General features: G+C 45.8%; 3 protein-coding genes across 3 annotated transcripts; 2 read left to right on the top strand and 1 right to left on the bottom strand.

Annotated features, from left to right (window-relative positions):
* The first annotated feature begins 20,988 nt into the window (after positions 1-20,988).
* On the top strand, positions 20,989-23,325 carry HSD17B10 (hydroxysteroid 17-beta dehydrogenase 10). Its single transcript, XM_079910800.1, has 6 exons — positions 20,989-21,026; positions 21,386-21,550; positions 22,177-22,341; positions 22,470-22,598; positions 22,678-22,786; positions 22,986-23,325. Exons 1-6 carry the CDS (start codon positions 21,000-21,002, stop codon positions 23,174-23,176), a joined length of 786 nt encoding a protein of 261 aa, XP_079766926.1. The 5' UTR covers positions 20,989-20,999; the 3' UTR covers positions 23,177-23,325.
* A 293-nt stretch (positions 23,326-23,618) lies between these two features.
* On the bottom strand, positions 23,619-37,345 carry RIBC1 (RIB43A domain with coiled-coils 1; the record flags this gene model as incomplete). Its single annotated transcript, XM_079910702.1, is given in 8 exon segments — positions 23,619-23,733; positions 23,801-24,195; positions 24,637-24,755; positions 28,860-29,113; positions 29,115-29,202; positions 29,406-29,487; positions 31,106-31,222; positions 37,298-37,345. Coding segments are annotated over 7 exon segments (1,170 nt in total). The 5' UTR covers positions 37,298-37,345.
* Positions 37,346-37,633: 288 nt separating this feature from the next.
* SMC1A (structural maintenance of chromosomes 1A) lies at positions 37,634-69,899 on the top strand. Its single transcript, XM_079911611.1, has 25 exons — positions 37,634-37,818; positions 43,134-43,322; positions 43,441-43,553; positions 44,861-45,064; positions 45,158-45,396; positions 46,019-46,277; positions 46,381-46,521; positions 47,367-47,449; positions 47,604-47,811; positions 49,144-49,329; positions 49,423-49,602; positions 49,703-49,849; positions 49,945-50,082; positions 51,051-51,167; positions 51,274-51,380; positions 54,503-54,644; positions 56,617-56,762; positions 56,854-57,007; positions 58,055-58,165; positions 66,357-66,513; positions 66,989-67,143; positions 67,263-67,414; positions 68,515-68,584; positions 68,870-68,980; positions 69,410-69,899. Exons 1-25 carry the CDS (start codon positions 37,710-37,712, stop codon positions 69,491-69,493), a joined length of 3,702 nt encoding a protein of 1,233 aa, XP_079767737.1. The 5' UTR covers positions 37,634-37,709; the 3' UTR covers positions 69,494-69,899.
* The last annotated feature ends 751 nt before the right edge of the window (positions 69,900-70,650 follow it).

The raw sequence follows: 70,650 nt of genomic DNA, 5'->3' as shown, positions 1-70,650 counted from the left end.
GATGACCATCTGTCCTGTGATCTCAGTTCTCTGATGAGTTCACACTGTTGTTAATTTGCTCTCTGTCCAACTTATTTCTTGTTGTAAGGATGGGAGCTTCTTTTCTTCAGTTCCTTACATGTCCAAGTTGAAACCAGAAGTCTTTTCATTTATTTATTTATTTATTTTACTTTTGGCTGCGTTAGGTCTTCGTTGCTACACGCAGGCTTTCTCTAGTTGTGGCAAAGGGGGGCTACTCTTCGTTGCAGTGGGCGGGCTTCTCATTGCGGTGGCCTCTCCTGTTGGTGGAGCACGGGCTCCAGGCACACGGGCTTCAGTAGTTGTGGCACACGGGCTTAGTTGCTCTGTGGCATGTGGGATCTTCCCGGACCAGGGCTCGAACCCATGTCCCCTGCATTGGCAGGCAGATTCTTACCCACTGTGCCACCAGGGAAGTCCCTTTTTCATTTATTTTTTATCTTAACAGCTTTCCTCTTTTTCATCTATTTCTCTTAAGCCATTATCTGTTGTGTTTATTTGTTCTTACATTCCTTCTAGTTTAGTCTTTGTTTCTGAAACGAGTTTTTGTTTTGTTTCTAATTCTTTAATTCTATCACTTCATTTCTGAATTTTTCTCTTTTTTTTTAATATTTATTTATTTATTTACTTTTGGCTGCGTTGGGTCTTCATTGCTGCACACGGGCTCTCTCTAGTTGCGGCGAGCGGGGGCTACTCTTCATTGCGGTGGCTTCTCTTGTTGCGGAGCATGGGCTCTAGGTGCGCAGGCTTCAGTAGCTGTGGCACGGAGGCTCAGTAGTTGTGGCGCACGGGCTTAGTTGCTCCGCGGCATGTGGGATCTTCCCGGACCAGGGCTCAAGCCCATGTCCCCTGCATTGGCAGGCAGATTCTTAACCACTGCACCACCAGGGAAGTCCGATTGCTGGATTTTTCACGTTCTGATTTATGCTGTTTTTTCATATCTTGTATCACTTGTTAATCTCTTAGCTCATTTGGAAATACCAGTATGGAATTTTCATTGGTTTCGTAGGCATGTCTTTCTGGCATTCTCTCATTATCCATAGGGATGTTATTCTGCTCCTTATCCTCTTTTTTCTTATAATAACGTTATATGGGATTTGACTTCCTCTCTTTTATATGAAATCAATTTTCTTGAATGTTTAGAAGGGAAGCATGGTTCAGGATGGCTTTTTTAACTTCATGGCTCTATAGCTCCCTCTTCTATTTTTTGTGAAGAGCTCAAAACTATGGGTACTTGCTCTCTGAGATATTGGGGTTTCTGTTCTCCTCCCTCACTTTTATCTGGACCTTCTTTTTCCTTTAACACTATGTTCCTCCTACTCACATTGGATTCTATTCCCAGTGTTTCCAGTGTGGTTGTTTTGACAGTTCATAGGACTCAGACTGTTCCTCCTTTTCAGAATTATTCTTTATCTTTGTGTATGTATGAAAGTTCTATTAATAAATTTTTTTAAATCCCTATGAGAGAGAGAGAGTTGGGGCGGGGTGTGTGTGGTGAGAGAATGAAAACACTAGAATATTATTAATAAAGAATAATGTTAGGGAATACCCTGGTGGTCCAGTGGTTAGGACTCTGCACTCTCAGTGCCAAGGGCCCAGGTTCAATCCCTGGTCAGGGAATTAAGATCCCACAAGCCTTGTGGCAAAAAAAAAAGAATAATGCTAATGTTGGGGAAGGTGGACATCAGGTAGATGGACAGTGATGGCAGGAAGTTTTCCACTGCACACCATTTTTTTTTTTTTTTTTGCCACACCGTGTGGCATACAGGATCTTAGTTCCCTGACCAGGGATCAAACCTGTGCCCCTGCATTGGGAGCACAGAGTCTTAACCACTGGACCACCAGGGAAGTCCATCTACTGCACACCTTTTAATCTTCATTTTTGAAGTAAATGCATATCACCTATTCCAAATTTAAGTAATTCTTTAAATTGTGCCTACAAAAAAAAAAAAAAGACCTCAACCCATAAGGACAAAAAGAATTATAGAAGAAAATTCTGGAATGTAATTTGGTATGTGGGAGGCATATGGATGAGTGGTAATAGATATAGCAGACCAGAGAAAGCAAAATTATATACTAGCAGTTGGGAGGATAAAAATCAGCATAATATTGAAAGTGGAATCACCAAAAGACTCCAAAATTAACAGTATCAGGTACCTCTGGAAGTAGGAGTGCATCAAAAACACGAAAAAGTGCTCGACATTGTTAATCATTAGAGACATGCAAATCAAAACCACAGTGAGATTTCACCTCACACCTGTCAGAATGGCTATCATCAAAAACAGACCACAAATAACAAATGTTGGTTAGGATGTAGAGAAAAGGGAAACCTTGTACACTGTTGTTGGGAATATAAATTGGTGCAGCCATTATGGAAAACAGCATGGAGCTTTCTCAAAAAAACAAAAATAGAACTATCACATGACTCAGCAATTCTACTCCTGGGTATTTAACTGAAAAAAAAGCAAAAACACTAATTAGAAAAGATACATGCACCCCAATGTTCATAGCAGCATTATTTGCAATAGCCAAGATATGGAAGCAATCTAAGTGTCCATCAACAGATGAATGGATAAAGAAGATGTGGTACATATACACGATGGAATACTACTCAGCCATAAAAAAGAATGAAATTCTGCCATTTGCAACAACATGGAGAGACTTGGAGGGTATTATGAAGTGAAATGTCAGACAAAGAAAGACAAATACTGTATGATATCACTTACATGTGGAATCTAAAAAATAAAACAACTAGTGAATATAACAAAAAAGAAACAGACTCACAGATACAGAGAACAAACTAGTGGTTACCAGTGGATAGAGGGAAGGGGCGGCAAGAGAGGCGTAGGGGATTAAGAGGTAGAAACTACTATGTATAAAATAAATAAGCTACAAGGATATATTGTACAGCACAGGGAATATAGCCAATATTTTACAGTAACTATAAATGGGGTATAACCTTTAAAATTTTTGAATCACTATGTTGTACACCTGAAACTTACATTGTACATCAACTATACTTCAATATAAAAAATAAGAACTTAGACCCAAACATCTCCAGTTCCACTCCATGAATCTGGAAGGATATAAAATACCTGAACAACTATTAATAATTGACATAGGGACTTCCCTGATGGCGCAGTGGTTAAGAATCTGCCTGCCAATGCAGGGGACATGGGTTCAAGCCCTGGTCCAGGAAGATCCCACATGCCACGGAGCAGCTAAGCCCATGTGCCACAACTACTGAGCCTGCGCTCTAGAGCCCGCGAGCCACAACTACTGAGCCCACATGCCACAACTACTGAAGCCCGTGTGCCCTAGAGCCCTCATGCCACAACTACTGAGCCCACAAACCACAACTACTGAAGCCCGTGAGCCTAGGGCCCGTGCTCCACAGCAAGAGAAGCCACCGCTCGCCTCAACTAGAGAAAGCCCACACACAGCAATGAAGACCCAACACAACCAAAAAATAAATAAAATTAAAAGAAGAAAAACACCCACCTTTAAAAGAAACATTTGACATATACAGGACACCAGAGCCAATGAAAACAGAATAAACTTTTTGAAATGCATATAGAACATTTACCAAAATTAGCCATATCCAGAGCTATAGAGTAAGCTTAATAAATTTCAAAGTATTGAAATAATTCAGAGCACATTCTCTGATCATAGTAGAAATATGTGATATCATAAATAACAATATGATAACTAGAAAATCCAGAACTGCTGGGAAATTAAGTAGTACATCACTAAATAACAGAAGGGTCAATGTAGAAATCAAATTAGAAATTAGAAAACTAGGGGGTACAGCCAAAGCGGTCCTTAAAGAAATTTTTATAATCTTGAGTGCATATGTTGGGAAAAGAAAAGCCTGAAATTCCAAGGCAGTAGCAAAAAAAAAAAAAACAGGAAGTACAGAAAACAAAATGGACTAATGGAGTGTCTGGCTCATAGTTAACATTCAAAAAAAAAAAAAGGAAGTACAGAAAACAAACACAAAGTATAGAAAACAAATGTACAAAAAATATATATTAATAACCAAGAGTTGGTTGTTATAAAACTTATTTTAAAAATTGATAAGGGCTTCCCTGGTGGTGCAGTGGTTAAGAATCCGCCTACCAGTGCAGGCGACACAGGTTCAAGCCCTGATCTGGGAAGATTCCACATGCCACAGAGCAACTAAGCCCGTGTGCCACAACTACTGAGCCTGTGCTCTAGAGCCCGCAAGCCACAACTACTGAGCCCACGTGCCACAACTACTGAAGCCCAGGTGCCTAGAGCCCATGCTCCGCAACAAGAGAAGCCACTGCAATGAGAAGCCCACGCACCTCAACGAAGAGTAGCCCCTGCTCGCCAAAACTAGAGAAAGCCCACGCAAAGCAACAAAGACCCAACACAGCCAAAAATAAAATAAATTAAAAAATAAAAAAAATTAATAAAGACCTAGAAAAACTAATCAAGAATAAAGAGAGAAGATATTAATAACAAATATCGGGAATAAAAAGGACATCCCTACAGGGGACCGCCCTGGCAGTCCAGTGGTTAAAACTCCATGCTTCCAGTGCAGGGGGCACAGGTTCAATCCCTGGTCAGAGAGCTAAGATCCTGCATGCCGTGCAGTGTGGCCAAAAAAATAATAATAGATAAATAAATTTTTTTTTTAAAAAAGGACCTCACTACAGATCTTATAGACATTGCAAGTATTAAAACATGGTTATGAACAATTTTATGCAAATAAATTTCACAATTTAGATTAAAATAGGTAAATTCCTTGAAAAACACAGCTCTCCAAATGAACATGAGAAGGTATAGACAATCAAGTTTTGGTCACAGTAAGCTGAAATAAAATGAGGTAAGATATATCCCCTTATTCTCCATTTTCTGTAAATAACCATGGAGGCTTGATATTTCCTCCTTAAATGTTAGATAGCATTCACTGGTGAAGCCATCTGGGCCTAGAGTTTTTTGTGGGGGAATGTTGTTGAATCCAACTTCTTTAACAGTTATAGAACAATTAAGAGTTTCTATTTCTTCTAATGTCAATCTTAGTCATTTTATTTTCGGGGAACTTGCCCATTTTATGTAAGATATCAAATTGTTCAAGTTGTTTATTGTATTTACTTATTATCCTTCATATATCTGTAGGATATGTAGTGATATCCTACTTTTTATAGCTGGTGTTAGTAATTTGAATTCTCACTTCTTTCTCTTGATCAGTCCTGCTAGAAAATTTTCAATTTTTTTGACCTTTGAAATGATTAGTAAAACTTATTTCATGAAAAAAAATGTGCCTACATACTGTCATACACTGCAGGTAGGAATGCAAAATAATACAGGACCTATGGAGAAAAATTTGGCAGTATTCATTGAAATTACAAATGCACATATACCCCTTGACCCAGCAAATTCATTTCTGGAAATGTACAAAACAATGCATATGTGATTATTCATGACAGCATTTTGATAGTTAGAAACAGAGGACAACTCAAGAATAAGTAAATTATGGTACATACACACAAAGAAATGCTCAGGAACTGTAAAAAGAGAATGAGAAAGTTCTCTATGTATTGATTTGTAAAGATTTCCAGGATATATGGTTAATAAAGCAAGATGCAAAACAGTGTATCTAGTATGCTACCTTTTGTGTAAGAAAGGGGGAATATGTATTCATACTTGTTTGTACATGCATAAAGGTATTCTGGACAGATACTCACTAAACTAATAAAGATGATTACAGAAGAAAACCCAAGCTCTTTGGCCTGGAATACAAATCCTTCAAGGATATGCTTTGAAGCCAGATTGCCTGCCACTTACTTTGGTCAAATTATTCTTTCTTCACCTGCAACACAGGATAATAGTACCTATCCTCATAGGGTTATGAGGATAAAATGGACTAATGGAGTGTCTGGCGCATAGTTAACATTCAATAAACGTTAGCTCATTTATCATCACAAGTATCTGGCTCTAGCCTACCTTCCCACCCATGTCCTCAACAACTTCCCTACAGCTGTGGCTTTCAAGCCCAACTGTGTATTAGGATCGCAGGGATTTTTAAAAAAATACTGAGGCCTGGGCCCCACCCCCACCCCAGACCATACAAATCAGAATCTCTAGGGAAGTGGGTTAGTGGAGCCCAGGCATTGACATTTTTAAACGACACCCCAGATGATTGTGATCATGCCTACCAGATTATGGATTCCCTCAATGCACCTGACACACGTCAGGCTCATTCCTGCCTCCACGCCTTTGCTCACACTATTCCCCGTCCCACTCCCACCCCGACTTGGGAAAACTTCTTCTCCATCCCACATCCCTGCCTGTTGAATTTCTGCTCATATTCCAAGACCTAATTTAGATGCCCTCGCCTCCATAAGGACCTTGCTTTTCTCCGCACACTCCTCCATTTGATGATTTCCTGCTGCCTACAGGATAAAGTTCTCCCCCACCACATATTTATTCCCTGTGCTTGTACCATACCAAACTATTTGCCCTCCTGCAGCCGCACTTATGCCTCAGCCTTTGCAATGCTCTTCCAAACCCCCAGCCTCAACCACACACTTAACCAACTCCTACTCATCCTTCAAGACCCAGCTCATGCAGCACTCCTGTGAAGCCTACTCTGAGCCCCTCTGCTAGTCTCCCTGAGGTAGAGTTAGGTATTCTCTGCCCTCTGTTCCCTCACACTTTGGACTTATTTCTAACACTCAGCACATTGTGTTAATTGTCGTATATTTGTCTGGGTTGCCAGTTAGTCTGAGCTTCTGGAGGGCAAGGATTGTGATTTTTCCATCTCTCTTACTTCCCTATAGCACAGACCCTGAACAAAGGAAGTACTTAGAGAATGTTTGACGAATTCTATTACTCTGTGGGGGTATTCATTCTGAAAATTGCTGGTCTTCCCTTCCTTCAAGTTAAAGCCCTGATAACTGAACAAAATAATCTAAGACTAGTATGAACATCACTGAGGAAACCGGTTTATATCACCTATTTCATTTTAGCCCATTTCTGTCCATAGACTCTAGGGCTAAGATCTCAATACCTTATTTACATTGTATTATCAAGCCAGGCTTTGAGGTCTAAGATCTCATTAAGATTAACAAGCCAGCCTTTCAGTACCACCCCCTCAACCAATTCACTGCCTGACAAATTGTTTTGCTTAGTCAATTGTCCTCACCTAGGCTATACATTAAAAAATCAGCTGGAGAGCTTTTCAACATCCTGCTGCTCAGGACGCCTGGCAGGCCGGTTACATCTGGGGGAGGGTTCCAAGCATCAGTGTTTCTTGAAGCTCCCCAGGCGATCCCAAAGAGTGGTCAAGGTTGAGAGCCACTGGTAGATTTAAAGCCATACAGCTCTCACCACCGGCTCTGCCCTTTTATTTTTTCCTCCTTCCTACCCTTGTCTCCACGCTCCTCTCCTCTCCCTCTCACTGGCTTGTTCTCCAGTCGTTCATACTTATTGCGTTGATACGACCCGCATGGCAACTGAGTAGTGGAAACCGCACTGAGCTGGGAAAGCCTGCCCCTTTGTGGTCTTGGCCCTTCACTCTGGATCTTTGTTTCCTCTTGAGTCGAATGGGGGATCATAACACTTGTTCTGCCTTCTTAAGAGGCTTGTGTGAGGAGCACAGGAAATATTGGACCCTAAAGTTCTTTGGGTGCTAGAGAGCTCTGTGGAGATGTAGGGAATATCTAGAGCTGCACGACCAGCATAGGGGCCACACAGTGTTAATACCACTCATGCGAAACAAGACTATATCAGGAATTCCCTGGTGATCTAGTGGTTAGGACTCTGAGCTTCCACTACAGGGGGCACAGGTTCGATCCCTGTTCAGGGAACTAAAATCCTGCAAGCTGCGCAGTACAGCCAAAAAAAAAAAAAAAAAAAAAAAGACTATATCATGTTTGCAAAATAATGAGACATGCATGGACATGAAAAATTCCTAATTCAGGACAGTGGTCACTGGGGGAAGAACGGGATGCGCCTGGGGAATTGCTGAGGGGGATTCAACTGTACTGTTAATGCTCTCTTTAAAAAACCAAATCTGGGGAGTTCCCTGGTGGTCCAGTGGTTAGGATTCGGTGCTTTCAGTGCCGTTCAATCCCTAGTCAGGGAACTGAGATCACGCAAGCCGAGGGGCGTGGCCAAAAGGAAAAATAATAAAATTAAATAGATAAAAAATTAAAAGCCAAATCTGAAGTAACTATGACAAAATGTGAAGGTTTGATAAAACTGGGGGTGTTTTCTACCAAATGTAAAATAGCTAGTGGGAAGCAGCCACATAGCACAGGGAGATCAGCTCAGTGCTTTGTGACCACCTAGAGGGGTGGGATAGGGAGGGTGGGAGGGAGATGCAAGAGGGAGGGGATATGGGGATATATGTATACGTATAGCTGATTCACTTTGTTATACAGCAGAAATTAACACACCATTGTAAAGCAATTATACCGCAATAAAGATGTTAAAAAAAAAACTGGGGGTGTTTTATACTATTCTTTACTTTTCTGCACATTTGAAAAGAAGATAATAAAATAACTATACAACAGAAAGATATAAACATTTTTAAAGCAAAATAAAATACATTTTCTCAACTAGAGAAAGCCCGTGCACAGCAATGAAGACTGAATGCAGCCAAAATAAATAAATAAACAAATAATTAATAAAAATAAAAAACTATTAAAAAAAAGAAGCCATTTTATCACACCAGTCAGAATGGCCATCGTTAAAAGGTCTACAAATAACAAATGCTGAAGAGGGTGGAGAAAAGGGAACCCTCTTACACTGTTGGTGGGAATGTAAATTTGTGCAGCCACTATGGAAAATATGGAGGTTCCTTAAAAAACTAAAAAGAGCTCTCACCTTCTGAGATGGCCTACTCTGTCTATGGAGTATGTATTTCCCTGAATAAATCTGCTTTCACTCAAAAAACAAAAAACTAAAAAGAGATGCCATATGATCCAGTAATCCCACTCCTGGGCATATATTCAGAGAAATAGCAGCACTATTTACTATTGCCAAGACATGGAAGCAACGTAAATGTCAATCTACAGATGAATGGACAAAAAAGATGTGGTATATGTATACAATGGAATACTACTCGGCCATAAAAAAGAATGAAATAATGCCATTTGCAGCAACATGGTTGGACCTAGAGATTATCATACTAAGTGAAGTAAATCAAGAAAGAGAAAGACAGGGAATTCCCTGGCAGTCCAGTGGTTAGGACTCGGCACTTTCACTGCCGAGGGCCCAGGTTCAATCCCTGGTCGGGGAATTAAGATCCCTCGAGCCATGCGGCATGCCAAAAAAAGAGAGAGAGAGAGAGAAAGACAAATACCATATGATATCACTTATATGTGGAATCTAAAATATGACACAAATGAACTTATCTATGAAACAGAAACAGACTCACAGATGTAAAGAACAGACTTGTGGTTGCCAAGGGGGAGGAGAGGTGGGGGAAGGAAGAACTAGGAGTTTGGGATTAGCAGATGCAAACTATTATATCTAGGATGGATAAACAACAGGTCCTACTGTATAGCACAGGGAGCTATAGTCAATATTCTGTAATAAACCATAATGGAAAAGAATATGAAAAAATATATATGTATGTATAACTGAATCACTTTGCTGTACACCGGAAACTAACACAACATTGTAAATCAACTATACTTCAATAAAAAAAAGAGAGAGAGAAGCCATTTTAGGCCTAAACCATTTTGTGATCTAAGCCTGGCCACAATGCTTGCCCTTGAACAGGTCTCAGTAATAATGATCTTAAGGGAACAAAAGAACAAACTGTTGTAAGGCAAGAGAAGTAATAATAGCAAAGATAATAAATCAGTTGTAAAGACTCCCAGTTCTGTTTCAAGGGTAAAGATTAGCCAGAAGCACTTTCTTGAGCTGTTTTGCAGAATTCAAACCCCCTCGGGTGCTCAACCACCAGATCAAGTGGAACCTAAAGGATGATGATGCTGACCTTTGCTGATGTCATGACTTCAACTATAGCTTGGACTCTGATGACCTTTGCCCCAATTCTATGCTGAAATCTCCTCTGCTCAAGCCCCTCCATGTGTATGCATACACCACCCAATCCCCTTCATGAATATGCATGCACCCTTAGCTTAAAACTTCCCCAATTTTGCTGTTCGGGGAGATACCGCTTTGGAAAAAATCCCCAGTGTTCTCCTTATTTGCTGCAAGTAATAAATCCTTCCTTCTCCTGCTCTTTGACTTGGTTGTATCTTTTGGCTTGACACCCACCAAGAGGCGAACCTAGTTTTTGAGCAACATAATTGCTCTTACACTGACCAACCCTCTTACCTGCTTTTTGTAATTTTTCACTTCCCTCACTCTACTTGAGCCCCTGCTTCCTTCTCCTCCCTCCTCTCTCATTCTCCCTTTAAAACACGCTGCACAAATTGGAACGGAGCTCAGCTCTTTCCCCTACTGTCAGTAGTTACTGAACAAAATCTGTTTTCACTGCTTTAACTAAAGTCCAACTTTGTTGATCTTTGACACTCTCCACCGTCACCCTCCCTCAGAGACTCAGGGACAGAGACCACGTCTGTTTTGTTCACTGCTGAATCCTAAGTGTCTCCAAGAATGACAGGCACAACAAACATTTGCTGAATGAACAAATAAATGTTTGTTAAAATGCATATAGTAAAAAGACCCTGTTGGGCTGCACCCCGCAGACCTATAAGCCCTGTGCTTGCCCAGCTTCAAGACTGAAGAAAGAGCCCAGAGTCTGAGACAGGGACATCAGTGGTTTAATGGATGGGGGGATCTTACATGTCTGAAGCAAGGTCCTGGAGCGACATCCCACCGTGTGCTGCGGATGGCGGGCAGGACATAGCTGCAATCTTTGCTCCGGGGGAAGAGGAGATTGCCAGTTATAGGGGGAATTGACGTCAGGTTGGCTCATCGGTTACCAGGGAAACTAGCAGAGGAGCATGCCCCTCATTGCCCCACTGATAAGAACATTCGTCAGTAGCTGGGGCCTGGGGCAAGTATGTAGGAAGATCAGTCATGTGAGTAGGGGATAGGTGAAGCAGGCACTGGCAGAGCAGGGGATGTACAGAGAGCAAGAGAACAGCCATCTTCAGTGGTCTGACCATACAGACCCCAAGATTGTGAGACAGGAGACCTAGATTTTAGTCTCATCATTTGTCTTGGTTAACTTGTTACCTGAATCAAGTTTCTTCATCAGGACTTCCCTGGTGGCGCAGTGGTTAAGAATCCGCCTGCCAATGCAGGGGACACACGTTTGAGCCCTGGTCCGGGAAGATCCCACGTGCCATGGAGCAACTACGCCCGCAAGCCACAACTACTGAGCCTGCGCTCTAGAGCCCGCGAGCCACAACTACTGAGCCCACATGCCACAACTACTGAAGCCCGCGCAGCCCGTGCTCCGCAACAAGAGAAGCCACCACGAGAAGCCCATGCACTGCAACATAGAGTAGCCTCCGCTCGCTGCAACTAGAAGAAAGCCCGCGCGCAGCAACGAAGACCCAATGCAGCCATAAATAAATTAATTAATTAAAGAAAGAAAGAAAGAATCTGCCTGCCATTGCAGGGGACATGGGTTTGATCCCTGGTCCAGGAAGATCCCACATGCCACGGAGCAACTAAGCCTGTGCACCACAACTACTGAGCCCACATGCCACAGCTACTGAAGCCTGCGTGCCTAGAGCCCGCGCTCCACAAGAGAAGCCACCGCAATGAGAAGCCCGCGCACCACAACAAAGAGTAGCCCCCTCTTGACGCAACTAGAGAAAGCCCACACACAGCAACAAAGACCCAACGCAACCAAAAATATGTAAATAAATAAATGAAAAGGTGTTTCATTAAAAAAAAAAGTTGCTTCATCAACTTGGTCCAACTACTATCTGTGTAATCTGGGGCAGGATATGGAACCTCTCTTTTTCTCCGTTACCAAGCAATTCCTTCTTCACAGGATTGTTGCGAAGACTGAAATGGGGTGAGAGAAACACAATAGTGTGAGAGAAGATGCTCAGGAAACGAGTTCCAAGCTTGACCTTTTACTGGGTCTCTATTATCTGGCCTCTTACCCAGAGCTTATAGCTTGTGCTCTTAGGAGTGCAGACTCTGGAGCCAGACTGCCTTGAGTTTCAAGTCCTGCTTTGCTCCTTACTAGTTATGTGACTTTGGAAAGTGGCTTAACTTCTCAGCACTCTCTTCATCTGTAAACTGGGGATGATTGTAATCCCTACCTCATAGCGTTGTTGTGAGGACTAACAAAGTAAATACACTCACTTTGAGTGTATTTACTTTGTTAGTCCTCACGACAACACACACAACACCATATATAACATCATATATAAGTGTTAAATAGTGTGACCGGGCCTAGGGATCCTCATTCATAAGAAGCATCAGGCTTCAAGGTCCCTGGAGCCTCGGTGACTTCACACCTGCAGCCGGAGCAGCCGAAGGCTTCCTTCCCTTTCCTTACAGGGGTCTGGGGGTCAGAGGTCAGAGTCATTAACCCAGTCTCCCACTGGGCCATTTGAATCTCCTTCAGTCTTCACTGCCTGATCGGTGGTCTGAAGTCACTCTTCTAGGCGCTGGCTGGTCGTGTCTGGGATCTTCCTTGACCTCAGTGGCCAGTGAGGAAGCAGCGGTTTTCCTAGGCCACAGAGACGACTCCACAGCAATTTTCAACCCTGCCCTGCCCCAGGGACCCCCTTTTCGACTCAAAGTCCCCCAGAGGGTGGTGTGAGCGCCTGGAACTGACCGAAAGACTGGGGGTGGGGTCCGGCGCGGTTACTGTCCAAATTTAGCTTTTCTTCGGGGGGATGATCTGGGGTCCACTGGACCTAAGATTGAGTCCCTTCTAGGGCATGGAGATGTGAGGACGGGATCGAGAGGGCTTTCCTCCGGGTCTAATACACCCACCCCCTTCCGTCTTCTGGTTTTCTGCCTCCCCAGGGGCCCGCAAATTGCAATCCGGGAGAAAGGAGCAACCACTAGTGCCTGTCTACCTCTGAGGGCTCTGCGCCTGCCTAAACCGCCCCGAGCGGCCGCACTTCTCCTCCTCCTCTCTCTGTGACCTGTCGCTGTCACACGCCGCTTTGTCCACATCTCCTAACAGCCACCCCCTATGAGTTGGGCCGCAATCCTCCCCTCAATCGCACCTCCAGCTCCTCAAGGGACTCTCCGACCCCACTGGGAGCTCATGAGGGGGCCGCGCATGCGCGGACAGCACCTCCACGGAGGCCAGCTCGACCCCGCTGGAGGGCGGGGGGGGGGATGGCGCATGCGCAGATGCTGTGCACCGCTCCAGAAGGGGAGATGGGCTGAGTGGGTGGTGGCGAAACTATACTTGTCCATCTCCGAGCCCCCTGCCGCCCTCCTTCCTCTCCCTGGGTCCGGTCTTCCCACACTCAGTCAGGACTATAGGACAGCCCCGTATTGGAATCTTAGTGTGAATCCTTCCGTTTAGCTAGCAGCCCCTCTAATAAAGAAAAAGAATGAGTAACAAGCATATTGAATCTGTTCACTTGCTTAGAGTGGGTGCAGCCTGTACATCGCCATCCAGTACTTGGTTCCAGAGCAGGCGACTCTTCTTCCCCACCTGGGAGTGGCAGAAATAAAAGGGGAACTTGTCCCCTGCCAATCCCCTTCGCTGGACTCTTTGGGTTCCCTCCTAACGAGCCCCTTCGCCAGTCTCTTTGGGGGCCTGAGCCACCTTTGGGCTACCTGTGCCGACGGATCAGGGTCTCCCCCATTGTGTCCCATATCCCCGCCAATGGGACAGTCTCACATGGCGCAGGTGGCCTAGGGTGGAGGGCACAAGCACTAAGCACGACAGTTACTACTGACTGACACCTTTTATACCAGACATGATACACTAGGATAAAGCGAGTATTCGTATTCCCACTTGATTGCGGAGGAAACTGAGGCCGGAAGACGAAGAAGACTCGACCCAGATCCCACAGCCTCCAGCCGCCCCTTCAGTGGGTGCATGGTCAAGACTTATCACAGATAGGGCCTCTAAAGTCTCGCACCCGGAATGGGCACCCCTGCCCCCGCGGGCCCCCCACTTCTGGGTGTCGCCCAGTCACACTGGCGGGGGTTTCACTGGCACTGCCGCCCCGCCCGGGCTGACTCATCTCCCTCACACCCTTTATTCTGTTCCGAGTCTTTCCTAACTCGACCCGGGCGGGCGCGGAGGGGATTTGGGGGCCGGCAGAGTTGTTGGAGAAACTAGTCTAAGTCCTTAGCTGGAGAGCTGGGAGGCCCTGAGAGGGCCAGCCCCTGTGAGGGCCAGCCCCTGTGTTCGCCTCTGACCAGGAGTGGGGCGGGGGTGTTCCGCGCCGCCTGGAGGAGGGATGATGAGGAGCCCGGAGGGAGAAGAACGCTTCCACCCGCATTGCCGGAGCCTCCCTCCTCCCGGCTCCCGCCCCCTGCGGGCGGCGGCTGTCACTGCTCGCTCCGGCGCCAGCTGGCTCCTGGTTCTCCTGGTTCTTCATGCGTACTTGCTCGCTTTCCTGCCTTCCCACCGGCTGTCCACATCCCTTTCCCTTCCTTCCCCACTTTCTCCCTTGCTCCCGTCCTCTTTGCCTTCCTCGACCTCCATATTGCCAGAATACTGTTGTCTCCCTCCCACTCCTCCCCTCCAAACAAACAAAAAACAAACCCAACTGGTCATGTGATGGCTTCACTAAGCCTGCAGATGACTCCCAGCTTTTTAGCTCGCCTGCTGGGTGGATATGTAAACCATGAGGTAATTCTTCCAAGTCTGTGAAGGGAAGGTAGCTACAAGTGGAACTGATGCTGTGTACTGATCACAACACATCGATTCCACCAAATGATGCAGGTTTATTGGGATGTCACACATATGCATTCATTCACTCAGCAAACTGCCGTCTGTTCTGCGCCAGGCCCTGTATGGCAAATGAAGGATAAAGAGATAAGAATACATCCCTGATCTCTCAGGAGTGTAAGTATTGTATTGGTTCAGAGGTGGGCATAGAGAGCCGTGGGAGCCTGAAGAGGAATATCTCACCATCCTGGAGGTTATCTGTGGGGTAGGGGTGCCATATTTAGCAACTAAAAATAGAGGATTCCCACTCAGATATGAATTTCAGATAAATAACAAATAATTTTAATTATTAACAAATAATATTAGTATACGTATGTCTCAAATATTGCATGGGAGATACTTATGCTAAAAATTATTTTTTGTTTATGTGAAATTCAAATTTCATTACTGAGCATCTTGTATCTCATCTGGCAGCACTACTGTGGGGGGTATCAAGTCACTCGTCATTGCTGGAAAGTACAGTGTTATACAGGCTGAAGTCAGACAGTCAGAATGCAGCAACTTATGGAGAGCCCTAAAAGTGGGGGAGAACCACTCAAAGGGTTTAAAGCAAGGAGGGGGTAACATAATAAAATTTTAGTTTTAGGAAGAGGTTTCTTCTGGCTTCTTGGAGGATCCTTTTAAGAGTGACAACAGTGGGATCTCACTAGTTATAATAGTACAGGCAAGAGATTTTGGACAGTGATAGTAGGAAGATGGGAGAGAGGAAGTGCCAGATTTAAGATGTATGTAGGAGTTAGATCAACAGGATTTGGCAATTGATTAGATGGAGTGAAGAGGGCATCATTCCCAGCGTCCAGCTTTGGAGTCTGGAAAGATGGTATTGCTACCAACTGAGATAGAACAAATGTTGGAGGCAAGGACTGAGTTTAGTTTAGGACATGTGTTGGAGGTGCCTAAGGGACATCTGGTGTAGGGGGCCAGCAAATAATTGGCTATCTCATTCTGAAATTCGGTGGAAAAGGTAAGCCTGGAGATTAGGAAGTCTTCAGCAGAGAGGCGATATTGAAACCAGGAGATGGATGAGCTCCCCAGAAAAGGAACTCAGGCAGAAGGCCAAGAAGAAGCAGGAGGAACCAGGAAAGTGAGGTGTCATGGAAGCCAAGGGGTGGTTTCTAGGAGAGGGAAGTGATCGACCATGTCAGATGCAGCCAGAAAGTCCTGATTACACAAAGGCTGAACAATGACCATTGATTTGGGCACAGGTAAAGTCATCATGACCTTAGGCTGGCATCAAACAGGCTCATTTAGACATCAGACCCATTTCTTCAAATGATAAACACTCAGCTAGCATGCGTCCTCAGCATGCTCTCAGATAAACATCACAGTCATTCTCACATCCCACACACTCCTTCAGAATTTAAGCCATTCATTTGAATTGTGCCCCAACTCACTCGGAAATTACAGGCACACCTTCAGATGCTCTCCATACTCATCAGCTGGGGGCCTTTATATTTGCCAATGTCACCTCAGAGTCGGAGCTAGTGCAGCTCTGCCTTTGCAGGGATAACTGCAGGCACCCACGAGGGTTAAATGGGTTATCCTGTGGTTTTTATCTCCCAGGAGTGAAGACCACTGTTGTTCTTCGCTCACCTCCTGGTAGAGCTAATACCCCCTGGGTAATGCTGGATGTTGCTGGTTCTGGTGTCCCTGACATGACTCTTTGCTCACCTCTGGCCCTCATGCACCCTAACTGATGAGTGTGTGCAAAAGTTGAGTTTGCGCTGTTTCCTTTTTTTTTTTTTTTTTTTTGGCGGCGCCATGTGGTGCAGCACGTGGGATCTTAGCTCCCCGACCAGGGATCGAACCCATGCCCCTGCAGTGGAAGCGTGGAGTCTTAACCACTGGACCACCAGGGAAGTCCTGTTCCCTATTTTCTAATTATCTTCAGGCAGAGGCGCGAACAATAAGAGAGGGGATGCTCAATGGCACAAATCCCCAAGGAAGTGGGAGGGGTTGGGATCCAGAGCCCAGTGGGAAGGGCAAGCCTCAGACAGGACCTCTCTTCTCTGAGACCCAAGGAAAGAAGAGTGTGGGTAGAGACAAGGTTGGAGGTGAAAAGAGAGGAAGTGTTCACCCAATAGCCTCTGTTTGCTTTAAATGCAGTAGTTCTTAACCCAGGGTCCACAGCCCTTTCAGTGTCTGTAGAGAGAATTCAAGGAGCCCATGGACTTGGAGGTGGGAGTGGGAATTGCATCTTTATTTTCACTATCACCAACAGATATATAGCATGTCCTTCTAGGGCATGTGGGTAACGAACTACAGTAGTATTAGCAGTACCCGTGGCTTTGTAACCAATAGAAATCAGATTTTCATAGCATATCATGGCTGTTGCAGATCTCTCAAAATTACATCACTATTTGAAATCATGGTAGTCACTAGACCTGTTGATAGAGTTTGGTATTTAATGTATTAATAAAGAAGCACTTATATAACTACATTACAGATGTCTTTCTTATTTTGGTAATAGTATTTCTTTTGTAATCTTTATTTATCTCATGCATGCATTATTCTGGGAAGGGGTTCCTTAGACTTCACCAGATTGCCAGAAGTGTTCTTAGCATAAAAAAGGCTAAGAGACACTGCTCTGAAGAGTAACAGTAGCTAACATTTACATAGCTCTTCCTAAAGGCCCTGTACTGTTTTAAGTACCTTTTTCTTTTCCTTATGTAGTTGTTAACTCATTTATTCCTAACAACCCTACGAGGGAGGTGCTTTGATTACACTCATTTTATGGAAGAGGATAATGAGGCACAACAGTAAAGTAGCTTGCCCAAGGTCATCCAGCTAGTAAATGATGAAGCTGAGATTCAAACCCAGACCTCTGGCTTCAGAGCCTTTGTTGAAAAGTCAAGGAGGTGAATTGGTAGAATGCCAAGGGGTAAATGGGTTGAGGGCACTGGTGAGAATGGTAAAGAGAGAGGAGGAATGAGAGAGGGTCTACACTGTCCAGAAGAAAAGTAGGAAGAGGCTGCTGGGCTGGAGAAAATAGAAAGGTCCACAGATCAACAGGGTTCAAGGAGATAAAAGAAGTGGTGGAGAGGAGGAGACCTGAGGTGACAGGGAGAACACGGTCCGAGTGAGAGACAGTGGTGTGTAGATGTGGGGGAGTCATTCCAGGGCATGACAAGGTTAATAATGCGGTTTAGACAGAGGTGGTTAAAGTAGAGAGGAGGTGAAAGTCCCTGGAGCTGAGCAGATGAAAGAATCATGAAGTTGGGCCAGCAAATTCTTCCAAGATTGGCTGATCGATTGATTGATTCATTCCTTCATTTGTATTGAGTGTCTAGTACACGCTAGGCAGTGTTCTTGGCATTAGGTAGCCAAGAGGTAAACCAGCAGGACAAGACCCTGCTGCCATGGGGTTTACCTTCCAGCACAGGGAGAACAACACAAATACACACACAGACGAGGCCAGGTTAGACAAGACTCAAAAGCCTCTGAGGCACAATTCCACAATGCCAAAAGTTCTGAAAAGTATAGGTTGTTTTTTCATACTTTGGAGCCCAAACTCGTTAGGTGACAAAACCTGATCTGAAGTAGCATGACGTTATTTGTAGTCTTGAGTCACTCAGTGTGAATTTTCATACTTTTGACTCTAGAAATTAATGTTCAATTATAAGTGATGCTCCAGACCTTTCTAAGTAGTTATGTAATATAGACTATATGCGGTATATAGAGTTATGTAATATAGGGTACATGTCTTCCTTTCTAAAATTGAAAAAATTCTGAATTCCAAAGCATATCTGGCCCCAAGTTTGGAAAAAAGATGATGGGCCTGTAAGTGCTATGCAGAGAATTCAAACATGCAATGTGTTGATTCAAAAACTGGCCCCTGAACAGGGAGGGCAAGGAGAAACTGAAGAAAGAGGCAGACCACTCCGCATTGGTAGGTGGCAGATTTAATGAGCAAGGGAACTTCCAAGGTTTGTTTTGGGTGGCCGAAAGGCGAGTAGATCTCCACACCCACCTGCCAGAATCTTAAAAGTTTATATAGAGGCGTTAAGGGGGTTCAGTAATGTATTCAGTCCAGATGGTCTCAACACCTTACTCTTTTAAGACTGCGTCCTTAAAACAGTTCCACCTGTGGGAATGGTGGATCTATTCCAAGGACAGAGGAGGGGGTAAGGAGTCTCCCAATGCCTGGGTCCAGCTCTGTGGTCAACCAGAGGTCACGTCCTCTTTTTAATATGTCTAAGCATAAGTCCTAAGGAATGCAGATCTCTTTATTAAATAAGTCTTTTTTTTTTTTTTGCGGTACGCGGGCCTCTCACCGTTGCGGCCCCTCCCGTTGAGGAGCACAGGCTCCGGACGCACAGGCTCAGCGGCCATGGCTCACGGGCCCAGCCGCTCCGCGGCATGTGGGATCCTCCCAGACCAGGGCACGAACCCGCATCCACTGCATCGGCAGGCGGACTCTCAACCACTGCGCCACCAGGGAAGCCCAGGTCACGTCCTCTTGATGACATCTTCCAAGCCAATGGGATAGTAACTAGGTGGTTTACAGCTTGAGAGTTCCGGGAGGGGAGGTGACATTTAAGCTTAGCTCTGAATGACCAAACAACAACAACAACAACAGCAACAAATACAGTCATGCAAAGATCGGGGGAGAGCATTCCAAACAGAGGGAATAGCTAATTCAAAGATAACACAGGGGGGAGGGATAAATTGGGAGATTGGGATTAACATACACACACTACTTACTATATATAAAATAGATAAATAATAAGAACCTACTGTACAGCACAGGGAACTCTACTCAATACTCTGTAATGGCCAATATGAGAAAAGAATCTAAAAAAACAGTGGATATATGTATATGTGTAACTGATTCACTTTGCTGTACACCTGAAACTAACGCAACATTGTAAATCAACTATACTCCAATAAAAATTAAAAAACAAACAAAGAAGAACACAAAGAGGGCACTGTGGTTGGAGCATACTGGGCTCAGTGAAGAGTGCTATAGACTGCTGGGGGGCTTCATGTTGTTAGAAAGATTGTGAATCTGGTATTAAATCCTTTGATGAATATGGTGTAGTGACCATGAGTGTGGCGGTGGTCAACATTTAGGAGGCCCAGAGGGAAGTCTTCCTGGATGGGAAAACACAAAGGGAGATATTTCAGATAGATTAAACATACAACCGAATGAGGCTGAAAATGTAGACTAAGGTTATGGTCTGAAGACCTTGGTTTGGGGAGAAGTATACTTCCATAGAAAGAAATCAGATTAGATAGATTAGGTGGGCTCAGGATTCTAATTGGGATACTGGTTAAAAGATGTTCTAGGATGTTCTGGGTCTTAAATGACAGTCTCTCATTGAGGTCCAATCTGAAATGTTTCCAATCTCATCTGGGCTTTGGGGTTTAAAATAGGTTAGACAAAAAAAGACAGTAGCAAAGGCTGACCTGATGAAAGATGTTTTTGGCTTCTCTGTTTATGCCTCTTTGGGTTTGTGCTTCTCAGCAGCTGTCTCAGAATGTCTGTCTCCTAGCTTCTCTCTTAATGGCTCCCCACATCCATATCTCTGAGAATCTGTCGGTCATCTCTGTTCCTCTCAATCTCTTCCTCGACATGTTTCTCTGTACATGGCTCTCAGAATCTCCATCTTTGGATATCCATGTCTGGGTTCTAGAATCTGGTTCTTTGTCCCTTCCTTCGTGTGTCTGTACTGTAATTATCTCTTTTTCCAATTGAACTTTTTCCAACTTCCCTCTTGTAAGGCATGAACCTTTTATTATTCCTCTGGTTATCCCCAGTGCCCCGCAAAGAGCCCGGCATATAGGAGTCTCTCAGATATAAACATATGAATGTTGAATGGAGGCTTTTTCCGAGGAGTAAGGTACACATGCTCAATCTCCTGTCCCCCTCCCCCCAGCGGAGCTGGCCGTCTGCCCAAAGGCCGGAGGTTGTGGTGGTGCGATGCTGCTACTCGTTGTTTTCTCCCCCGGGTGAAATAACTCTCGGCCGGGACCTTGCCTGGGCCTGCTCTCGGGTCTTGGACGCTAGCCGCCGGCACTCGCCGTTTGTCCTTAGACGCGGACAGCCAGTCTCGCCGGCCCCGCCCCGCGGCTCTGCCTCGGCCAACCAGCGAGCGCCCGGCAGTCCTGCTTGTAGAGAGGCCGGCGCAAGATGGCTGCTGCGTGTCGGAGCGTGAAGGTAACCGGGTCTTCGTCCCTGCTTCTTGCCCCGCTGCACCTGCTGGGACGGCGCGGCCGTAGAACTAGGGGGCAGAGGTCGGTGCTGGCAGAAAGGGTTACTCTTATCGAGGCCTGCTGTTGCGGCAGTTGGCCTCGGGAGGTGAAGGTCAACTCTCTGGGGCACGTGCATGCGGGGTGTCTGGATGGGCTTCTGGGGTATGAGACACCCAGAGGTCCCATCGTTAAAGTGAGGAGGCACATCTGGGTCAAACCGCAGGGGTGACCAGGAGCCTCCCTCGCAGAAGCCTGGAAAATGGGCAGATGCAAGGGTGGGGGTGGTCTGTACAGTATAGTTGTTGACCGTGCCCCTCTTCACAGGGTCTGGTCGCCGTAATAACCGGTGGAGCCTCGGGCCTCGGCTTGGCCACGGCGGAGCGACTGGTGGGGCTGGGGGCCACTGCTGTACTTCTCGACCTGCCCAACTCGGATGGGGAGACCCAGGCCAAGAAGTTAGGGAAGAACTGCGCCTTTGCCCCAGCGGACGTAAGTGGGATTACCTCACCTCTCCCATGGGGTCCCTTTTCATAAGGGTACCGTCTATGTGGGCAGTGGACCCATCTCCTTTTCCCTTTTGGCCTGAGCCATTTTCAAAACGCCTGCGGTAAGGAATTTCTAAAGCTGGGTTTCACAACGGAGGGGTTGGGAATTGGCCATATCAGAATCTCTTCAAGGAAGTATGTATAGTTTGAAAATGCATATTGTGCCCTGTAATTTTATATTTACAAAGTCAAAAAACTTTTCGTGAAACAAACTACAGGAAGTAAAGCTTGACGAAATTATCTTAGCAGGTACGGGTACAAAAAAGCTAGTTTATCTTCATATCAATAATTCTCAAAACTTCTCTGATCCACAGCAGTTGAGAATCTCCAGGGGTATGTGAATTTATCAGAAGAGGGTATGGATTTCAAAAATGTTTTGAAACACTGCTCTGTATTACCTAATATTTTCACCTTTGTCCCACTCTTGAGTTTTCTTTCTCCTGGCCTCTCCCTTGCTTACACAATTCTCTTGTCACTCAAAGAGTGAACCTGCCTTGCCCTCCCCTCCTCAAGATTTAGTGGTATGTGTGTGATGGGAGATGAATACCTTCTCCACTTCTCCCTTTGAAGGTGACCTCAGAGAAGGACGTGCAAGCAGCCCTGACTCTAGCAAAAGAAAAGTTTGGCCGTGTGGATGTGGCAGTCAACTGTGCAGGCATTGCAGTGGCCAGCAAGACATACAACTTAAAGAAGAGCCAGGCCCATACCTTGGAGGACTTTCAGCGAGTTCTCAATGTAAGGCCTTAGAGGTTCTCCAGGGGTAGTAGTAAGAAGTATTTGGCTGTGGGTGTCCCCAAAGCTTTTAGGGGACAAAAGACTGCTTCTGCTTTAGGTTCTACACCATGTTTCTACTGGTCCTCCAGGTGAATCTCATAGGCACCTTCAATGTGATCCGCCTGGTAGCTGGTGAGATGGGCCAGAATGAACCAGACCAGGGAGGCCAACGTGGGGTCATCATCAACACAGCCAGTGTAGCTGCCTTTGAGGGCCAGGTGTGTGAGTAGGGGCAAGGCTTGTGCCTTGGTGACTTGTTGGGGCCCCTTCCCCCTGTGACCTCCACTCCTTCTCCAGGTTGGACAAGCTGCATACTCTGCTTCCAAGGGGGGCATAGTGGGCATGACACTGCCCATTGCTCGGGATCTGGCTCCCATGGGCATCCGGGTGATGACCATTGCTCCAGGTAGACATATCCCCTCCCTGCCACACCTGGGATTGGATGGGATCTGTGGGCAATTGAGAGGGGAAGGTATTTACCATCTAAACAGCAGCAGCCTTCTATCTCTGGGCATAGGGAAGCACCACAAGTAGGGTTAAGGTGAGGAGGGACCAGGTAAATATGAAAGCGAGGGTGGGTCTCTGACTCTGGTTGTCTTGTCTAGGCCTATTTGGCACTCCGCTGTTGACCACCCTCCCAGATAAAGTGCGCAACTTCCTGGCCAGCCAGGTGCCCTTCCCCAGCCGACTGGGTGACTCTGCTGAGTATGCTCATCTGGTACAGGCCATCATCGAGAACCCATTCCTCAATGGAGAGGTCATCCGGCTGGATGGGGCCATCCGCATGCAGCCTTGAAGGGGGAAGGCAGAGAAAACACAGGCTCCTCTGTCCCTCCTCTTCCTGGAGTACTCTACTCCAGCTTGGGAGGAAGCCCAGTAGCCATTTTGTAACCTCTGCCCACCAGTCACCCTTCGTGCCTAATAAAGTCTCTTTCTCACAGGGGAGCGAGCAGCACTGTGTGCTGGGGGAACTGGCATGGGGAAGAAAGGTGAATGGGTGAAGACTCTGACAGGGTTGCATGCTCAGAGCCCAGGGGTGGGGCGGGAAAGGCAGTACCTCACACCTTTTGTGTCCTATTACAACACGTGGCCTTGATTTTAGTGAATAACTTTATTACCTAGGGTCAAAGGTGGGGGTGCTGGCTCAGCTCTCCCACTGGGAAATGGATCATCTTCCTCTCTTGACTCAGCCTCTGTGAGCTTGATTGATGGAGGAGGGAGAGATGACCATCCAGAGCTCAGCGGCTGCTGGTGTTGAATTGCAAGTGATATTGGGCTGTAGGTTGATTGGTGTAGATTATTGAATTCAGATAGAAATCCAGAGGCCTCAGGTGATGAGCCTTCCCTCTCTCCCTGGCCCTTGCCATCCGTCTCCACCCTCCCTTGGCATTCATCCCTGCTGCCACCCCCTAGAACTCACTGGTCTTTTTGCTCCTTAGCCAGCTGCTGGTTGAAGGAGCCTAGTACCCTCCGAAATTCAGCACACAGCTCCCTCTCCTGCTCTTCTAGCTCCATTGCTGCCTGGGCCAAGCACATGGGCTGGCTTTCCCATTTGGTATCCAGTGCTTGTTCGGTCTGGCGCTGTGCCTCCTTTTCATGGTGTTGCACCTCCTGTACTTTCCTGATGGCAGCTCTCTGCTCTAGAATCACGCCCTTCCAGCAATAGGGCAGGACCCTGTGGGGAGCCATAGGGTTTTGGGCGACCTGGGGGTTCTCAGTCAGTACTTCACTTGTGATCTGGTTTTGGTTCTCCATGAGGTTGTCCTCCTGTTGGTGCTGATGCTCACGGCGCTGCTGCTTAGCCATCTTAGCTACCTGGTGGGGCCCCCGAATGTGAGCATTTGGATGCCCAACCTCAGGGAACTCTCAGTCACAGGGGAGGGGGAGACATGGCCCTACTCTCCTCCATCTCAGGGAGAGAAGGAACAGATACTGCATGGCCTTTGAGTGACTTAAGGTGGGGGAAGGGGTGAAATGGGCAGGGAACTCCCCTGCCCTCTGGAAGCCCTTAGACTAAGAGGCTGGGGAAGGGAGGGCAGTGTTCTGTTCTCAGGTCATCCTGAGTCTGGAGGTGGGGAAGGGGACCGTCTGCCCTAAGAGGGCCCTTGGGTGAAGGAGGAAATCCTCAGGTAGATGAGAGGGCTGGTGTTGATTCAAGAAGGGTTGTGAGGGGAAAGATGTGGCTGAGGTTCCCCAGGACTTTGTTCAGGGGACTGGGGAGAGCCGGGTGCACTGGATGGCTCTGGCCATACGTACCTGGGCCTTGTTGGCGTTGGCCATGGCAGACATTATGGCCTTGTGGCAGCAGTCCTCCAGCTTGGCCAGCTGGGTGGCCTGCAAGTCCATGGCTAGGCGCAGCTGTTCACTGAGCATATCTACACAGAGAAATATGGTCAGGGCACTGTACTGGCTTGCTGCATTTCTGGTTCACTCATTCAGCCATTTGTTCAGCAAGCTTTGTGGATGTATGTGTATGTATGTTTCGGAAGGGGGTAATGTCCTCGTTGGAGGGATGTGTGGAAGGAGGTACTCTTTGGGGCCAGGGATAACCAAAGTGACAGCAACAAGAATTTCTCAGGTCCCTCACTGAAAGATGCCTCCAATGGACCGGAGTCTCAGTGCAGCTCTGTTGCTTCTGGGCTGTGTGACCTTGGGGAAATCATTTCATCTCTGAGCCTCAGTCTAAGGGCCATGTGTTGGGTTCTGAGGATACCAATGAATTAGATCCTGTCCTCAGAGAGTTCCTTGTCTAATGGAGGAGATGGATCAAATGTAGATCATCGTACCACAATGTGGTAAGGGCAATGACAGAGATGTATGTAGGGCATTAAGAGAGCTTTGGGTGAGAGGAAGGCTTCCAGGAGGAGGTGATCCTTGAAATACATGTTGCATATAGTCAGAAAGGGCAAAGGGCATTCCAGGCTGCAAGCACAGCATGAGCAAATGTATTGAAACTTTGCTTCAATCCAGCCACACCAGTCTCCTTGCTGTTTCTAGAACATGCCAGACGTTCCTGCCTCAGGGATTTGCAATAAACGTTGCTCTTGTCTCATGCTCTTTTGCCTCCCTCAGGTCTTTGCTCAAATGTTACCGCCTCAGTGAGGCCTTCTGTCTCTCCTACCTAAAATTGCCACCTGCCTGCCCCCAACATTTATCCTCCTTCTCTGATTTATTTTTCTCCCTAGCATTTGTCACCATCCAGTATACCCTACATTTTACTTAATTATTTTTGTCTATTGCCTGTCTCTCTCCTCACTAGAAGGTAACCCTTGTGAAAGCAGGGATTTTTGTCTGTTTTATCCACTACCATGCCCTAGCACCTGCATCAGAGCCTGGCACATAGTGGGTGCTCAGTAAATATTTATCAAATGAATGAAGGGAGTCAAGAAACAGCATGGTCTGTATCTTAAATTACAAATAGTCTGCTCTTCCTAGAGCATAAAATGCAAGTGACTAGGGAGCTCTACAGGGGCCAGACTAAGGACTAAAAACTTGACCCTGAAGGTGGTGGGGAACATGGAAGGATTTTAAGTAAGGGGGGTGACACAGATCTGCATTTTAGAAAGCTCCTTTTGGTGGCCAGTATAGAGGACAGTCAGGCTGGTGGGAGACAGTTGATGTAGGGAAGCCATCTTGGAGGCTAAGGCAGTAGGCCAGTTGGGAGGGCTCAAACCAGGCCAGTGATGGAAAGGATGGAGGGGAAATATATGGAGGTTACATCAGCAGTACTTGATGGATTGGATGAGGGAGTAAGGGAGAAGAAAGACTTGGATGCTTTCCAGGGTCCTGGCTGGGATGACTCCATGCATCGTGTGGCCACCACTGGAACTAGAGGATACAGAATTTAGAGCAGGTTAGGGAGCACTGATGAACTGTTTAGGAAGCTGAGTTGGAGGTGGTCCGCAGGCACCTGGATATCTGATTCTGCAGGTAAAGAGTCCTCAGCACAGAGGTGGCGACATTTTAGCTGAAACCAGAATGAGGACCGAGGGTGCCTGAGGCAAGTATGCAGGGTAAGGAGTGCGCCAGGGACGGAGTCTCAAGAAGGAAGAAGTAGAAGGAAGAGGAATCCATAAAGGGCAGACAGAGGAGGAATGATCGGAGAGCTACAAGCAGAATGTGCTGTCACAGAAGCCAAGGAAGAGAGAGGTTCAAGAAGGAAGGTGTGATCATAGTCAAGTGTAGCAAGAAAGTCCCAGTCAAGGAGAAAAGACTGAACAGAGCCTCTTGTACCTGATAACACAAAGGGCATTGATTTTAGTAAGAGCAGTGTCAGTGAAGTTGTGTGGGGAGAAATGAAATCTCAGGGGTTGAGGTGTGACTGGAAAGTTCAGAAGGAAAGAGCAAGTGGAAGCAGATTTTTCAGAAAGTATGGTTGTAAAGGAAAACAGCTAGCTCACAGCATCTAGAGGAATCACAGAGTGGAGGGAGACTTTTGTTTTTTTCCTAAGAAGGGTTAGCCACAAGCATGCTTACAGCCTTCACAGAAGGGGCCAGTGGAAGGGCAAGTGTTGAGAACCCAGCGGGGAGTACCTAAGGGAGCACAGCCTGTGTGGGAGGCAGGGGGAATGGGGTCCAGAGCATAGGTTGAGGGGTTGGCTCTGGAGAGGCACAGGGACACAGATTTCAGAGACTGGAGGGCGGGGGAAGGGAGGATAGGGGTGCCTTGTTTCATTTCACTCTTCGTAGCAACCCAGAGAGGAAAGATAAGCCCCATTTTTCAGATGAGGTCCAGAGGTGAAGTAAAATGCCCAAGGTTACACAGCCAGCAAGTAGTAAGTTGGGATTTGAATCCGGATCTCTCGAGGAATCAGCCCATGTTCCTTCCATGACATTACACAGACTCTCTCCCAGCATTCTGCTGTCCCTGTTGCCTTGCTCTACCTTCTCGTAAACCTGCCTGCTGCCATTGGGCAGCTGGCCCCTGGTTCCACTGCAACTGTTCTGACAAAAATCACCAAATACTCCTAATTTCCAAATCTCATTTACCAAATCTCATTTTCAAGTCTCATTCTTTTCCTATCTGAACTTCTCTGGGGCATTTGACGTTATTGATGACTCCCTCTCTGAAACTTCTCCCTTGGCCTCTGAGTTCCCAGTTTCTCATGGTGACTGACAGCAAGTGTGGCATAGCAGTCAAGAGTGCAGGCTCTGGAGCCAGCCTGCCTGAGTTCACTTCCCGCACTTCCCGCCTCCATCACCCACTAGCTGTATGATTTTGGGCAAGTTATTTAACATCTCTGTTCTTCAGTTTCCTCCACCGAAGATAGGGATACTACTAGTACTTGCCTCATAGGGTTGTCGTGAGGATAAATTGAGTTAATACATGGTAGAAAGCTTGACACAGTGTCTGGTACACAGTAAGTGCTCAGCAAAGGTTAGTTCTTCCTTTTGCTACCTGCTCTGCCTAGAATGACCTTTTCTCATTCCCACTCTCTACCTTGCCGAAATTGTACCCAACTTTCCCAAACTGCTTCCTGACAGCGGGCCTGTGCAAACCCCCTACCCTGCCTCCTTTCCTTTGTGAGAACTGACCACTCCCATATTGATGTTTCCTCCGTGTCCTATATATACTTCTATCACAGTATCGCTCATAGTACCTAACGCAGCGTTAAAGTATAGATATGTGCTGGTAAATGACTTGTGCATGTATCTTTTCCTCTTACTCTACACTGATTTTCTGGAAGGCATGGTTCTGTGGGTTCCTGGAGGGTAGGGTGCCTTTCTTGTTTACTTTGGTCAATTGTTCATTCAACAATGATTTATTGAGCTCCTGACACTGTGGCAGACAATGTACTAGGCAACTGGGATATAGCGGTGGAAATGAGATATGTGGTTCATCTTTAGTGAGCTGACATTTTGGAGAGAAGACAGACATTCCACAAATACTTTCAGATACTTAGTTACCTCTGTGATAAGCGGTATAACAGAACAGGGTGCTATAACAGGGGTGGTTTTAAAGGTGAGCAGTGTGAGTAGATAAGAGATGGTCCTTGCCTGTGAAAGGCTTACTCTAATGGAAAAGGGGGACATAGCCACAGATGTCATAGTAATATTGATAATAGCTACTGGTTATTGAGCACTGACGCTTGTGCTTTACTTACAGTATCTCATTTCATTCTCATACGAGCTCTTTGTGGTATGGATTCATTTCCTCATATTAAAGATAAGGAAACTGAAGCACAGAGAGGAAAATTCATTTGCCCAAACCAGCTAGTAAGCAGCAGAGCCATTAGGTTTGTCTTCACTGTGCTGCCTCCAGGTAATGGAGTGCCAGGCTGATTGGGGATCAGTGGCTATACTGTCAGTTGATGAAGGAAGTCAGGGAGGTTGGGGCCTGCTCAGTCTAACCTTTCAGCATCAGCCCCTATGGGTAACTGGACCTCCCCACACAGTTCTGGTCTTCTGGGCGCTGTATCCAGCTCAGGATGACTCCCCACTAGGCCTCAGGTCACAGCCTGGAGGGCCCCGCTGCTTACCTGCACAGTTCTCCTCAACTCTGGCTTGCTGTTGCTCTTGCAGCGGCTTCTCCAGGCTGTGCATGAACTCTTCCTGCTGCATTCTCAGGCATATGGCCCTGTCCAAATCTTCCCCAGAGAAGCACTGCAGGCTGGTTCGGCCCCAGTGGGGATCATTGTCACCAAGATGAGCTGGAAACTCCCTCCAGAGTCGGTCTGAATCCCAAAAGTCAAGTTCATGCCTTTTCTTGAGCTGCTGCTTCTGCTTCCGAAACTTGCATTTTCTTGGCCAGCCGACCTGTCCGTTCTGCCTGTTCCTTCTGTAGTATCTGAGCCACCACATCATATTGCACCTGGTTGGTACCTGGGGGTGGTGGGTAGGGGCATGGAGAAGGCCCCACGGGAGGGACAGAGCCCACTCAGCACAGCCACTGTTCCCAAAGGTCAATCTGGTTTGTCTTACCACACCCCAGGCCTCAGGCCCCACTCCGAAGCAGAACTGCCCTGCCTTATCCCACTCGGCCCTTGCTTTTCTTCTTTGGCTGGTCCCTGGCCTTGGGCTTTTACCATAAGCTGCCACCTTGCTCTGCTTTTTTGCCTTCCTAAGCTTTTTCTCTTCCACCTGGCTGTTCAGGGCTTCAGCATCCACCTGATCCCAAAGAAATGAGTTAAATCAAGGTACGGGCCCAGCAGTGGGCCTCGAATGCTCTAACATAGACTGCTCAGAATTTACGTGCTTCAAAATCCTCCTATAGGATCTCCAGTACCTACTGGATAATGTTCTACCATCTCAGCATGATTTGTAAGTCCCTCAGTGGTCTAGCCTCTTCCTCTGTCTCCAGCCTCATCTCACCCTCTTCCCCTCTCCCACCCTCAGAAGCTCTGCTTACAGTTCCCTGCACATCTTAGGCTGTTTCATACTGATAGCCTTTGCTCCAGCATCTCCCTCCACTTGGAACACTCTTTCCTCCCCTCTTTACCCAAACTCTTATTCATCCCTTAAGACCAGCTCAGACTTCACTTTCCTGACCCCTCCAGCAGGTGCTACTCCTATAGAATCTAGGGCCCACTGCCCACACTATAATGAAGTTTGCCTCTATTGATTATCTCCTACACCAGACTGTGAGCCTGCTAATGCCAGAGACTGGGCCTTAGTCAGCTTTGTATCCCTACTGCCCAACCCAGTGCTTGGCACAGAGCAGGCCCTGAGGAAACGCTTACCAACTAGATCTCGGTCACACCACTCATCCACCCAGCCAGCAATCTATTTTTTCTTAAACTGTCAATATTTTCTCTTTATTTTGATTATAATTCATTTAAAACATTTCAAAATAGTGCAAAAGGGAATACAGTTTAGTGAAGAGTAAGTGTCCCTCCCATCTCTGTCCCTCAGGCTGGTTAACAGTTTCTTTCTTTTAAATATATTTATTTATTTTATTATTTATTTGGCTGCACTGGGTCTTAGTTGCAGCACGCAGGATCTTCGTTGCAGTATATGGGATCTTTTAGTTGTGGCATGCGGGATCTATTTCCTTGACCAGGGATCGAACCCCGGCCCCCTGCATTGGGAGCACAGAGTCTTAGCCACTGGACCACCAGGGAACAGTTAACAGTTTCTTATGTAGCCTTCCAGAAGGAGTTTAGGCATATGCATGCAATACCAAATATTCTTTTTTCTTTTTTAATATATTTATTTATTTATTTATGGCTGACAAAATATTGGCTATTGGGTCTTCGTTGCTGGGCGTGAGCTTTCTCTAGTTATGGCGAGTGGGGGCTACTCTTCATTGCATCTTGTTGTGGAGCATGGGCTCTAGAGCACAGGCTCAGTAGCTGTGGCACATGGGCTTAGTTGCTCCGCGGCATGTGGGATCTTCCCGGATCAGGGCTCAAACCCATGTCCCCTCCATTGGCAGGCAGATTCTTAACCACTGCGCCACCAGGGAAGCCCCCAAATATTCTTTATAGACTTCTTTCGGCTCCATTTGCCTGTCTCTTGAGAACCAGGCCACTTGGCCCCGAGCTGACTGGAGAAGTCAGCTGTCACTGGCTCCTCTAACCCCAGTCTCTTCCCCTGCACCCCCAGTCCCCTTTCCCAGGCTCTTCCCACACGTGGGGGGTGAGTGCGTTTTCACCCTCCTCCTTCCTTTCTAGCCCTACAGTCTGCTTGAATCAGGGAGGGGCTGTGATGGGCACTGCTATGTTCCTCTCCAGGTGTAAGAGTGAGGTGGCCCCTGGTCCAGAGAAAGTCCTTGCTGCCCACTCACCCGCATTTCTCTGGTCCACACATTGAAGAATTGGCTCTGTTGCTCCTTTTCTTGATTTCTTCTAGCCTCTATGGCTGCCACCTCCTTGGGATGTGGTGGTGGGTCTACCTTATACATCTGGAGCAAGAGTGAGGTGAATGGCCAATCAGTGCTAACCATCCTCCTTGACTACACCCCCACCCCCATTCCATTCTCCCCACAGTATCTTACCAGTTATTGATTCCTACTGATTTTACTTCCTGACATATTTCATATCTGTGTTCTCCATCTCTGCTGTCACCACCCTAATTCAGGCCTCACAAACTGGTGCCAGACAGTATTCCCAGGAGCCTTACTGGCCTCCCTTGCTCTAGTGTTATGCTCTCTACCTCTTTCTCTGCCTTGGCTACCAAAGTGATTTTTCTGAAAGCAAATCTGACCATGGCACGCCTCAGCTTAAAACCCTTAAAGGCAGCTTTAAAGCAAATGGTTCCCCAGTGTTTACAAGATAAAGTCCAACCCCCTTTGCCAGATTTATGAGTCTTCATGATCTGACCCCTGCGCACCTTTCCAAGTCTCAAACTCATTTACAACATCCCTTTTACATTATGTTCTACTTAGTTTTCCCCGTTTCAGTAAATGCCACCACCACTCCCCCTTTATTTTTATTACTTATTCTCCAGTCAAATGAAAGGCTAGAGGGCTTAAATTTGCCTGTGTTCCTTCATGTTTTGGGAGGCCCAGTTCTGGCACGTGAGCCAGCCAAAGCCACAGCCCAAACCACTTCTGCTAACTTAAATCTGATCATGTCTTGCACCTGCTTAAAATCCTCCACTGGCTTCCTACTGCACTTACAATCAGATCCAAACTCCTTACTGTGGGCTTTCAAGATCTGGTTCCTGCACACCTCTTCAGTTCATCTCATGCCTCCCTATCCCTTGCTTACGGTGCTCCAGGCACACTGGCTTCCTATCAAGTCCTCCAACACTACAACTGTTCCCACCTCAGGGCCTTTGTACACCATGTTCCTTTGTTTGGAACACCATTCTTCAACTCCTTGTATAACTAGTTCCAGTCTCTCTCTCTCTCTCTCTTTTAACCATTTTGTAACTAAAATATTTGATGTATACAGGAGAATATATATATAAGCCATATGTAAGTTAGGAAGCATGATAAAAGAGACCCATGAACCAACTCCCCAACTTAAGAAATAGTGAATGATCAATACTATTGAAGGGTCTTATGTCTCTCCTCCCTCATCCTTACCCTAAGAGATAACCACTATCCAAAATGTTACCATTCCCTTACTAATATGCATCAATGTACTGTGTGTGCGTAACTCCCTGAACAATATTTTAAAACATTTTCTTGTCTCAGAATTTTATGGAATATCACACAGTATGCATTCTTCTGCATCTTGCTTTTTTCACCCATGTTCATTCTATCATTTAACAAATATTTATGGAGTACCTACTGTCAGATGATCCTTTAAGCATTTGGGAGACATCAAGGAGCAAAAGTGACAAAAATCTGAGTCCTTGTGAAAGTTACTTTCTAGTGGGGAGTACATTAAATAGTTTGTAAGAAGATAATAAGTGCTTCAGGAAAAAATATAGAGCAGGATAAAGGGAATTGGAAGTGCCAAGGAAGTGGGGGGCGTGTTGCAATTTTAAATATGGACATCAGGGGAGGCATAACTGAGAAGGTAATATTTGAGCAAATACTTGAAGAAGGTGAGAGAGTCTCCTATGCAGATAACTAGGAGAGCACTGCAGGCCGAGGGAACAAGTGCAAAGGCCTTAAGGTGGACAGAAGAGGCACACGTTCAAGGGGACAGCAGGGAGGCAAGGAGGAGTGGGAAATGACATTAGAGAGATTGGGTGGGGGGGTGCAGAGCATGTAGGACTTTATAGACCATTGTAAAGGCTGCGGCTTCTACTCTGAGAGAAATGGGCAGCCATTGGAGGATTTTGAGCAGTGGGAGTGATGTGTCCTGTCTTTGATTTTTAAAGGATCTTTCTGGCTGCTCTGTTAAGAAGAGACTGGAGGGGAGGGGAGGCAAGACTAGAGGCAGGGAGACCAGACAGGAGGCTATTACAGTCGTTCAGGCAAGAGATGATGATGACTCACACCAGGTTGTTAGCAGTGGATGTAGCAAGAAGTGGTCAGATTCTGGATATATTTTGAAGGCAGAGCCAACAGAACTTCCTGATGGGTTGGATGTGCTGTGAGAGAGCAGTGTTAAGAATGACTTGAAGGATTTTGGCTGGGGCAGTCAGAGGAGTTGCTATCAACTGAATAGTCTGTGTGGGGAGAACAGAATGGGATGAGGATCTGGAGATCAGTTTCGAAGTGTTGAGTTTGAGAGGTCGATTAGATACCCACTGATAGCATACATATAGTATGGTAAATTTTGTTATTGTTCAAAAAGATTTGCTGTTGGGAATTCCCTGGTGGTCCAGTGGTTAGGACTCTGTGCTTCCACTGCACGGGACACAGGTTAGATCCCTTGTTCCCTCGTTGGGAATTAAGATCCCAGAAGCCCCATGTGGCCAAAAAAAAAAAAAAAAATTGCTGTTCCTCCTTACAGAAGGATTCTATATCCTTATCTTATTGTCCTCAAGGTTAGCCACATGATCTGCTTTGCCCTCTGCAATGTGAGAATTGACATGTGCCATTCCCAAGCAGAACTAAGAGCCATTACATTATAGCCACTTTCTCTCTTCACTCTCTGCTGTGGGACCGGCAATGTCCCAGGTGAGCGCTGCCCCTTCAGCCTCAGTCCTGGAGTGATGACAGAGCAGAGATGTAGCCAACCCACAGTGGACAAGAAGCAGGAGTGAGAAATCTTTGTTTTTATGAACTGCTGAGACTTAAAAAAACATTTTTTAAGAGTTTATCTGAGCAAAAAACAAACCGGGCAGTGCCAAACCAGAAGTGGTTAAGAAGAGTTCAGGGAAAGATCTTTAAAGAGAAGAGATGGAAAGCAAGGAAATTATTTGATTGGCTATAGCTGAAGCGCTTGCTTTATTTGAGAAAGCCTAGGTGGCTGTTTGGATTGGTTGTCCTTAGGTTTTTTTTTTTTAAACAGTTTTTAAAAAATAATTTTATTATTCTGCTTCTGTATAGCAAGACCTTACCTAACTGGAATTTAGTTAACCAGCAACCTCACCCACCCATAACATAGCTTGAAACTAAAAATAAACAAAAATAGATCACTTAAAGCTTTCTCAGGGCCTGTGTCAGAAACAATTTGTTCTTATGTAGCACATATTTTTACTAAGCTTTATATAGCCTATGATTGTCTTTTTTTAATTGTCATCACAGTTAACATTTACTGAGTATTTACTGTAAACATGCAATTATAAGCATGTTGTATTAGTAACTCATTTATTAGGTTGCACCATATAAAAATGCTGATATTTGACTATTTTTGACCTACTAGTATTCTTCTTAATATTTCTATGAAGTAGATATTATTTTTTTTCACAACTCACACACACACACGTTTAAACAGTTTTTTAAAGGTTACTTTCCATTTACAGTTATCACAAAATATTGGCTATATTCCCCATGTTGTACAATACATCCTTGTGCCTATCTTACACCCAGTAGTTTGTACCTCCCACTCTCTCACCCCTATATTGCCCCTACCCCTCACTGGTAACCACTAGTTTGTTCTCAATGTCTGTAAGTCTGCTTCTTTTATGTCATATTTACTAGTTTGTTGTATTTATTAGCTTCCACATATAGCTGCTGAGATTTTGAGGTTGTTTGTCACCTCAGCATAATTTAGCCCATCCTGACTGATATAAGGAATTTAAAGCTATGAGGCAGTGAGAGATCTCTAAGGGACTGTAGATAGTTAAGAATGCCTCAGGGGAGACAGGGAGAGGAGGAGCCAGCACTGGAGGCTAAGGAGTGGCCAGTGAGGTGGGAGAAAAAATGGGAATGCCTGAGAAGCCAAGTGAAGAAAGTGCTTTTGGGAGGAGAGAGTGGGCAACCGATGATGGGTTAAGTAAGATGAAGACTGAGAACTGACTAATTTGAAGGGGAGGGTTGCTGATGACCTTGATTAGAACATTTTTGGTGGGGCCTGACTGAACTGGGTTCAAGAGAGACTAGGACTCTAGTCAAACAACCCAGCAGCACAAACAACCCAGTTTATTTATTTTTTAATTGCAAGAGGAAAAGAGAAAGAACTTGTAGATTAAAAGAGACATATATACAGGTGGAAAAGTTTCCCTAGCATATACCTAGGAGCGGAAGTGCTGGATCATAGGGCATAAGCCTATTTAAACTTTACGAGATAATGTTGTTTTCCAAGGAGATTGTACCAATTTATACTTTCACTATAGTGTATAAAAACTCTAGCCACTCCACATCCTCAGCAACACTGGATATTACAGACTTTTTAATTTTTGCCAACTTGTGGGTATAAAATTATAATTATCAGTTTTAATTGGAATTTTCCTTATTGCTAATGAGGTTGCAACATCTTTTCATGTGTGTTTTGTCCATTTTTCTTTCTCTTCTGTGAAGTGCCCATTCGTATCTTTTGCTCATTAAAAAAAATCAGTTTGTCCTTCTCCTATTAATTTTAGGAGTTCCTTTTGTATTCTACACACTAATCATTTCTTAGTTTACCTGTGGCAAATATCTCCAATTTGTGGCTTGTCTTTTCACTTTATTATTATTTTATAATAATTTTATGGTAACAGTTGATACACACAAAAGAATATGGTTAACACATGTAAGTTATGAAGTATAACAACAAAATGAACACCTGTGAACCCTCCACAGAACCCAGAAAATAGAACAGTATCAATACTTTAGAAGCTTTCTGTGTGCACTTACCATCTTTTCACTTTATGTTGTAATTTGGAGGAATTTGAATGTAGTCAAATTTACCAATCTTTTCCTTTAAGCTCAAAAGTTTTTATTATTTAAGAAATCCCCTGAGGTCATAAAGATATTCTCCTATATATTCTTCTAAAATTTCTAAAGTTTTGCTTTTCTCATTTAAGTTTTTAATCTATTTGGGAATTGCATTTTGTATATGGTGTGAGAAGTAGGGATCCAATTTGATTTTTTTCCCCCCAAGCTCCATTTCATCTTAAATGGAACAGTAGTTCCTGTCAATTATATGAGATTGCTGTCCTTTGGTCATTTTATCCCCTCAGCCTGATCATGACTGTTTCTCCCAACTAAACTTCATTTACTAGATTGCATCAACCAAGCTTTCTCACTTTCCTGGACTTGTCCTAAGACTTTAAGACTCTTCCCAGCCTCCAGACATCATTTAAAAAATAGTTACAGGAATGGCTGTGGCAGCCACCAGACCCTTTTCATGTCTAAGTCTAAGCACCAATGCCAGCCTACTCATTCCATCTGTCACCACAATATAAGGTCACACTGAAGGGGAAGATTCCACAGACAGCCTCTTGGACTGCTAAGGCCATGGCTTAGTAAAAAGCAGGTATAAAGTGATGGGGGATGAGGGGATGGAGGAGAGGGACAGAAACATGGGAAACAGAGGGGAAGGGACAGAAAGGGCAGAGTCAGGGGCAGAGGCAGAAGAGAGGAAGGAGGGCAACAGGGCGGTTGATAGGGGTGGAGGGCAGAGAGAGAAGAGGAAGGGAGGAAGCAAGGGACGGCAGAGGGGGATGGAGAGGAGGGAATGAGATGGGGGTGAGGCATGGAGAGAGAGAGATGAAGTGGGGAGAAGGGAAGAAGGATAGAGGTGGAGAGCATTGGCTTAGGGACCCTGACTCCCAGGGGTTCACACAAAATATCTTTCTCAGCAAGGAGTCCCAATTTTGAAGCTCCAGGTTGGGTCTAGCATCAGGTCCAAGACTATAGCAGCTATAGCGGCAGTCTCTGAACTCTGCTTGGAGAAACAGGAGGGAGGCGGGGGATAGGGACAGTACCTCTGGCCATAGTTTTCCCCAGCCCGTATCCCAGTCGCTCCAGAGTATCCTCATCTCCATCCACGCCCCATCCCCCTTCACACCCCATCCCACCTATAACCCCACCCCACTCCACTTCCAACCCTACTCCACTCTCAGCAAGATCTGAACTCTAACACGGAATCCTCCCGCTGGCCCCTCCTTCTTGTACAGCCCTCCGCTCCCTGGGGTCCTTCCAATTCCCGACCCCGTTCTTGTTTGAGCCTTCCCGCCGGCCAGGCAAAAGCCGCAGCCGAGCTCCCACCTTCCTCTTGCCCTGGAGGGCATAATCCTGCTGTGACTCCTGGCTTGTCTCCGCAAGGATCTGCTCCTTCAGGTTTCCCTCATCCCAACAGCTGCAGATTCCTCCCGGCCCCGCCTGCCTCCTCCAAGACTATGTTGGGTGTAGCGGCGGTTTGCGTTGCCGTGCGACGAGAAAGTGGGGAGGAGCCCAAACGCCTGTCGTAACCTCGCGCCCTGGCAACGGATCTAGAAAACCTCCACGTCAGCCCGAAGGCCCCGCCCGCGCCGGAAGCCGAAAATCCCGTTAGGCCTGGACTTATTATCGCGAGGTTTGCCGTCCGCCCGGCCTGCACTGCGGTGTTTCCCGCGCGGGCTATCCCAGTTCGCGGGCGTACGGCGCGGCCTTTCTAACAGCCGCCGGCGCCGCCACGGTCATGGGTTTCCTGAAGCTGATTGAGATCGAGAACTTTAAGTCGTACAAGGGTCGGCAGATTATCGGACCATTTCAGAGGTTCACCGCCATCATTGGACCCAATGGCTCTGGTGAGATAAACCCGGCTGCGGCCCTGCTTAACGTCCCAGCCTGGACTCCCCTATCCGGCTGCACAGTAGTACAAATCAGCCTGTGCAGCCTGAAATGTCGCGAACCCTAACAGGTTCCTTGCCCTCCTGAGGGGTTCGACCTGGACCCGCTTTTCCCGCTCGGGTGCTCTGACGCGAACCTCTTCCCCAGGTGTCAGTTGCCCGCTCTTTGTGCGACCCCCTTCCCGGCCCGAGTGGTACGGGCCGAAGTGTACGTTACCCCGCCCACTGCCCCCTGCAGCCAAAAGTGGCGCGTCCGGAGCCGGCTGCCAGTCGCTGGCCACGCAGTTCCTCCCCGGAGCAGCTGCATCCGGCCTCCACGCATTGTTTGAACCCCCCGGCAGATGCAGGACCGCTCGTGGCCCTCCCGTAGCTTCCGGGCCAAACGGTGTACTTCTGCTTCATCCCAGTGCCCCCTCCCGCCTCGCGTTGGTACACTCCAATTCCTTTTTTTTTTCTTTCTTTTAAAAACTCTTCTCTGGAGGCGGCACTTTTGAATTTCGGACTCCGTGCTCGCGTCTCCGGAGTGCTTGGGGTCTCGACTCCCCGGCCTCAACTGAGAGGTCGGGATGCCTCGAATTCGAGGCATGCCTTTCTTACCACTGAAACCATCAAAAGTCAGAACTCATTCGCTCGTCAAATTTATTGAATGCTTACAGCTTTATAAGGAGTTATTCAGTCAAGGTGCTGTGGAAACAGCGGAGAACAGAATAAGCCATGCTTTCGGAGAACTTACATTCCAGAGGGGAAAGACGATAATAAAGGAGGAAATAAGTTATTTTTCGGCTGTGATAAGTGCTGTGCAGGATTGATGTGATACAGTGATGTGATAGAGTGACTTGGATGGCTTTTTAGGAAGAGTGGTCATTAGTTAACAATACTGTATTGTATATTTTGTATGTTTTAAAGTAGAGCTTAAAAAAGTCACAAGAAAAAAATTAACTGTGAGGTGATGGATGCTAACTAAACTTATTGTGGCAACCATTTTGCAATATATACAAATACAGAATCATGTTGTACACCTGAAAGTAATACAGTGTTGTATGTCAGTTATATCTTGTTAAAACTGGGAGAAAAAATAAAAAGAAAGAAAAAGGAAGGAAAGGAGGAAAGAAAGGGTAGTCAGATAAGGCCTCTATTTCATATCTAAATTCCCCATCTCTAAATTATACACCATGGAGTCCTCCCATCTACGGACATTAGAGGTCTGTTTGGAATCCTGCTGTGTTCCTTCACCTCAGAGGTGTTCCAGCTAAATCACTTTCTAGCCTGAGGGGCTGCTCTTGCTGAAGTAGCTGTAACTGATGACCTTCCCTGGAGTCTTGCCTAGATATGGCTCTCTTTTAAGCAGGGTTTCTCAACAGCAGCACTGTTGACATTTCCAGTGAGATAATGCTTTGCTGTGGGGTCCGTGCTTGTAGGATGTTTAGTAGCATCCTTGGCTTTTACCCACTAGGATGTTTAGTGGCATTGTAAGGTGTAGGATGTTTAGTGGCATCCTTGGCTTTTACCCACTAGGTGACAGTAGCAACCCCACCCCCACCCCCTCCAGGTGTGACAATCAAAAATGTCTACAGGGCTTCCCTGGTGGCGCAGAGGTTGAGAGTCCGCCTGCTGATGCAGGGGAGACCGGTTCGTGCCCCCGGTCCGGGAAGATCCCACATGCTGCGGAGCGGCTAGGCCCATGAGCCATGGCCGCTGAGCCTGCGCGTCCCTAGCCTGTGCTCCGCAACGGGAGAGGCCACAACAGTGAGAGGCCTGCGTACCGCAAAAAAAAAAAAAAAATGTCTACAGATATTACCAGATGTCCCCAGGGGGGAGGGGCAAAATCACTCCACCCTCTCCCACCTCATTTGAGAACTACTGGCCTAGACGGCTAATGCTTGGGGTTCCACTGCAGTTTCTTAGGATTTTGGTGTGGTGGCCCCTGTGGAAAGAGCTGAGATGCACCTCTTGGCATTCAGTCTCCTCAACATGGGTAAATTTGTATACCCAGGTATTCCGAAAAGGCCCTTGGTCTGACTGGCCCTCCCGTACCCTGTGTTTTTTTTTTTTGACAGGCAAGAAGTAGATTTATAGGATGCTTGTGAGGGATACAAGTGGGAAGGTGAGGGAGCTCTGCTCCAAGGATTAAGTTGAGCTACATTTTTATAATCAAAGGAAAGTGGGGGAGGGGGAAGAGACCGCCTTCTTCCTCATTCTTCGAGTAGATGTCAGGCTTACATCCGACCCCATTCTTCAGTGCCCAGCTCCACAAAGCATTCTTTGATTCCCCTCAGTGAATTTCTCTCTGCCACATAGTAGACACTTGCTACATGTTAACGTTTATTCTGTTTTGTATCTTCATCACTGGTCTATGGAGTGCCCCAAAGAAGACATTCCTTGAAACATTATATCGTTGTTCAGGTCATAATGCTTGTTATAAAAATGTTTACAATATTGAATGATTGTGAGTAGGGAGGCCTTTGGTTGTGAGATGTTCTTGCCATCCTTGGAGAGCATGGGAGAAGCCCAAAAGTTGGAAATGGGTGCCTAAAAGGCTGACTCCTGGTCAGCATGATGTGCTAGTCCTGCTGTGATGAGGGAGACTAAGCTAAGAGTCCAGACCTGGTTAGGATAGGATTGCCATTTATTGAGCATTCACTGTGTGGCAAGTACTTTATTTATTAGGACACTTTACATTTAAATTCTCACAGTGACCCTAGGAGGGAGATACCATTATCTTTGTTTTATAGATGAGAAGACCCAGGCACAAAGAGTTGTGATCACTTGCACACTTGATTCTCAGAGCCAGGATCAGAACCTGTGCCTGTCATACCTGTGCTCCTGCCACTCCCACAGAGAACTATGTGCCAACCATTGTTTTAGATGCTTTTACCCATGAGTCTTGGTTTTTCAGATTTTCCAGGTGAGGGAAAGGAAGGTCAGCTAAGAAGTGGTGAAACTAAGATTAGAACCTGGTCTGTTGGACTAGAACCCAAGCTCTTTTTTTTTTTTTAATTTTATTTATTTATTTATTTATTTTTGGCTGTGTTGGGTCTTCGTTTCTGTGCGTGGGCTTTCTCTAGTTGTGGCGAGCGGGGGCCACTCTTAATCACGGTGCGCGGGCCTCTCTTGTTGTGGAGCACAAGCTCCAGACGCACAGGCTCAGTAGTTGTGGCTCACGGGCCTAGTTGCTCCGCGGCATGTGGGATCTTCCCAGACCAGGGCTCGAACCCGTGTCCCCTGCATTGGCAGGCAGAGTCTCAACCACTGCGCCACCAGGGAAGCCCCTAGAACCCAAGCTCTTAATCACTGTCTTGTACTGCCTCTGTGGAAGGACCTGGGCTGCCATTTTTATAGTTGGGTAGAAGGGTTTTAGAAATCAGGTCCTCAGTTCAAGGTCAGATAGCATGTTGGGGGGAATCTTGAGATAGAATTTATAGAGATTAAACTATTCCCTACCCCCAACCCCAGTCTAAATTTTTTTTAATATATTTTTTTCTGAGTCTAAAATAGAGAAGGTAAAAACTGTGACTCCACTACTGAAAAGATAATCATGTTTAATGTTAAAAACCTTATTTATTTGAATAGTGAATATATGCACATGGTATAAAATTCAGAAAATTCCAAAGGATGTACAGTAAAAAAGAAGATTCTCTCCCTTCCCTGACTTGTTACCTATTTTCTTTCCCAGAAATGATCACTGTTATACTGTTTATATTTTTATGCCTTTCCCTCTCCCCAAGTTTTTTATTTTTATTTTTTGGCTGCATTGGGTCTTAGTTGTGGCATGCAGGATCTTTCGTTGCAGTGTGCAGGCTCTTCATTGCGGTGTGTGGGCTTCTCTCTAGTTGAGGCGCGTGGGCTCATTAGTTGCAGTGCGTGGGCTCTCTAGTTGTGGCATGCGGGCTTAGTTGCCCGCGGCATGTGGGATCTTAGTTCCCCTACCAGGGATCAAACTGGCATCCCCTGCATTGCAAGACGGATTCTTAACCACTGGACCACCAGGGAAGTCCCCCCAAGTTTTGATTATGAAACTTTTCAAACTTACACCTGTGTTTTACTTAATCATTTGAAAGTAAATTGCAGACATAATGACGTTTTACCCCTAAAGGATTCAGCATTCATCTACTAAGTTCACTCTTCTCCTGTTTACCAGTATACCATTATCATACCTGAGAGAATTAATTTCCTCATGTCATCAGTTATCCAGTTTATATTCAAGCTTCCCAAATTGCTCCCCAAAATGTCTTTTTGGGATTTTTTTGGAACCAGAATCCAATCAAAGTTTGTGTGCTGCCTTTGCTTGTCTCAGTAATCTCTGTATCCTGGAATGGTTCTCCCTAAAAGACATTGACTTTTCAAAAAGACCAGACCAGTTGTCTTGTAGAATATCCCACATTCTGTGTTTGTCTTAAGGTTTCTTCATGGTGTCATTTACCATGTTTCTCTAACTACTGTATTTCTTATAAACTGGAAGGTAGGTCTAAACGTTTGTTTAGATTCAGGTCAAATATTTTTGGTAAGATACTTCATAGGTGATGCTGTCTGCTTCATGTATCACTATAGGAATATGCCTTTTTAAAAAAAATTATGTTAAAATACACATAACATAAAATTTACCATTTTAACCATTTTTGAGTGTACAGTTCAGTAGTGTTAAATATATTCATATTTTTGTGCATCCAATCTTCTGAACTTTTTCATCTTGCAAAACTGAGACTATGCTCATCAAATAACAGCTCTGCATTTTCCCCCTTCCCTCAGCCCCTGTGTGTTTTTTTGTTTTGTGTGTGTTTTTTTTTTAAACTTGGTTGAGATCAAACTATGTTGAGTTTTGTATCATGCTTGTTTCTCCTGTTGTGGGTATTTTCCCATGTCATCAAAGGTTGTAGAGGGACTTCCCTGGCTAATACTCCACACTTCCAATGCAGGGGGCGTGGGTTCGATCCCTGGTTGGGGAACTAAGATCCCACAGGCTGCATGGCATGGCCAAAAAAAAAAAAAAATGTTGTAGAATGATTTATTCTGTGAATATACCATTTCCTTAGATGGGGTTCTAGTTTTTGGCTGCTGTAAGTGGTAACTGCAAAGGAGCTGTTTTTCTAAGCCTTTGATCCAGGGCTTTGGTCAGGCCTAGCCTTTACAGGGGCAAAGCAGTATTTTGTCCTCCTGTTAGTCTGTGCACTGAGTGATTAGGGAACATTTATGTTCTTGTCAATGTCTCCTTTATTCCTTTTCCTCTCCCCTTCTTCCTGACTTCCCCTCCTCTACTTTGTCCTGTCCTCCCTTAGGTAAGTCAAATCTCATGGATGCCATCAGCTTTGTGTTGGGTGAGAAAACCAGCAACCTGCGGGTAAAGACCCTGAGGGACCTGATCCATGGAGCTCCTGTGGGCAAGCCAGCTGCCAACCGGGCCTTTGTCAGCATGGTCTACTCTGAGGAGGGTGCTGAGGACCGCACCTTTGCCCGTGTCATTGTTGGTAGGTGAGGCTGGCCAGAGGTTCTCCTTGGGTCCACGGGCATTGGGGGGTGGCTAGACTAGTTTGTTGGGGTAGGAGGGAGGCCTAACCCTCGGCTGACTCATGCATTGTCTTGTAGGGGGTTCCTCTGAGTACAAGATCAACAACAAAGTGGTCCAGCTACATGAGTACAGTGAGGAATTAGAGAAGTTGGGCATTCTTATCAAAGCTCGTAACTTCCTCGTCTTCCAGGTGGGCATTTTTAACAATTATTGGCTCCCTGCTTTTTGTTCTATTCCCCACTGGACCTGCTCCATCTCTGGCTTCATCATCTCTCCCCTGAACTAATGTAACAGCTTCCTCACTGTGCTTCCCGACTCCAGTCTTGCCCCTTCCTGTTCATCCCCTAGGCCAGGATCATCTTATGGGAGCACAAATATGTTTCTTTCCCTCCTCTCCTTAAAACATTTCAGTGATTTCTCATTGCCTTCTGATGGCAGTTCTCAAATTGTAGTCTCCAGATCGGCATCAACTGGGGACGTGTTAGAAATGCACATTCTCAGGCCCTACCCCAGACCTATAGGGGCAGAGACTATGGGGTGGGGCCCAGCAATTTGTGTTTTCCCAGGCTCTCCAGGTTATTATGATGCACACTAAAGTTTGAGAACCATTGCCTTAGCATGAAATCCAACTCCTGTCATTCATGAAACACCACCCTTTGGTTCTTGCTTACCTCACTAGCCTCATATGCCATTACTCTTCCCTTCTAGCCCTGCCCTCCAGCCTAATTAAGGCTTTTACAGTTCCCCAAATTCACCTGCTTTCTTTAGCCTGCAGGCCTTTGCAATATTAATTTTCCTCTACGTGAAATAACCTCATCTCTCTTACTTTCTTTTTTTTATAAATTTATTTATTTATTTTTGGCTGTGTTGGGTCTTCGTTTCTGTGCGAGGGCTTTCTCTAGTTGCAGCGAGCGGGGGCCGCTCTTCATCGCGGTGCGCGGGCCTCTCACCATTGCGGCCTCTCACCATTGCGGCCTCTCGTTGCGGAGCACAGGCTCCAGACGCGCAGGCTCAGTACTTGTGGCTCATGGGCCTAGCTGCTCCGCGGCATGTGGGATCCTCCCAGACCAGTGCCTGAACCCGTGTCCTCTGCATTGGCAGGCGGACTCTCAACCACTGCGCCACCAGGGAAGCCCCCTCTCTTACTTTCTTGGTTAGTTTCTTCCTCATCTTCCAAACTCATCTTAGATGTCACCTTTGGGAAACCTTCCTACATAGGTACCCCTACCAGTCTCCTACACTCAAGCTTCATTTAGTTCTTTTTCTGTGCTACTGCTGTCACTGCACGTAACACACGGTGTTGTCTCTGCTTCTATCTCTTCTGTTCCCCATGTACCTCAAAAGGCAGGGAATATGTCCTCAAAGCTCATTGGTGAAATGTGGCACCCAGTGTGGGGAAGGGATCAGTGAACTTTTTCTGAATGATTGAGTCGGAGTGGGTAGCGGGAACTGGGCTGGCTAGGGTCTAAGTGGGGAGAGTGTTTTGACCTTTACTAGGGCGCTGTGGAATCTATTGCCATGAAGAACCCCAAAGAGAGGACAGCTCTTTTTGAAGAGATCAGTCGCTCTGGGGAGCTGGCCCAGGAATATGACAAGCGAAAAAAGGAAATGGTGAAAGCTGAAGAGGACACGCAGTTTAATTACCATCGCAAAAAAAACATCGCAGCTGAACGCAAGGAGGCCAAACAAGAAAAAGAAGAGGTAGGTGGCCAGGTTGCCTCTGGGCTCTGAGAGGCCAGATTGAAGCCAGTGCCTTACTGATGCACCCCTGCCTCCACACCCCTATTTGCACAGGCTGACCGCTACCAGCGCCTGAAGGATGAGGTGGTGCGAGCTCAGGTACAGTTGCAACTTTTCAAACTTTATCATAATGAAGTGGAAATCGAGAAACTCAACAAAGAACTGGCCTCTAAGAACAAGGAGATCGAGAAGGACAAGAAGCGGATGGACAAGGTAGAGGATGAGCTGAAGGAGAAGAAGAAGGAGCTGGGCAAAATGATGCGGGAACAGCAGCAGATTGAGAAGGAGATCAAGTAAGTGGCAGGCCTGGGCATGTGACATGTGGAAAGCCAAGAGGCTGTGCTGTTTCCTTGGGCTCCTCTGAGCCCAGAGCCCAGTGCCTGTACTAGTTTCTCTATCTTCCCCTTGACTTGCTTTGGCTAGAATCAGACACATTTGTTGACTTGCATTTTAGACAAATAGAGTATTTAAGTACTCAGACTCCGGGTAGATAGGTACTCAGAAGATGAGAACTTGAAAGGGGTGGTGGCTTTGCCAAGTGAGAGGAAGTGATGGGAAGCCACTCGTGGCTGGTAGTCTCTTCCTAGAAGAGGAAAACTGGAGCTTGAAGTTTAAAGGACAGAAATTTGAAAAGGTTAAGTCAGATTACGTGAACACAGGTTACTCTTGGGAGTTGTTACTGAGGGCCCTGGCCTGGCTAGGGTTGAGGCAGGGGTGGTAGCTTTACCTTATAGAGTGGCTGGAATGCATTTCTAGGGAATAGCCCCTGTTTTGAGGATCTGTGGGGCATCAGGCCCTTGTTCTTTTAGGCACTTCCCTGAGGCTTGGAGTTTAGGCCCCCTTTGGATTAAAAAGCCTTGGAACCCTCCCTTCTCCCACAGTGCTAACTGGTTTCCCCCTCCCCTCTGGCAAAAGGGAGAAGGACTCAGAGCTGAACCAGAAGCGGCCTCAGTACATCAAAGCCAAGGAGAATACCTCCCACAAAATCAAGAAGCTGGAAGCAGCCAAGAAGTCCCTACAGAATGCTCAGAAGCATTACAAGAAGCGTAAAGGTGACATGGATGAGCTGGAAAAGGAGATGCTGTCAGTGGAGAAAGCCCGGCAGGAGTTTGAGGAACGGATGGAAGAGGAGAGTCAGAGTCAGGGCAGAGATTTGACCCTGGAGGAGAATCAGGTAAGCTCTTGGGCGGGGGTTGGGGGGGCGGGAGTAGAGAGATCGCTGGGCTGACATGGACTGACTTGGTCATCCCTGTCCTCTTTCCCTGTCCCTGACACAGGTGAAGAAATACCACCGGTTGAAAGAAGAAGCCAGCAAGAGAGCCGCTACCCTGGCGCAGGAGCTTGAGAAGTTCAATCGAGACCAGAAGGCCGACCAGGACCGGCTGGATCTGGAAGAGCGGAAGAAAGTAGAGACAGAGGTGGGCATGCTGTACAAGATTAGGAATGATGGTCCAGAGAAAAGGAAGTAATGATGGCTTAACAGTAATGACAATAGCTAACATCTAGCAAACACTGTGTGCTAGACACTGTTTTTTACATGTATGCAGTCATTTAATTCCTCATTTTCCAAATGAGGAAAGTACAGCACAGAGGTGAAGTAATTTGCCTAAGGTTATTAAGTGGCAGAACTGGGACGTGAACCTGGGCAGTCTAGCCCACACTTTTTTGGTTTGAGCCTGTCTTGATTGGTGAGGAAGTTAGCCCAGGCTGGGTAGAACACCTATGAGAGGGTTTCATAGGGCCCAGGGTGACCCCATCAGTTAGCAGAGCCACATTGAACACCATCTGTGTGTCTGCTTTTTTTTTTTTAAGATTTAATTTGATTTATTTTTGGCTGCGATGCATCTTCGTTGCTGCCGTGCGGGCTTTCTCATTTTGTGGCGAATGGGAGCTACTCTTTGTTGCGGTATGCCAGCTTCTCCTTGCGATGGCTTCTCTTGTTGCGGAGCACGAGCACTAGGGTGCTCGGGCTTCAGTAGTTGTGGCTCATGGGCTTAGTTGCTCTGCGGCATGTGGGATCTTCCCGGACCAGGGATCGAACCCATGTTCCCTGTTTGGCAGACGGATTCCTATCCACTGTACCACCAGGGAAGTCCCTGTGTGTCTGCTTTTTAATGGGCCTCCTGCACTAGTGACCCATTGTCCGTGACTGTTGGGCTCTTGGATGAGCAGGCACATGGGGAGGGGGATGAGCCAGGGCCCCATGGTCTTGGAGTTAACTTACTCAGCCTATGGTGATGTAGTGTATTTGTCTTTCTCCCAGGCCAAGATCAAGCAAAAGCTGAGGGAGATTGAAGAGAATCAGAAGCGGATTGAGAAACTGGAGGAATACATCACAACTAGCAAGTATGTGGCCTTGTAACCTTCCCTCTTACTTCCAGGCCTGTTCTTGTGAACCCTTCCTGTCCTACCTCTCTCCAGGCAGGACCCACAGAGTCCCTCTCGGCCAGGAATATTTTCTGGCCAGCCAGGGTAACCCTTGTGTTTCCTTACTTTGTAGGCAGTCCCTCGAGGAGCAGAAGAAGCTAGAGGGGGAGCTGACAGAGGAGGTGGAGATGGCCAAGCGGCGAATTGATGAGATCAATAAGGAGCTGAACCAGGTGATGGAGCAGCTGGGGGATGCACGCATTGACCGCCAGGAGAGCAGCCGCCAACAGCGTAAGGCAGAAATTATGGAAAGCATCAAGCGCCTGTACCCTGGCTCTGTGGTAAGAGTGGAGAGGGAACTCATTTCCTGAGCACTTACTTTCACACTCACTGGCAGATAATTTTCACAGCAGCCCTGTGAGGACAGGATTGCTAATCCCATTTTTACAGCTAGGGAAACTGAGGGTCAGGGAGGTTAAATGACTTGCTCAAAACAGCATAGCTTATAAGTATAAGAACTGCAATTCAGGGACTTCCCTGGTGGGGCAGTGGTTAAGAATCCGCCTGCCAGTGCAGGGGACACAGGTTCGATCTCTGGTCCAGGAAGATCCCACATGCCTCAGAGCAACTAAGCCCGTGCGCCACAACTACTGAGCCTGCGCTCTAGAGCCCGAGCGCCACAACTCCTGAAGCCCGCGTGCTTTGAGCCCGTCCGCAACAAAAGAAGCCACCGCAGTGAGAAGCCCGTGCGCCACAACGAAGAGTAGTCCTCGCTCACCACAGCTAGAGAAACCCTGCGTGCAGCAATGAAGACCCAACACAGCCAAACTAAATAAAATTTAAAAAAAGAAAAAAAAACTGCAGTTCAGACCCAACTTGTTCTGATTCTTAACCTCGTGTTCTTTGCATCACACCAGTTGTATCTTCCTGAAAGTTTTGTCTTGCTTGTGTCCACTCCTTTGTGGGAGGTGGGGAAACTGGAGAGGGCTTTGGGAAGGGAAGGGGCCACAGGGCAGGAATTAGCTCCCAGGAAGTAGCTCTGTGCAGGCTTCAGTATGAGCTTCTTTGGCATGTAACAACCAGCTCATTCACTAGGCTTTATCAGATCTCTTGGCCTCTTAAACCAAATCCTGAGTCCCCAGATTCCCTAAATATTATTCCTCTATTGCTGTAATTCCATCCCTGGGTTCAACTTAATTGAGTTCCACAACTATTTCCTGATCTTTCCTATAGACACTGCTGGGGAGTTGATAAGGAGGAGTTAGGCTCAGTCACTGCCCTTAAAGATCTTACCCTTTATCTGATAGTTCTTAGGGAACCATGGTTGATTTGGGAGACATGGGGGAAGTGAACTGAACAAAGAGATTTACTTTGCTGGGTGTTTGTGAGAATTTGATATAATGCATATAGGGTCTCTGGCATAATGCCTGGGGTGGCAGTGGTCTGCGAAATGGTAAAAGTGAGGTTTAGAAAGATGATTTTTGGATTCAGACATGACTGCCTGAAGTTGTTGTTGCTTTAAAGCCAGAGTAGGTTTTTCTTCCGTAGTGTGGGGGCTGTGTTCCTGATAGAAATTCTGACCTGCTCCCACCCCCTTCCAAGCTGGGAATTGGGGTTCCCAAGCCAGCTCCCAAAAGCCTCATGCTTCACTTTTCTCTTCTGACTTTCCCTAGTACGGCCGCCTCATTGACCTCTGCCAACCCACACAAAAGAAGTATCAGATTGCAGTAACCAAGGTTTTGGGTAAGAACATGGATGCCATTATCGTGGACTCAGAGAAGACAGGCCGGGACTGTATTCAGTATATCAAGGAGCAGCGTGGGGAGCCTGAGACCTTCTTGCCTCTTGATTACCTGGAGGTGAAGCTGGTGGTCATGGGGTCAGGGCAGTGTGAGAGGGCTGCTCCTCCTAGCCCTCCGTGTTCTGCCACTTAACTGAGCTTCTTCTCACAGGTGAAACCTACAGATGAGAAACTCCGGGAGCTGAAGGGGGCCAAGCTGGTGATTGACGTTATTCGCTATGAGCCACCTCACATCAAAAAGGCCCTGCAGTACGCTTGTGGCAATGCCCTTGTCTGTGACAATGTGGAGGATGCCCGCCGCATTGCCTTTGGAGGCCACCAGCGCCACAAGGTATGGATTCCCTTGCCCATATTGGAGCTGGACAGGCTTAGTATTGGCAGTTCCTCTGTTTAGCTTCTCCCCTCTCCTCTCTTCTCCCTGCTGTGTGTAGACAGTGGCACTGGATGGGACCCTGTTCCAGAAGTCAGGGGTGATCTCTGGCGGGGCTAGTGATCTGAAGGCCAAGGCCCGGCGCTGGGATGAGAAAGCAGTAGACAAGTTGAAAGAGAAGAAAGAGCGGTTGACAGAAGAGCTGAAGGTAAGCCATAGGCAGGGCTGTCCCTAGGAATGGGGGTCCGAAGCCCAGGCCAGCCGGCCACCTTCTTACCACCTAGCCCCTCTCGTCCACTTTAGGAGCAGATGAAGGCAAAGCGGAAAGAGGCAGAACTACGTCAGGTGCAGTCTCAGGCCCACGGACTGCAGATGCGGCTCAAGTACTCACAGAGTGACCTAGAACAGACCAAGACACGACATCTGGCCCTGAATCTGCAGGTGGGGCCTGGCCTTCAGCCCTGTTTGCCAAAGGCCATCCTCACATTCCTGGCCTAGGTTTTTCTGGGGGTGGGGAACTTGTCCCACTTCCTTTGGGGAACCAGCCATAGCATAGAGTCAGACAAGCAGGGGTTCAGATCTTGGCTCTGTATGACATTAGGCAAGTTACTAAACCTCTGTGTTGTATCTGTTCAAATCTTTTGCTCATTTTTGTATTGGTTTGTAAGTTTTTTGAAAAATATATTCCAGAAACAATATCTTTGTCAAGCATATGTATTGCAAATACTCAAAAAACAAAACAAAACAGGAAAAAAAACAAAATAAACCTCTCAGTGTCAATTTTTTCATCTTAATCTGTAAAGTGGGAGGTAAAATTATAGGGTCCTTACAAAGATTGAATGAGTTAATATATGTGAAGTATTTAGAGTGATTCCTCATAGCCAGTGAATGTTCAGTAAATGTTAGGTGCTATTAACATAACTAATTCATTCAACAAATATTTGAGTTTCTTCTGAAAGTTTTCAAAGTGAGCTACAGATATTTCAGTCCCTGTGAGTGGGGGTACTTTTATAGATATATTAATGTGTTTGATTATGGGTGCTTCCCCAGCTAACCCTGGAGGTGTTATGTAATATGTAGTATATGTATCATTTTTCTAAAATCAAAAAGTCTGAATTCCAAAACATATCTGGCCCCAGGGGTTATTGATGAGGGAGTGTGGGCCTGTAAGTAATGATGTTTACTGTGTGCCCAGCCTTTTGGATTGAAGTTGGCTGACTAGAGACCAGGGAGGAAGCCATGTGATGGTCCAAGTGAGAGATGATGCAGCCTTAACAGCAGTGCTAAGTCAGGTTCTCTCAGCATGTGGCGAGTTAGCCCTTTTTGTCCATGGGGCCAGTATACTCAGGGTGGCTCTTTTTCTCCAAGGATCCTGGTCTCTTTTGTCCTCTCAACCCTGTTTCCTTCAGGAAAAGTCCAAGCTGGAGAGTGAGCTAGCCAACTTTGGGCCTCGAATCAATGATATCAAGAGGATCATCCAGAGTCGAGAGAGGGAAATGAAAGACTTGAAGGAGAAGATGAACCAGGTTGGTAGAGGATGAGCCATGCCAGCATGTGCATCAGGGCAGGACTGAGGCTGGAAGCAGCACTCTGACCCAGAGGTCCTTTTCTCTCCCTTGCTTCTCCCCTCAGGTAGAGGATGAGGTATTTGAAGAGTTTTGTCGGGAGATTGGTGTGCGCAACATCCGGGAGTTTGAGGAAGAGAAGGTGAAGCGGCAGAATGAAATCGCCAAGAAGCGGTAGGTGGAAGTGTGGTTAGAAGGGGAGACTGGGGTGCCCTTGAGCCCCTAGCCTGACATCTGGGAAGTCAAATGCCATCGTAAGGCAGGGAGCAGCTTTTACAGCGATGGGCATTTATGGTAGGTCAGCCTTAACAGGGACATCATGGAAGCATGTGGCACAGTATAGGGATTAAGAGTACCAGCTTTAAACGTGGTTTACCTGGGTTAAAATCCCAGCTCCATGGTTCATTTATCTTGGGCAGTGACTTGACCTCTCTAAGCCCTAGTTTCCTTATGCGTCAAGTGGGATAATTGTGATACCTATCACATAGAATTGTTGGGGTGGATCAGAGGTTGGGCTTAATCCTTATAAAGTATTTAGCATGATACTTTGCACCTACTAAGAGCAATAGGTATTAGCTTTTTTTTTTTCTGGTTGCGCCATGTGGCTTGCAGGATCTCAGTTTCCCAACCAGGGATTGAACTTGGGCCATGGCAGTGAAAGCACTGAATCCTAACCACTAGACCACCAGGGAACTCCCAATAGATATTAGCTTTTATTATTGTCATTGTCCTGATGGGTGATGTGGGAGAGGAGGACCAAAGTTCTAGGTTGGAAGAATAGTAAGAACAAAGCAAGTTTCTCCTTTCTTTCCCACCTTAGTTTATTCATTTGTTCAACAAACCTTGTTTGAATACCTACTTGTGCCCAGTTGTCCTGTGCTAGGTATTGGAGAGGGTGGGGAGATGAGGGTAAGACAGATGAACATGACACAGTCTCTCTGAAGGAGGTCACCCCCTGGACCCAGGGCTTCAGTCAGCAGTTCGTCTAGCCCATCACCCATACAGTAACTGTTCATTGCTCTCCTACCCCCAAGTCAGGCTCAAGGGATATAGAATTGAATCAGAGACTGTTCCTGTCCTCAGGGAGTTTTGGAGTAATGAGGGAGACAAACAAGTAGATCAGCAGTTTCAGAATGATGCTGTACTTGAGGTAGATAGAAAATACAGAGGAAAATGTTCAAGGAGCTGCAAATCAACAAAAGGAAAAATAAAAACCTAGAGACCCAGTAGAATAATGGAGAGAGGATGTATTAGCATTTCATGGAAAGAGAAGCTCGAATGGCTAATAACTGTGAATTGATGTTCCATCTCATTCCTAATTAGAGAAAATGCGAATTAAAACAATCTAGCAGTATTTGGTGAAAATAAGTCTACACGAGCCCAATGACTTAGCAAAGCCACTCCTGAGTCTATATCCCAGAGAGGGTCTTAGCCACAGGGTGACAAAGAGACACATTCAAAGTTGTTCATCTTGGCATAATTTGTAATAGTGGGACATTGGTGGCAATGTAGACGGCCATCACTGCAGAGAAGTATAAGTTAAATGTGATGACTATACAGACTATGGAATACTGTGTAGCAGTTCAGACAAGAACTAGATTTACAGGCAGTAATAGGATAAATTTATAACACTGTACATTTGTATAAATTTAAAAACAAAACAACATTTTACAAGGATATGCATTTTTAAGGTTATATACGTACGTATGTATGTGTGTGTATGTATGTGTGTGTATGTATGTCTGTATGTCACTTTGGTGTACATGCTCACTGTAGGGAAGATAATAGGAGTAGAAATCAGATTGAACCAAAGGAGAAAAGGGAAAGGTCTTGTACAGACAGCGATCGTAAGTGTTTTATGGACTATGGGGTATGATTACACCAAAAAGGGAGGAACCCAACAAATTGTAATAGAAACTAAGAACCTGCTCACAATCGTGAAGAAAGGTTTTATAGACCAAGGAGTGATGAACTGGAGACCTGTAGAGTGAGTAGGATTTAGCCAACCAGGCAGTAGACAGAAGAAAGGAGTTCCAAGCAGTGAGAACAGCATGCGCAGAGGTGTGAGAGAGCATACTATGTTCTGCAAACTAAGTATTGAATGTCTGGAGCAGAAAAATGGGGTCAGGAGGAAGGCGGAGGTGTTGGAGAGGTCAGCAGGGGCCAGATCACAGAAGGCTTTGTGAGTCACGCTTAGGAGATTGAACTTAAAATTGCATAGCTCAAAATTATAGTTAATTACATTCCATTTGGATTATAGTGACTAATAGGTTTAAGCTGCTAGCATGACATCTGGCAGCATCTGTCACACCATATTGGGGGGTGGAGGGACAGTTGGAAGTTAGACCGGCCTGTCCTGCTAGTATCTGCATATGCTGGTTACATACTCTTGAGTTTCTATAGAGATGGGGAGGAGGGAACTAGCAGAAATCTATTTTCTCCATTTTTTTTTTTTTTTTTTTTTTTTTACTACCCAAGCTCTGCCCTTTAGAGATTCTGGAATGTTGGGGCAGGCGTGTATGCGGGGGTTTGGGGGTAGTTGGAAAGAGTGAAAGCCCATGAACTGAATATGAACTGAATACAGCCAGTATACCTGGAGATGGTGATGATAACTAAAATTTGTTGAGTGCTTACTGTGTACCAGGCATGGTTCTAAAGACTTTATACATATTAACTCCCAATAACTCTGAGGTAAGTACTATTATTATTTCCATTTTTCAGGTGAGGAAACAGGCATGGAGAGTATGACTAACTTGTCTGAGATTCATTACTAGTAAATGGCAGAGTTGAGATGCCAGTCCCCTTATCCCACCACATTATATTGCAAGGATGCCAGGAGAAGAAACCCAGATTTTGGTGTTTACACCTGGGATCTAATCTCACTTTGCCAGCTCTGTGGCCTTGGGCAAGGTCTTTTACCTCTTGGCCCAAGTTTCCTCATTTGTAAAATTAGGATAATAATGCCTTCTTGTGGAGCTGTTCATTAGAGGATTAGAGGTAATGTATGTAAATTACATAGAAGCTTAATAAATAGGAATTATCATAGCTGGTGGGTTCAGGTGGACCTTTTTGTGCCTCCTTCTAGGAACTCAGAATGGAGGCTCCAGTGTTTAAAGGAGGATTCATGGAGTTTGGCCCAATCTCCTCTGCCTTGTGCCATATCTACAAAGCGAGGCCAAGGAACTTAGTTCTGTAACTTCAGGGGACAGTTTTATGTGGATGAGCTGAGTGGTGACTAAAATTCAGCAGTAACTGTGTCCCTGTGCCCTAGGCCTAGTTCTCCTTTCTCCCCACAGTTTGGAGTTCGAGAATCAGAAGACTCGCTTGGGCATCCAATTGGATTTTGAAAAGAACCAACTGAAGGAGGACCAGGATAAAGTACACATGTGGGAGCAGACAGTGAAAAAAGATGAAAATGAGATAGAAAAGCTCAAAAAGGTAAGGAAGGAGACCATGAAAAACTAAACTAAAAGCTAAGAGGAAAAATTGGAAGAGATAATATCCATACTTTATAAAGCCCTCTTCTAAATAAGAAAAACACCAAGACCTAAATAGGGAGAAAAAATGAGTAAGTGGCACAAACAGTTCAAGAAGAGATTCAAATAACCCATAAACACGTATATATAATTTAGCCTTAGTAGAAATCAAAGGAATGCAAATTAAAACAATTATGTGTAATTTGTTTCCTATCACATCACCCAAGATTTTTTTTTTTTTAAAAAAGGATACTGGCCATGATGCACAAAACCAGCATTCTTAGGCCATATGGCACCATGCATTGAGAGTCTTCAGAATACATTTCTCCTCAGTAATACATGAGGAAATCCAAAATGCTGGCACATAGGTTGATGTTTTTGTTTTTTGTTTTGTTATTTATTTATTTATTTATTTGGTTGTGCCGGGTCTTAGTTGCAGCAGGCGGGCTCCTTAGTTCTGGCATGCAAACTTAGTTGCGGCATGCGTGTAGTATCTAGTTCCCTGAACAGGGATTGAACCCAGGCCCCCTGCATTGGGAGTGTGGAGTCTTATCCACTGCACCACCAGGGAGGTCCCCCAGGTTGTTTATTTTTTAATTTTTAAAAAATTATTAGTATTATTTTTTTAATATTTTGGCTGCTTTGGGTCTTCATTGCTGCACATGGGCTTTCTCTAGTTGTGGCAAGCAGGGGCTGCTCTTCGTTGCGGTGCGTGGGCTTCTCATTGTGGTGGCTTCTCTTGGTGTGAAGCACAGGCTCTAGGCGAGCAGGCTTCAGTAGTTGTGGCACACGGGCTCAGTAGTTGTGGCTCCTGGGCTCTAGAGCACAGGCTCAGTAGTTGTGGCACATGGGCTTAGTTGCTCTGCGGCATGTGGGATCTTCCCGGACCAGGGCTTGAACCCGTGTGCCTTGCGTTGGCAGGCGGACTCTTAACCACTGTGCCACCAGGGAAGCCCTGTATATTATTTCTTATGAGCCATTTGAGAGGAAGTTGCAGATATGTCCCCTTCTGTGACTTTCAGATCAAAATGAAAACATTCTCCTTTAAAAAAAAATCAGAACATAATAGGTAAGATGACAGTCCCCTTTGACTGACCACTCTCAATCCCAGTCCCCTTACTCTTCCTGGGGCTAATCTCACGTAGGGTGTATTCTTCCAGACCTTATAGGCATTTACTTAAATACTTTTTTTTTTTTAATTTTTTTTTTTTTTGTGGTATGCGGGCCTCTCACTGTTGTGGCCTCTCCCGTTGCGGAGCACAGGCTCCGGACGCGCAGGCTCAGCGGCCATGGCTCACGGGCTCAGCCGCTCCGTGGCATGTGGGATCTTCCCGGACCGGGGCACGAACCCGTGTCCCCTGCATCGGCAGGCAGACTCTCAACCACTGCACCACCAGGGAAGCCCTACTTAAATACTTTTGCATTCATATATATGTACTCATGGAAAGTACACAGTATTGTTTTTGTGGGTGTTTTAAAAACATTGATGTTATTGCTCATGACAGTAGTCTTGGTGTGGAAAAGATGCTTAAATAACATTAAGTCAGAATATAGACTTTTAATTACAATCTAGTCTCAACTATGTAGACCTGTCCATAAGTAATGCTGAGGGGAAATAGGCTAAATGTTAATTGATTCTCTCTGGCTGGTGGGATTACAAGTAATTTCTTATTTTCCTCCTACTTCATACTTTTCCTATACTTTGAAGTTTTCTACAGCAGGCAACTTGTATATTGGGGTAAGGGGAGGTCAACAAAATAATTTGGAAGAAGGTAAAAGAACTCAGAGGGGTGATGGGGTTTGTAAAAGCAGAGCTCATTGAAGACAGATTCCAGCAAACTGTCTGGTGGAAAGGGTGGGGACAATGGGAGAAGATCCCAAGGTGAGCTGGGGAAAGCCTTCACTTCTTGTCCTGTTCACCGTGCTGGGACCAGGAGGAGCAAAGACACATGAAGATCATAGATGAGACCATGGCCCAGCTACAAGACCTGAAGAATCAGCACCTGGCCAAGAAGTCAGAGGTGAATGACAAGAACCATGAGATGGAGGAGATTCGTAAGAAACTGGGGGGCGCCAACAAGTGAGTGGGTTCAGGCCTGGGCCTGGGGGAAGTACGTAGTATGGGCAGCTTGCTGGATTTGGGTCTCACCTATCTCCTTGGATCTTCTTAGGGAAATGACCCATTTACAGAAGGAGGTGACAGCCATTGAGACCAAGCTTGAACAGAAACGCAGTGACCGCCACAACCTGCTACAGGCCTGCAAGATGCAGGACATCAAGTTGCCACTGTCTAAGGGCACCATGGACGATATTAGTCAGGAAGAGGTGAGTATTAAGGCTGGTGGTGGGTGTGGGCTGTGAATAACATAACCAGGAATGGGGGATGAAGGTGGCTAGGGAGGGCAGGTGAGAGAGAGAAAAGGATGGTGGTTGCAGGTGGTGAGAGACAAAAAGAGGGATGCAGGGGAGATGAGGCAGGGTGAGGCTGTGAAGGCAGGTGAGGTGAAAGGTAATAGCCTTGGTGTGAGAGGGAAGTTGTTGGGGGTAGGGCTGCATGTCAGTAGGTGGTGAGGGAGGTAAGCCAGGAGAAGAGGAAGTCATTCATTAACCTTAGGGACTTGAGCTAAGATAGTTCCAGCAGGTGATGGATACTGGTAGGAGTGGGAATTGAGGGACATTAGCCAAGAGCAAAGGAAGGTGGAATTGAGGGACCTGAGGGATGGTAACTTAGCTGCAGTGAGGGAGGTTGGCCAAGAGAGAGTTGGGTAAGGGACATCAGCAATACAGAGGTGATGAAGCTTAGTTATGGGAAAGGGAGGGACACCAGCCAATAGAAGAGCCAAGGCATTTTATCCACTGGAAGTGAAGCTTGGTAGCAAGGGGGTGGGAATGTTAACTGAGAGGAGGTTTGCAGATATCTTGTCTTTGACCTGAACATGTATTTCAGTCCCACATGTCTTTCTCCCTCCTTTCTTCCCAAATAGCATTTCCATTTAATTCAGCAAAATATTTTGAACACTGGCAGTGTGCCAGGCATCATGGTAGCATGTGATATAATTACTCCTAATCCTAAGCACAGCCCTGCCAGGCAGGCATCGTCCTGTGTTACAGATGAGGGTTTGTGTGTTTAAATGAGGATTCAAGCAACAGCATGGCTTGCCCAGGGTCACACGGTTAGTCAGCGGTAGAGCCCAATTTTGAACTCAGATCTTTCTGCTGTCAGAGCTGCTTTTCCTTTTGCCACAAGTACTTTCTAGCAAGGTGCTTCTCAAAGACATCGAAGGCTGCAAAGGAGCCCCTCAGCCCCCTCTAGAGGAGCAAGTGCTCTTATGGCCATTCGGGCCCATTTGACTCTCCCTCTCGCCATTGCAGGGTAGCTCCCAGGGGGAGGATTCAGTGAGTGGCTCCCAACGAACTTCCAATATCTATGCACGAGAGGCCCTCATCGAGATTGACTACGGCGACCTGTGTGAGGATCTGAAGGTGAGGCTCAGCCTCGGGGAGTGGGTACATCCTCCCAGCTGTCCAGAGAGAGGGTCAGCTCATCTGGGGGCCCTGTGGAGACAGACCATGTCTGGAAAGAGGGGCGAGCTGGCAAGGCGGGGCAGGGTGGAGTTGTGATCCATGGCTTCCCCCAATATGCACACACAGACACAGGCACATCTTCCGCCTCCACCCCCAGCTGCCCCCATCCCTGCCTGTTGCCAGTCTTCCCCTTCCACCTGTGTACACATCTCAGCCCAGATACACGGAGAACAGGCTCCTGTACAGTGAACAGATAGACCTCGGGGGTTCCTCAGGGCTCTGTCCCAGGCATCCTTTCCTTCTCATTTGGCGTGCTCTCATCCTGGGTGTCTCCTCTACTCCCCTGGCTTCAGCTGCCATCTCTGTGCTAGGGCCCACAGGTACCTCAAACCCCAGCCTTCCTCCCCAAATCGGCCTCTTCTCTTCAGTGCCAGCCCCAGGTTCAAACCAGAAATCTGAGCCTTGTCCTTAACTCTCTCTCTCACTTTGCATATTCAGTGAATTACCAAGCCCTGTCAATTCTACCTTCCAGATATCTACTGAATTCTACTTTTCTCTGTTTCCACTGTCTCTGTAGTTCAGGCTGCTTTCACCACTCACATGGACTACTGTAGGAGCCTTCTAAATAGTTTCTGATGCTTTCCAGTCTTTCCTTATAGCCAGGCAGGGGGACTTGATTTTTTTTTTTTTAACTTTTTTATTATGGAAAATTTCAAACAGATACAGAAGTAGAGAGAATGATACAATGAACCCCAGGTACCCATCATCCAGCTTCAATAATTAGCAACATATGGTCAATCCTGTTTTTTATACCCTTCCCCCTCCTGATTGGCACATTTTAAATCAAATTCTAGATATTCCATTCATAATTACCTCAGTATATATCTCTAGGACTCCTTTTTAAAAAATGTAACCATGATATTATACCAAAAAATTAGCACTAACTCTGTAATGTCACCTGATATTCAATAAATGTTTAGATTTCCATGAATGTCCCATAAATATCTTTTTTAAAAATATTTTTTCTGGGCTTCCCTGGTGGTGCAGTGGTTGAGAGTCCGCCTGCCGACGCAGGGGACACGGGTTCGTGCCCCAGTCCGGGAAGATCCCACATGCCGCGGAGCGGCTGGGCCCGTGAGCCATGGCCGCTGAGCCTGCGCGTCCGGAGGCTGTGCTCCGCAACGGGAGAGGCCACAACAGTGAGAGGCCCGCATACCGCAAAAAAAAAAAAAAAAAAAATTTCTGTGTTTAAATCAGGATTCAAGTGAGGTCCATGTGTTAAAGTTGGTCTCTTATGGTCTATAACATTTTTTTATCCCTTTTTATTTTTTTCTTGCTATTTATGGAAGAAACTGGGTCATTGGTCTTGTACAATTTTCTATACTCTGAATTTGGCTGATTGTGTCCCATGATGTTTTTTAACATGTTCTTCCATCCTTGTGTTTCCTATAAACTGGTAGTTAAATCTGTGGTTCGATTGGATTCAGATTCATTTTTTATTTTTGGCAAGAATATATCATAAGTGGTACCATGTACTCATGAACTTCCTTTTGCATCGCATCAGTAGACACTGAATGTCAGTTCTCTCTGTCTTTGTAATGGTAAGATTGATGAATGCTCAACACTACCTATGAAATATTCTTGCCAAAAACTCAAACAAGGATCTGATTAAGCTTTTATGTCCACCAATTATATGAAACACTGGTGCCAGAGGAACATGTTAAGTAAAAGCACAGGGATGCAGTTAACTAAATCTAGACTGTGGGAAACTCTAAAGGACAAAAGACCTGGTCTCTTCCATAAATAAATGGGAAGAAAGAAATGAACAGAAAGGGAGAACTTTTATAGGCTTATGAGACAAATCAACCAATTACAATGTGTGGCCTTCCCTTGAATCCATTGCAAAGAAAAGAGAGGCAGGGGAATTTATAGATTAAATGAGATTTAAGAGACGTATCAGCCAATTGTAATGTGGGCACCTTATTTGGAACCTGCTTTGAAAAAAACCTGTAAAAAAATTTTTATGTTAACACAATTGGGATGATTTGAACACTGACCAGATAGTTTATGATGTTCAGGAATTGCTGTTAATATCTTTAGGTGATAATGGTATTGTGGTTTTATTTTTAAAATGTCCTTACCTTTTACAACAGTGGTTCTCAATGGGTGGGGTAGATTTTGCCTCCCCAGGGGACATTTGGTAATGTCTGGAGATACTCTTGTCACAGCTAGTTGTCGCAACTGGGGCAGAGGTTGCTACCAGTATCCAGTGGGTAGACAACAGGGATGCTGCTAAACATCCTACAGTGCACAAAGGACAGCCCCCACAACAACAAATTATTTGGCTCAAAATATCATTAGTGCTGAGATGCAGAAACCCTGTTTTAGAGGTACATACTGAAGTATTTATGGATGAAACATTTGAGATTTGGTTTAAAATAGTTGAATATAGAAAGAAATTGGGTATAGATGGCAGAGTATTGGCCATGAGTTGATAATTATTGAAGCTGGGTACGTGGGGTTCATTGTATTATTCTCTGCATTTCTGTGAATGTTTAAAAATTTACGTAATGTAAAGTTAAAAAAGGAAAAACAATCATGATCACCATGTTCAGGTGTTGTTAGCCCCATCAATCTTATAAAGTTCCCTATCAGCCTTTCACAGCTGGTTTTAGCAGCTATTAATGAACGATCATTGCCTACATCTATTAAGGGCTGCAAAATGGTAATTTTCTGATTCTTTCATTCCTCCTACATTTATTAATTTGATTTCTAAAAAAGAACTTTCTCACATCAACTGTTTAGTTCCCTTGAAATTCAGTTAGTACAGAAAAGGTAGAATAAATACTTAATTCTTTGCCTTTATTTACCAGCTTTCAGAATGAGTTGGTTATCTTTGTAACCTTTAAAGTTAGTGACCAGTGAGGTTTCTAATTTATATTTATTATAAACTTAAGTGTTTAAATGTCTTTTGGTATGTTTCAGTCTATTTGGAGTCATTTTTCTTTTTGATATTCAAATTGTCCCATTCTTGGCCAGAGGGAGCCACTTCAAGTTGAGTTTTGCTATTGTTCTTATTAGATTTTTTATTATGGAAAATTTCATATGCAGAAGCAAAATAGTACAGTGCTGTCTCATGTGGCCATCACCAGTTTTAGCAGTTAGCAACTCATGGCCAAACTTGTTTCATATGCACCCCCCCCCCACACTCCATCCTCCCCTTCCCACCCCCAGGTTATTTAAAAAATTCTGGCCACCATGTCATTTCATTTGTAAATATTTCAGAATGTATCTCTATAAGAGAAAATTCTTAAAAATATTTAGAATCATTATCATACAAAAAACCCAATTACTTAACATTGGAGTTATATATTATTATATAATTCCTTAATAATAATATTATGATTAGTATTCACATTTCCCTGGTTGTTATACACACACACTCACAGTTTGCTTGCTTGAACTGGGAGTCAAGTAAGATGAAAGAGAGATAGATGATTGATATAGTGATTGGTTGATGATGTCTCCTAAGTCTCATTTAATCCAAAAGTTCCCCCTCTGTCTGTTTTTATTTTTCTCTGCAATATTTACTGTTGTTGAAGAAATTCGCTCATTTCTCCTGAAGGATTTTCTACATTCTGTACTTTGTTGATTGTATCCTGTGGTTTTTAAAATGTTCCCCCAGAACAAAGCAAAAAAAATAAGTTCTGCTGTCCCCCATAGTTCCTGTAAGTGGGTAGTTAGATGTAGATTAGTGTTGTTCAATAGAGATACAGTATCGCCCACATGTGTAACTTTTAAAACATGAAATTTAGTTTAATACTATATTTTGTTTAACCGAGTATATCCAAAAGAATGATCATTTCAATGTGTAAACAGTATAAAAATTATTGATGAGAAATTTAACCATCTCTGTACTAAGTCTTCAAAATTCATTATCTATTTTAAGCTTCCAGCACATCTCAATTTGGATGCTAAATTTTACTCAGAAATACTTGATCTGTATTTAGATATCCTAAAATTTACAATTGAAAAAGGAGAACCACATACCCAAGTTGTTCCAAATATACTTAGAAGTTTTGTAGTAACTGAATTGAGTATCAGTTTTTAAATTTAAATTAGCTAGCATTCAGTAAAATTAAAACTTTAGTTCCTCAGTCACACCAGCTGCATTTTTCATGCTCAGTAGTAACATGTGGCTTGTGACCACTGTATTGGACAGCTCAGATCTAGAGGTTTGATTAGATTCAAGTTTTGGGGTTTATTTTGGTCAAGACTACTTCATATGACGTCATTACTTCCATCAGGAGGTTTATAATGTCTGGTCATTGGCTCTTTTTGTGTGGCTTGCAGCCATGATGATTATTGCCTAGATCCATTACATAATTTGTCAGGGGTTGCAAAATGGTCATCTTATTCTATCATTTCTTTATTAGCTGGAATACTGTAAAGAGATTTCCTCCGTCAATTATTTGGTTACCCTGAGGTAGTTTGTATAGGAAAGGCAGGATATATGGCTTGATTCTTTCCCTTTACTTACCAGTTTATAAAATAATGAGTTGTTTCTTTGGCATTCTCAAGATTTGTCCACTGAGTTGTTTTCATGTTATTATGAACTTAAGGATTTAAACACATTTGATGTGTTGCACTCTTGTGGTTATTATCCTTCTCATTGCATAAAAGTGTTGTATCTTCGGCCAGTGGGAACTCGTTCAAGTTGGCTTCTGAATAATTTTGACACAACTCTTGTAGTCTTTTTTTTTTTTTTTTTGGCTGTGCCGCGTGGCATGTGAGATCTTAGTTCCCTGACCAGGGATTGAACCCGCCCCCCCCGTATTGGAAGGCAGATTCTTAACCACTGGACCACCAGGGAAGTCCCCTCTTGTAGTCTTTGATATCTTCCTTGCTTTCTGGTATGTCCAGGCTCATCCTTTACGTTTCCCACCCCAGATCTGGAATTAGCCATTTCTCTGAGAAGCTCTGACTTCTTTTAGTAGGGAATGCTATTATTTAGCAACTACCATCTGGACACTGGAATGTTCATGACTGCTTGGTTGCTCGGTGCTTCTAGAACTTTTCAGTAGACTGGGCTACAAAATGCATTTTTTATTTGAGGGAAAAATGTATCATGAGTTCATATTGATACTTCCAATTGAAATTGTAATTTTCACAGTTTAACATTGATTTTATGTTTGAGTTTCCAATTATTCTTGCTAAAAATCTGGTTTCTAGCAAGTATTCAATAGTATATTTACTTTAGCCTATCATATATGTAGAAACTCATAATAAGATATTATTAGTAACAATTCAATTATTGAATGCTATTTAAGATTTCCTTGATGCTAATGGCTCATTAAGCTAATGGCTCATTGAGCATGGATAGTCGTGTTCCTATGTTTTAAAGTGATTTGAAAGAATCTTCTGAGTGTTTAACCAGCTAATATATAGTCAGACTTCTTTTGTTTAGTTTTCAATTTTTAAAGGATTTTGCTTTTTACTATTCTCCTTTATTTTTTCCAAGTTTAATTTTGAAACTTTTCAAACCTACAAGAAAAACTGAAAGAATAGTACAGTTGAACACCCATATGCCTTTCACCTTAGATTGACCAATGGACATTTTCCCAGTTTGCTTTCTCTCTTATCTCTCGACTCTCTCCCTCCCTCTGTACTGCACACTTTTTTTGTTTTTGCTGAACCTTTTGAAGGAAGTTGTAGACTTCAACTCTAAATTCTTCAGCATGCTGGAGCAAGGGATTCTCCTCCATAACCACAGTTCAATTTTATACCTAAGAAAATTAATAATTTTATGTCTAATATTCCACCCATATTCAAATTTTCCTAGTTGTTACAAAGTGTCTTTTGTAGTAGTTTGTTTTTTTTAAGCTGTGACCCAATCAAATTCATGCATTGCTTTTGGTTGTTCTGTCTCTTTAGTTTCTTTTATTTAGTTAGTTTCTTTTAATGTGGAACAGTCCCCTCACTTTTTTTCATAACATCGGTCTTTTGAACAGTCTACATGTTGTCTCGAAGAACAGGATATGTTATGGGTACATTATGGATATGTCAGTTTCCTTTCATTACTCTGTTTAATTTGTTCCACCTAACCTTGTGTTTCCTATGAATTGGAAGTTTGAACTATTTTAGAGGCTTGATAGATTTGGGTTAAGTAATTTTTTGGCAAAAATATTTCACTGTGTGCTCCCCCTCCCCGCCAGCTGTGCAGCGTGGCTTGCCAAATCTTAGTTCCCCGAGCAGAGGTTGAACCCAGGCCATGGTAGTGAAAGCACCAAGTCCTAATCACTGGACCGCCAGGGAACTCCCCACTATGTACTTTATATTGCATCATGCCAGGAGGCACATAGTGTTAGGGTATCCCACTATTCATGATGGTAGGTTTGATCCTCAGTTAAGGTATCAATTGCCAGATCTCAGTGCTAAGCATACACTTTTACCTTTGTAAGTAATAAGGAATCTTTAGGGTGATTCTTTGGCATCTTGTCAGTATCTTGTTCCCCAACAGTTTTTTTACCCAGTGGCTTTCACATTTTGATTCAGTTTAATTTTGTTTTATAATTATGTAAATTCTTCATTTGATTCTGAAACCATAAGTATAATACAAGGTATGTGAAGAGAAGTTTAGCTTCCTTTCCTGTCCAACTTCACCCCCCTTCCTGTATGTGTGACCATTTTAGTTTTTGGATTATCTTTTTGTTGTTGTTGTATTTTTAAAATACAAATATATTTGTATGTAAATTATTCACATTTCCTCTCTTAGATAAAAGATAGCATTCTATTGTGTACCTTTATACTGTATCCACGAATCACTCCATACATATATATAGAGAGAGATGTTCAGAAAGGCTTTTCTAAAATATATATATATATATATATATATATATATTCATGTCCTTCCTGTGCTTGAAATCATTCAGTGGTACCTCACCTCCCTTGGGATAAAGTCCAAATTTCTTAAAAGGCCTGTTATCATTGGGCTTCTTCATGTGCCTCCAGCTTTGTCTCTTTGCCTAGCGGACAGGCACGTGTGTGCTTACACACACACACACACACACACACACACACACACACACACACACAGTTGCTACTGTTGCCATGTTGAATTGCCCTTTGCATATTTGTTTGGCCTTTTTGTTTTTCTGCTGTGCTGTGTGGCTTGTGGGGTCTTAGTTCCTTGATCGAGGATTGAACCTGGGCCCGGGCAGTGAAAGCGCTGAGTCATAACCACTGGACCGCCAGGGAATTCCCCTGTTTGGCTTTTGAAGTTCATTAAAGTTGATTACTTTTTTGAATTTCTTTGATTTCCTTGAATGAACCATGAATAAACCCTGGTCTCGCATGTGATACTCCTGTCTGCATAGAAGACTGTTCCTTCTCTCTGTCCTCACCATTCATCCTATGGGCCTGAGCTTAAAAATATTCCTGGAAGCCTTCCCTAGCCCCAGTGTCTGAGTTAGGTGCCCTTCTTGTGTGCTGACCCTTCACCATCTGTTTATCATTGTTTGGGTATTCACCATACAATGTTCTGATTGTTTGCTTATATGCATTCCTCTGTTAGTCCATGAGCTCTATGAACACAGGAGCCATGACTCACAGGATATGAGTGGCCAGTGCCTGGCATTGGAAGGCATTCAGTAAATATTTATTGACTAAAAGTGGCAGAAAGGCACAAGCCCAGACATGCATCACAATATCCATAAGACCTAAAACCAAGTTCAAATGGAATTTGCTCAGGTGTGGTGATCTGAGCAGAAAACGTGAGTTGCCTTATTCGTTGTAGAGCTGTAAGTGGAGTCCAGACCAGCCTGTGTGGGAGCCTCTAGGTCACCCTGGGATGGCGCTGGCTCATGGCCTGGGCTGAGAGCCAGAGAGGGGCACCACCAGCTGCTCCTCCTGAGAGATGGAGAGGTTGACAGGGCCTGGGGGAAGGGCTAGAGATGAGAAAAGCGACGTCAGCCTGTAATTTCTAGGGACGGTGGGAATGGTTACTGTTGGCAGGACCTGATGAGAGGAGCAGGGTTAGGGAAAAAGAACCTGCCTTCTGCGTGGGAGTAGGTCCCCAGGCCCCCGCCCGGATCAGGTATCTCTGTAGGGGCCTGGCCCTTCTTGATGTTGCTGGGCCTGGGATTTGCAGGATGCCCAGGCCGAGGAGGAGATCAAGCAGGAGATGAACACACTGCAGCAGAAGCTGAATGAGCAGCAGAGTGTGCTCCAGCGTATTGCTGCCCCCAACATGAAGGCCATGGAAAAGCTGGAAAGTGTCCGAGACAAGTTCCAGGAAACCTCAGACGGTAAGGGTTTCCTCTTCTTCTTGGTTCTAAGATGAAGGCAGGAGGCTAGAGGTATGGCAAGGGCCTGTTATACATCACAACAGCTCCTGTTTTTACGTGCTTTCTTGCTCGAAACTCCCAAGAGCCCTAAACAGTAGGGATTATCACACCTGTTTTATAGAGTAGAAAACTGCTGAGGTTTAGAGAGAATGAGTGACCTGCCTGAGGTCACACAGCTCGTTGCTGGTAGAGCCCAGGGAAGAATCCATGTTATGTGGCTGCGAGCCCATGTTTCTTCCTTTGCACTATGTGGCTGGCCCACCGGATACAGGTGATCGTGGAACTGTCTTCCTGGGCCCCTCCGCAGGCATTCCTCTTCATGTGGGATGTCCCTGCTCTGTGGATTGTCAGTTGTAGGTCATTTTTGCCAGGGCATGGTCCTCAGCCTTGGCAGAGCCTGGGTACTGAGGGGTCACCTGTCTTTCCCTTGTGGCAGAGTTTGAGGCAGCCCGAAAGCGAGCCAAGAAGGCCAAACAGGCATTTGAACAGATCAAGAAGGAACGCTTTGACCGCTTCAATTCCTGTTTTGAATCAGTGGCCACCAACATTGATGAGATCTACAAGGCCCTGTCCCGTAACAGCAGTGCCCAGGTAGGCTGGAGCCCCTTACCCAACTAGCCCCTACCCATCCTCATTTGCCCTTCCCTCTAGGCTTCCTGTCCTCATCCCCATCTAGACCCAGACTCTTGACCCATCTCCTTTCCCCCTAGGCATTCCTGGGCCCTGAGAACCCTGAGGAGCCCTACTTGGATGGCATCAACTACAACTGTGTAGCTCCTGGCAAACGCTTCCGGCCCATGGACAACTTGTCAGGGGGGGAAAAAACAGTAGCAGCTCTGGCACTGCTCTTTGCCATCCACAGGTATGGCTGTGCCCCTCCAGGGCAGTTGGTGGGGACTGTACTGAGGCCACTGGAGGCTCTGGGGTCCAAGGATATGCAAAGTTATGCCGAGGTGAAGATGATCTGGTGGACTCTGGATTGAATCCCTGTTTCCCTACCGACTACAGCATATCTGGCCTTGGTTTCCTGGACCTGTCTTCCCAATCCAACCTCATCCACTCAGCATGCCTTCCCCTGCATGTATTCAGTCCCACCTCCAGGCTTTTGCTTACATGGTTGCTGGCTCATAAGCCCTTTTCATGCAAATCTAGCTTGGCCATCACCTTCCACCCCTTCACATCTCATTCTCTTCCTCCTGTTCCTCTAGGAAGCCTGCTTCAACCACTGTGGCATACCCTGACCTCCCCCTCCTGAATGCCAACAGTACTTGAATCTGACTCCCCCCCACAACTTAGTGCTTGATTGTACAGCATCATTCAGTGAGCATTTCTTGAGGGCTGCTCTGTACCAGACCTTGTTGGGGGATTAGGGACACAGATGAGTCAGACATGGTTTTTGTCTTCGAGGAGCTCATGGTCTACTGGAAGCCAGATGTGTAAACAAACAGTGAGCTAAATGTTGTAACCGGGTGAGCGTGTGAGCGGTGGATGCACAGAGGAGAGCCACCAACCCAATCTGGGAAAGCCTTTCAAGGGCAGCCAACACTTGAGCAGGAAATGCAAAGGATAAGTAGAAGTTAGCCAGAGAGACCAGTAGGCATTCCAAGGCAGAGGGTACAGCATGTGCAGAGGCAGGGAGACATGGTGTGAGTGGGTGGGGTAGACCTCCAGGTAGCTTGGTCAGTATGGCCAGAGCCTAGGACAGCTTTATCTCCCCAGCCAACCTGGAGGCTCCAGAGAGGATCATGTCTTCTGTTCTGTGGGATCCTGGAGCGCAGGGCTGGATGCAAAGGAGGACTCAGTTGGTATATTGGGCTTTAGGGGCTCAGGCAACATTCAGACCTGGGTTTTTTAATCTCTGAAGAAATGGAAGGGGGTGCTGGCCTGTATGATGGGCTCTGGGGCTGTCATGCCCTGCCCCTGCCCCCATCAGTGTCAGCTCACCTACTGGTTCCCTCCCAGCTACAAGCCAGCCCCCTTCTTCGTCCTGGATGAGATAGATGCTGCCCTGGATAACACCAACATTGGCAAGGTGGGTGCAAGGAAAGTGGGGCCCGGGAGGGAGGCCCCCAGGTCGGGGCTGGGTTTCAGGGAACAACTCCTGAGTGCGCCCTAGCCATTCCTGCAGCCTCTTCTCTGTGCCTGGGAGGCTGGGCCCAGGGTCATCCGCACTGTGCTAGTCAGTGGCCTCCTTTCAGCCTCTCTTCCCCCAACCCTCCGCCCCGTACCCCACCCCATCTGCCTCTGGTTCTGACTGGATAAGACAGGGAGTGTTAGGGCTTCAGCCCTGCTAAGTGCTCCATGGCCCCTCCCACAGGTAGCAAATTACATCAAGGAGCAGTCGACTTGCAACTTCCAGGCCATCGTCATTTCTCTCAAGGAGGAGTTCTACACCAAGGCTGAGAGCCTCATTGGAGTCTACCCCGAGGTAGGGCGGTCCTGGCTCAGGAGCCAGCCCCACTCCCTGCCTGACTTCCCAGGGCAGGAAGGGAAGGCTGCAGTGGAGGGGCACAGGGGTGGGGGAGCATAGGGACTCAGGTCCTGAATGGCCATCTGGGCTTGTTGGAGCCCTGCCCTGGAGGCTTAGCCAGCTCAGCTGGGCAGGGCCATTGCATTTGGGGACAGGTGGAAAGGCGAGGCAGAGGCAGCCAGACAGCAGAGAAAAGGAGGAGAGTGCAGAGATAGGCAGGAAAGGCACATGGGACTGAGCACATCCTCTCATACCCAGAGAACCATTGCCTGGGCTTTGGGCAGGTATGTAGGGAGGAGGGTTTGAGGCCCCACAATCCTGGGGCACTTGACCCCTCTTAATTCTCTCCTTACAATTTTATTTTTCTTTTTCTCCCTCCTCCTTCAGCAAGGGGACTGTGTGATCAGCAAAGTCCTGACCTTCGACCTCACCAAGTACCCAGATGCCAACCCCAACCCCAATGAGCAGTAGCAGTAGTTCTGCCCTCCTGCCCGGTCTGGATCCCTAAGTTACGCCTCTCCCAATCTCTGGATATTTGGCTCCCAACCTTTCCCTACCTCCTGTCCCTGTTTGGTATAGTTATGGGATTTAGGCACTGCTGTCAAGCATGAAGAGGAACAGAGGTGATGTTAGTTCTGGAGCAAAAATTCCTGAGCTTCAGGGAGCATCCTGACCTCTGGAACGAGGTGCTGAGCTGAACTGAGCTGAACAGGGCCATCTGTCCATCCCCCCTTCTGCCACCCTGGACCTTACCCCGTCACCCATAATCATGGATTCCTTGGGCCCCCTGCATTTTGCTTGTGTGTGGTATGTACATGTGTGTATATGTGTCCACATGTGCGCATGTGGGTGTGTTTGCAAAATAATAAAGATATTGGAGACCCATTTTAGAAGGAGCCTAGGCTGAATTTGATTCCAAGAGAGCTTAGTATGACAGCACCCCGGCGCTGGGCATAGTTATTCCAGACCTCAGGATTCAGGCCGTTACGTGAAACCACCCTCATTCACTCATTAATGCTTTCATTCATTTCCTGTGTTCATCAAATACATACTGAACACCCTCTTTGTCAGACTCTATGCTAGGAATACAGAACTGAATCAGACATGATCTCTACCCTCCTACTAAGGAGATGCTAGTGGGTTCATGAGTTCCTGTGGTTAGCTGAATCATGTATAGGTGCTTTGAATTTGAGAAGAGGATGATCAGCTCCAGGCTTCCTGGAGGTCACATTTGAGCTGGACCTTGACAAGTTGGTAGGATTTGGTTGGGTGCTAGGAGCAGAGCCTAGGCTCTAGGGACAGTTCTAGTCCCATTTTTTTATCACTTACTAGCTTGACACTGGGCAAGTCATTTGACCTTTCTGTGCCTGTTTCCTCAACTGTAAAATGGGGCTAACAGTATTTACCTACCTCGTAGGATTTAATGATGTCAAACTCCTCACTGGAGGCCTTATCCCTGCTTGGAGCCCACTAGGTGCCAACCCCTCAGAATCCAAGCCTTCTCATGCCTAACCCCTGAGGGCTTCTGATCCCAGTTGTTAGGGACAGAAGGAGCCTCCAAATCTGGGAAGTGTTGAATGCCCTGGTTATTGGGGAAGTTCCAGGGCATTGATGGGGTTTACCTGGTA

Source organism: Stenella coeruleoalba (assembly GCF_951394435.1).
Source record: "Stenella coeruleoalba genome assembly, chromosome: X".
Classification (NCBI taxonomy): domain Eukaryota; kingdom Metazoa; phylum Chordata; class Mammalia; order Artiodactyla; family Delphinidae; genus Stenella; species Stenella coeruleoalba.
The sequence above is the reverse complement of the archived record's forward strand: the minus strand, read 5'-3'. Positions and strand labels throughout refer to the sequence as shown.

Coding starts and splice junctions, on each gene's coding strand:
- HSD17B10 (XM_079910800.1), top strand. CDS start 21,000: ATGGCTGCTGCGTGTCGGAGCGTGAAG. Junction 22,342..22,469: donor ACTTTCAGCGAGTTCTCAAT/GTAAGGCCTTAG, acceptor CTGGTCCTCCAG/GTGAATCTCATAGGCACCTT. Junction 22,787..22,985: donor GGTGATGACCATTGCTCCAG/GTAGACATATCC, acceptor TGTCTTGTCTAG/GCCTATTTGGCACTCCGCTG.
- SMC1A (XM_079911611.1), top strand. CDS start 37,710: ATGGGTTTCCTGAAGCTGATTGAGATCGAGAACTTTAAGTCGTACAAG. Junction 37,819..43,133: donor CATTGGACCCAATGGCTCTG/GTGAGATAAACC, acceptor GTCCTCCCTTAG/GTAAGTCAAATCTCATGGAT. Junction 67,144..67,262: donor CCCGTAACAGCAGTGCCCAG/GTAGGCTGGAGC, acceptor CTTTCCCCCTAG/GCATTCCTGGGCCCTGAGAA.